Below are 72,089 nucleotides of genomic sequence, written 5' to 3'. Positions count from 1 at the left end.
TCGACAGCTGCCCAAAGGTATGCAAGAAGAAATCTATGGGTCCACTTACATCTTGGATGCAATCTATGCCCGTTAGGAGTTCCCAGGCTTGAAATGGGCATGGACATCGGTGGATACCTCTTTGAACACTTATTGTAAGATGTTGTCTGAATGCAGCTTTAGAGGAGTTATCACATATTTGTTCGATCATTTTTTCGCCCTGGTGTACAAGATGATATTCGAACAATATCCACCCTGCATGTTGAAGGCAATAATGGAGGCACTATTTCACATAGCTGATTGGTATGCCTCACCATTTGACACCTTCATATGAATGTACAGCACGGAGAAGCCTCTACATGTTCTACCAAAGTTTTCCTTGGAAAAACTCATCATGCAGGAAGTATCATATCACATCTCAGTAGGATTTTCAGCTAGGATGCACTAGAAGTAGAAGGCACCTTAGCCTACTCTTCCAATGCACATCGGGTTATACGAGATACAATGCTTCAAGAATTTGGATGTCGAAGCAGAGGAGATGAAGAAATATCCATTCGACACCCGAAGTTACAATCCATATGACCCGCATTGTCTTGTGAAAGACCATTGCACGAGAGTATAGTTTAACTGGATCCATGAGGCATGCCATTGGGTGGAGGAAGACCCATGGAGATATTGTTACAATTTCTCCAAACCCAATGAACCAGTTGGCCTTGCTGTGGAATGGGTAGCAAAGAAGCATGAAGCAGCATCTCGAAGAGCACCAAAAGAAACAGTAGCAGAGGTAAACATACCAATGCACAAAAAGGGAAAGAGGAAGATTGTCGACAACATGGAGGAAGAGAAAAGTTGCAAGTTCTGAGTAGACCCACTTGTGCAGAAAGAAGCTTTAGAAATAGAGACGAAGAGGCAACAACATGACAAGGGAAGCATGTAGAGGCAAAGAGAGAAATGGAGAATGGAGGAAATAGAGAAGGAGGTGCATTAGTTGAAGGAGCAACTCGGAAGGAACATGAGCTGCATAGACAAGAGAAGGAAGTGCACCAGGAATAGGTACAGTAGGGGGCAACTTGTACAGATAGATGAAACTGCACCCGTATAGGTAGTAGACTCATCAGAACAACTGGCATTAGGAAAACAGGGTGAACCATCGCAGGAGTAGGACTTCACTCAGGAGATAGATCAAGCACTTGAATAGATGGATACAGATATGGAGAAACAAGAGTCAGAGCAAGACATTGACCTCATGCCTCACCACCAAGAGGTCGACCCACTAGCTTCACAGCATCTAGAAGAGGAGCAAGTCCCAAGTGACCAAGGAGACACTGAGATCCTTGGAGATCAGCTGGAAGAATAGATGCACAACATCTCATTCGACGAGTCTCAACATAGAGTTGTGCAATCTCACAGAGTGTTGACTTTGGAACGATCTACATCTCTTGCGCATTTTGAGGAATAAGTGATCATGTCTAACGTGTGCAAACATCCAGCAGAATTGGCTGATGCTACAAGAGAATATGCCGAAGCCACTAACTCGAGTGTTCGCTTCCTGATAGCTGAGAATAGGTGAATGGGTAAGGAGCTACAGGTGGCCAAGCAGGGAGGAGAATTGGTTACAGCATCTGCCCGAGAAGAATTCAAGAAGGAAATATTGGATGAAGTATTGTCCCTTGACACAGTCATCTGGGCATTGTATTCCAAGTTTGGTACCATGTGCAAGGCAGTTGTCCATCTCAGAAATTGGCAGCAACGATGTGCTAGGAGGGCACGTATCTTGTCAAACGTGCATGTTGGTGTTGATTACATGCAAACATGTACAATGAGATACAAGGGAGCCCCTCTACACTTTCCTAAGATGAAGAAGCCCAAAGTAGTCAAGCTGAAGGCACGCATCCAGTGTCAGATCCAGAACTATGATGATCTTTTGCAACTCATCACTAGTCTACAAGGTTCCCATGCACAGGTATTCAAGAGTATGGATTTTGTTGTACGGGCACATGTGATTCCATCTATTGGGACACTCACCTATGCAAAGACAAAGGCACAGGTCCGACTGGACCTTGACTCGTACTTTGATGAGTTGATGCACATAGCCACCAGCCCAGACTTGTTGATCAGTGCATACACCATGCACAAGTATGTTTCTTGTCTAGCCGCACTCAAGACAATGATGTAGATGCTATCAGACGAGTTGGATAGAGGAGCCCGAGTAGTGTACCTGAATGCTATGGAGGTAAGTGTTCGTTTCCAGAAAGATGTCACCTTACAGTACATGGACACCATTGCAAACTACCAAGCTTGGCATCAATTTGCTATTGTCAACCACCTTTAAGATTTCAAAGAGCTAGTCTTCCAACAGTTGTCCAAGTCATAGTGATGTCTTGCCTGGCTTGCTCAAGCCTATTTTGTCTCACATGGGTACATGTGCAGATTGTATGTAATGTCTTGTCAAGTGCAAGTTCAAGTGTTGATAGTTGGATGTAACAGTCATAGAGTAGATGAAGAGTCATGAGGGTAGTTGAACTATCACAAAGAGGAATGTCAAGGGCCACCCCATCCTTTGCTATATATAGTCCCTCATAACTCATTTTATGGGCTTTTGGTCAACCAAACTTCCGATTGGACTATCTTAGAGAGAGATTGGACAGTATTATAACAAGCCTTGGCTTCTCCACTGCGCAAAGCTAGTATATCTCTTTGGAGGAGCAGGCAACAATGACTATAACGATCTGTTATCAGAACCAGTGGTTGGACATGGATGTATTGTATGACTGGAACTTACACTTCTTAATATAACAGAGCCAACATGTTTCATGCATATGTTGTATTGTATTTCATCTATCTTGTTTACTCTAAATGATATATGTCAATGTTTTCTTACGCATGCATGTGTAGCTATTTTTTGTATATGTATATATGAATCTTTCTGAAATGTGTTGTTTTTTTAACCATCACTTTGGATTGCTATCTTACTTGCCTTCCATGTTGTGATGCATCTTTGCTCGTGTGTTCCCTTCTTAACTACGTGCTTTGATAGGCTTCCAAGGGGCGCACTCACCTCACCCTCCATGTGTTAGAACTACTCATGCACCTTCCTTGACTTACTGCATATGCCACACCCTTGCTACCGATGGGGACATCTTACTTGCCTCTGTATGAAACCGTGGTCAAGGCAATACCTTACGACCCACTGCTGGGAATCCTACACCAAACAGTGTGAGGTCTAATTGAGATTTCTTACCGGGGAGATCCCCTGACATGTTCGCGGGTCCAGCACCGTCAACATTTCTGGCGCTAGAAGGAGGGCCATATGACAAGCTGTGTCCTCTCATCCTATTTTGAACCTTTCCACATCTATCATGGAGTCTTTCACACTCAACCCTCCATGATTTTTTTTGCATGCCAAACCTGTCAACATCATGAGGGAGTTTTCTTATCTCTTGTCTAAATACACGTATGATGGTGAAGGTGAAGTGGCCTGGCCTGCGTTCTTACATGACTTCCTTGCCATGCTTGATGAGGAAGATGGATTTCCTAACGTGTTAGGTTCCTATACCAATAGGAGTCATAATTTTGAATGACTAAGGTTAAGCCTTGTAATATTGTACATACCTTTGCTTTCTGCAAATGTTTTCGATATTAAAAAAATAAAAAATGTAAAGAGGGTATGTCCTAAAAGAAATATCAAAGGACAAAAATAATAAAATAAGGTCAAAAAAATGAAAATATATGAACCCCAAAAACAAAAAGAAACCATGAAAGTGTGCAAGTCTAAATGCCACTACTATTTACTTTTATGCATAATAATGATCGTGTGTAGCTTGTTACTCATGCCACAATCCATGGTAATCAAACTATTTAATCTTGATTATATCATGCTTTGAATTTTATGTTTATAGTTAGAGAATAGAATTTGAACAAACAGTTTAATCTTGGCAGATCATTAGATAGGTAGAGAAAATAAAAGGATCTCATCAGTTTAATTTGGGCCCTTGGATGATATAAGGTTAGAAGTAGATAGTTTGTTTTATAAAAGAAAGGGTAGGATAAGGGTTTTCTAGCCTAAATGCACCCAAATAAATGAAGAAAAAATGTTAGGGTAAGTAAATGGGTAAGTCGAAAAAAGGTTGCTGAAGTATAAAGTTGATTGGATCAAAACACATGCACCATGCTTAGACACATATTTCAGTATGTATGATCAATTATGAAAGCAAAAAAAAGGGTTTCAAGTTAATGTGATTAACTCCCCCTCATTCATTCTTCCCCTTACGTACTAATTTCCCCATCCTTAAGTATTTTCTAGTACTTTAAATCCTTCAAGTCAAAGAGGCTCAGAGCATTTCTCTGACTTTTGGTGGGACCGGACCCTTGGCTTAATGACTTATGGACATCAAGTGTTAGAATTTCCTTCATAAGATTCATTTTCCCTTCATTACCCTAATAAAACCCCTTTTCCTAAGGTTAAACTTTATTTGCCTAGGAAAAGTGAAAACCCCCGTGTAAATTCTATTTCACTCAAAAACCCATAAAAGTGTTTTATCCTAAGTATGAAATATATGTGAATAAAATGCACAAATTTGACATTTATGCTAAGAGTATGCTCACTTCGCTCATTTCATATTAATTTTTAACTTTATTATATAAATCCCCATATACCTTTTCCCATATATTAATTAAATCCCCTATATAAATATCCCAACCCTTAGTTTAATTATAAACTATAGTTGATCCCCTACTTCATACCCCTAACAAAATTTGCTTAAACTTACCAGTTTTTGGTAATGTTGGGTTAATCCCATCATTAAACCCCACCCGACCAAATAATCCCCTCATTAACCTTGAATAAATCCCAAACCATCGAGGATTAAAACCCTGCCCCCCCCGAAACCCATTTTGTTATCACCCACGCACCTTCTTCACCCGACTACCATCCGATCATCATCACCCACATCCAATGGTCCACAGCCATATTGGCCGCACCCGACGGCTGAACTTTTACCCACCCGATAAGGTGGTTTTCCCCGACCCCCCAAATGCTACATGTCAATTGAGGAGGTAGATCGGGTGACCCCTCCAAAATACCACTTCCATCATAAAAGCTGTGCAATGACCAAGGAAACTACCTCCCCACTCAACCCAATAAACCACCTACTATTCATTCATAAAATTTCCTGCCAAAAAGTGACCATTGCTTAATAAAAAGGGCGAGAAGCCCTTTTTTGTCTTTTTTTTTCTCTAGCTCTTTGAAAACCTTTGGAAACCAGAGTGACACCTGCAAACTTGAAAACTACCAATTAAACCCATTTCAATCCTCGAAGAACCTGCGGAGACCACCGTCAAAGCTCTCAGAGCACTTTCAACCTTTTGTCGTTGTCCAGAACACCAATTTGAAGTCAATTCACCTAAACTCTAGGTATTTGTTAACTAATTACTAGTCACCCCTTCAAAATTTGAAAACGTTCACTCTTAAAGTGCTTTAATTAAGTAAAATAAATTGAAAAATACTTTCAAGTTAACACCACATACCCAAGCCCTTCTCAAATTTTCTAAATTACCTTCAAACCCTCCGATACAACCCTACCCTTCCAAATTCAAATCCACAAGAACTAAATTATGGCTGCCACTTTCACCATGGATGTTAGACCTATCACAAATCCCTATTTGGACCTAGACCACCTCCCACTGGAAGACTGAGATTTTCAAATCAAAGACACAAGTGCATATGAGATCCTACTCAAACTTCATTGTTTGTGTAGGGATAGATATCTGAACCATTCTGATGACATTGGTCTTTGGGAATCAAATTTGCCCAAATACAATTTCCCCAAGTACATGTTTTTCCTGAAATTGTCCATATGTGCCATGCCTGTTACATTCCCAGCCAAAGAGCTATAATGTCCCCTGATTAGAAAGTCCTGTTTACCATCACAACTGAATCAATCAATGAGATTTTACAAATCCAACCAGGTCCAAACCTAACCCCACTCTTAATTGGAGATTTGTTAGACCAGTACACCAAGTTGAGTCCATCAAAACTAGCCCAGTTGTTTCAAAGTTTCATTGTAGAAGAGCAACACATTCCCAAAGATGCCCCTCCATATGTTTCTACCATTTTCTCTAAAAGAGGCAAGCATATTGTCACTGTGATATCATGTATTTTTGGCTGCACCACTGATGAATTTGTTGATGAGCTTATCCTGGCCTTCATGTCCATTTTCACCCCAGGAAAGCCTCCTACTACTATATACAATTATGCCCAGTTCATAGCTGAGAGGATGCATGAACAATTTACCAGAATGCAAAATGAGAGAGTATTCAAGTACTCATATGTACTTTACCATATGTTTTTGTATTATCAATCAAACAGATTCCCTTTCACCCTCCAGAAGCTTGATACTAGAGGCTAACCCAGGTTTGTCATATTTTGGACTCCATTATTCCACAAATATTCATCACCATACACTTATACATACTTCATTGATTCATTTGTCCATCCAATCATGACCATGCTGACAGGAAGTCCTCCACCCAGAATAAGCCAAGATATCAAAAGGGTCCTCCAGTTGTCCAAGAAAAGTAAAGTGGGAGATTGGTACCTTTACCAAAACCACACAGAAATAAGAATTTATGGGTGCCAACTTGCCCCATACAAACTCCCCAAATACCTCCCTGTGAGGTTATTTGATCTAGAATATTATAGGCAGATAATGAAATTTGATGAAGTCAATTTTGTCTCAGCCAAGAAAAGAACATAGTTCAGAGTCAAAAACCAGTTAGGCCCTTTCATTTGCAATTCTAGAGAAGTAGGGTAGGAGGTAGATCTAATTCTGCAACAGATGAAGTTCCAAAATAGTTTTATGTGGAGATATGACCCTCAAGGGTTTATGACCAGACTTAGACAAAAGGTCAAATTGTGGCCTTACATTCATCACCCAATACCATAGATAGAAAGATAAGAAAATCAATCTGAGTGGTTGGAAAACACTCTTGTAGACAGGGATAGTACAAAGGTATATGTTGAAAATACCTTGATTGATCTAGAGAGACAGCTTGATGAAAACTCATTCCTACAGGTACCACAACAAGAAGCAACCATGAGTACCCCTATAGTTTTGCAGACTCCTCAAAATGAGGAAAGGAATCCCAAGAGGAATAGGGAGGCAGCCTCCATTTCAGGCATGGAAACATCCAATGTGCAGTATGAAGGCAGCCAAAGCAAAAGGCCAAGGCTCAATCCTGTTTCAGAACAAGAAGACACAGAAGGCTCAGTAAAGGTAACTAATACTGAGTTTGACATGAGCAAGTGCATAGCTCCATCTGGAGAAACTCAAGAGCCATCCACATCACAGACTCAAATGTTCGAAAGGCAACTCAGTGTAGAAGTCTCCTCATTCAATAGGCCTGTTGATAAACACAAAGATATTAAAGATAGGTATAAAGAAATCAAAATGAGAAATGAGAAACTGAAGGCACAGCCTTATGCACAGTATTTAAAGCTCACACCTACAAATCAAAACAGGTTGATGTCAGCTTTTGACATAAAGGAGGGAAAGATGCAAATTTCCTTTGTAAAACCAACTATACAATAGCCAAGGACATCATCAAATTATAAAAAGATTGATTTTGAGGTATTGGCAATGGATATTCATACCATCGACCAAATTGAATTCCATAAACAGGCTGGAGAAATGATTTACTCCACCCTAACTAGAAAAGCCATAACAGCCCATCAATTGCAAAACTCCACCCTAACTGGAAAAGCCATAGCTTCCCATCAATTGCAAAATTCATTGACCAATATCTCAGCTCAGTTCAGTTGGAGAAGGCCTCCTCACAGGCCAAGGATACCAAAATCAAGTCTTTGGAAGACTTAGTGATTGAATTGGGACAAGATCCCAAAGACATCAAAGCCACTGAACAACTGATCAAAAAGAAGAATGATGACATTGCAGCACTTAAAAAGCAATTGAAGATACCTCAGTTGTAGCATCCCCAAACACAGGAAGTCTTGGAAAACCAAACCAAACATGAAGAATTAATGGACTTAGTCCTAAAATTAAATGATCAGTTAAGGGAAACAGAGAAGGAATTGGAAACTTTAATTCAATTGAAGCAAAGTGATATTGCCACTACATCTGTAAATGTCATCCCAACAGTATCAACAGTTGTTCCTTCTACATTGGCAGCCTCATTGGTTCCCACAGCTCCTATGGCCACAACAGAACAGGTTTCAACATAGTCTACATCAGCAGTAGGTACATCAGATGAAGCAGCAAAATTGGTTAGAGCTATGGAGGAAATGTCCATACAGGCTATAGAAATGAATAAGCTGAAAGAAAAGGTGACAAGCTTGGAAACTAATTGCAAGCTTTCCAAAATCATGCACAAAGAAGAAGTGCAGAAAGCTGCCAAAATGAGTGAGAGATGAAAGGCCATGGAGAAGGACCTAACACTAAAAGAACCTCTTGGGCAAGCTAAGGAACTGCTATGGGCCAATATCATTGACTCTGCCAATGATATTTGGCCATCTATTCAAGTAATTTTTTAGCAGATAGATTTAATAAGTATGGCTACAGAAGCCATCGAAAAGGTAAAAGAAGAATTAGGAGAGATGCCCGAAGATGCCACCAGAATCATCCATTTCCTTAATAGTAAAAACAAGTATGAGCTTTAGGAATTAGAAATTGAGGACAAAACTTAAACAATTTTGGAGGTAAGAAAGGTCCTCTCCAAGAGAAACTTAATGCTAAACTTGGAGGACAAGTGCCAGAACATGCAGGTAGTTGTTGATAGATTTAGGGCTAAGTTTCAAATTTTGAGAGAGAAAGGGTTACCCAGTCCCTTAGTAATAAATCATAAGCTCATGACACAACAGGATTACAACAGCAGACTCAGAGAGCTAGCAAAAGACCAAGTGAACACATCTTCAATGAAGGCATTGCCAATAGGAAAAGTACTTTATCAGACATTTGAAAACTTGTTTTACCTCCAGCATGAGGTAAAACACTTGTATGCAAATAAGCCTACTTTTTCCAAGCACACTGAGGCAGATGAAATATATAGAAGGATGTTAAAAATCCAATTACCTGATGCTGAAATGTGGGAAAAATTGACTGATTTATTGTAAGAAAAATGCAGTAAAAATGTAGAAGTAAAACAACCAGGTCAAAAGATGAAGACATATTAGCAGAGTCAAAGAGTATCAGTGCCAAGCTGTATCAGATGAAAGGAAAAAGTAAATGAAGCTTCTATCGTGAAAGATCAAACAATAAAGCAACATAAAGGGCTAAAATCAAATCATAAAGGCCAACAATACCAAAATAAAAGAGACATCATGAAAGTAGTTCAATAGTTGTCTCTATCTTCTTGCAAGAAGATATTTTTATTTCCTAGATTAAATCTCAAGTTAGTTTGAGATATTTTGTAATAATTTTTGTATAAATGCTTCACAATTCAAAGTATGTATTGTGGATTCTTAGACATTTTTATAGAATTTTGATCAAAAATACTGTAAAGCTATTGTATCATTGACTGGGCTAGCAAGATGGATTGATGAATAAAGACAAGATATTTCACAGGATTTATGTGTTGAGCGAAGTGAAAACAAGTATTTTCTTATGTTATCATTATTTTCTTAAAGTTTTTCCACAATCTTTAATGTATTTCTGAATTTGAATGCTATAATTGGAACAATATCTCAGAATTTGTTTAATTACACTCTCTTTTAACAGTTATGCATATAAATGTTTTCTATTGATATCTAAGTTAAGGAATTCTTAATTGCTCCTTAGTTTAGGTTGTTTCTTGCTAATCCAGATCAAAGGATTCTTAATTGCCCTTTGCTTTCGATTACCCTCTATTCCTCGTTTATATCTCGGTTTGAGAACCCTTAATTGCTCTCTCACCCTGATTAAAACCATTTCACCCCCTGTTCCAAAGACCTGCACTTTACTCTGCTAGCTTTCCCTTTGAACATTCCCTTTAGTGATTTGATCCAGTTCTGTTGCCCTTCTGTTGAATCCATAGCCCAATGTTCTAAAGACATCATTCTATCCATCTGTTTCAAGGATCCCACCATCCAATCTTGAATACAAATCAAAAACCTCCAGAACATCCATAACTAGCCTGAAATCCCAACAAAAAAAGCTAAAACATATAGAGAGAACCCTCTTTGAGACTAGGTTGACTAGAGCCTATGCTCCAAAGTTGATTTGTGGTTACCTCGGTCATTTTCTTTCTTCTAATAACTTCTAGAGAAATTTCTGAGTGATAACATAGTGGCAACCATACTAGGGACCAACAAATCTTCAGTCCTAATAAAGCTTTAAGAAAATTCTAAATCTACATTCTAAGCCTCTTAAAGTCATTTGTTAGAAGTTATTTAAAAAAAAAAACTCACAAAACAATTAAAATTTTTGAAATTATGGCTTCTAGGAAGACTGATTTTACTAGGGCTAATCCAGATCCAAACCCTGCCCAGTAGTTGATAATCCCAACTGAATTTCAAGAAAATATAAAAAGAAGAAAGTTCAGTTTGCCAATTACCATTAATTAAAGCTAATTCATGTCCTAATGAGTGGTTATTTTTAGAAGAACTTCCCTTTGATGTGCCATTTGATCTTTCATTATTTAGAACAAAATCTGAAAATACAATCGATGAAACAGTTCTAGATCCTGATTTTATTGCAGACCTTGAAATTCAACAGGCCAACAAATCAATTGATGAATACATTCTGAAATGTCCACAATCATCCATTAATACTGCCATGAACCCTAAGCTTTCTGAACAATTGTCCATTACTTTGAGTTCACCGTTATTCCATTCAACTTCAACAATAATACCTTTTGAAGTCCATTCTTCACCACCATTTATACCTACACTCCCTCACCAACCTATCGTTACTCATTCATCATCTACTAGTCCTGGTTCTTCATCCACTGTTGCATCATCTCCAAGTACCTCAACCCCACATCTCAGCCTCTCCCAACTTACAACAATGGCAAACATATATCCTCCTCTTGTTTTACATGCCCAACTTCATGCTATGCCTGTAGATTATCAGAGTAAGATTTTCCTGTTTGATGCTAGTAGTCATTACACTGCCCAGAAGCATGTAAACAAGATGTCTAACTTTTTTTAATTGCATAAAATAGATGAGGCAGATGTCCAAATGAGACTCTTTGCCCAAACTTTAACTGGTGATGTCAAGAAGTGGTTTAAAGCCTTTCCTGCCAACCACATTGCAGACCTAGAAAATTTTCAAAGATTATTTATTGATAGGTAGGAAAAGAAAAAGAATCCCCTACAAATCCTTTCAAAATATGAGAATATTAGAAGGGAGCCTAATGAAACTGTTCAAGGTTACTACACTAGATTCAATAATATATATAATGCAATCCCAGTTAACCTTAGAATCCCACTTGAATTAGCATTAATAAAGTTCCCTAATGGTTTTGACACAGATATGGCATACCAACATAGGGAAAGAAACATCCCAACATTAGAAGAAATGAAAAGTGTAGCAGTTAGTGTAGAAGCTAATTTGTTAGCTAAAAGGGCTAAAGTTAGAAATGAAAGGAGAGGAACTGCTAAGGATGAAACTTCACCATCTGACAATAAAATAGATAGTTTAGCCAAAAGTATGGAAATACTAATGGATAGAATAGAGGACATAGAAAGGAAACCCCAATGGGATAACCAACAAGCACCTCTAGTTAGAAACCTAAATTTTAGAAAAAACCAAAACATTGGGAAAAATGGACTGGATCAGAACATTAGGCCTCCTTTTCAATACAATTATGTAGAGACATCCCATCTAGAAGATCCAGAACAAGATACACAAATTAACCTAATGGGAATAAATGATGAGGACACTGTTTTTCTAACCCAAGATGAGCAGGAACTGTATATGCTGCAGCAATTACAATTACAGTCTGGGGAATCATTTGATTATAAACAGGGATATGATTCTGCCATCTTTGAAGTTCATAAATAGTATAACCTAAGAAGAAAAAAGAATGTTGATGTCCCTAACCAAACTAAGAAAACAGTACAAAATCAACCCAAGAAAATAAAAGAAGCCCCTGTTTCAAAAATCCTCCAAATTCTCCCTAGGGAAAACCAAAAACCTTCTAGCCCCACAATTGTAGACATAACCTCTGATCAACCTTCTGTTGATCAACCATCCACTTTAATTCCACCTAAGGAACCAGTGGACAAAGCTCAAAACATCAAATTTGAAAATCCACATAAGGAGGTCCCCAATAAAGGAAAAGAAGACAAGCCTACTCAAATCCCTGCTGCAAAAATTCAAAACCTTCAAACAGAAAAAGTCTCTTTGCCATTCAATTTGGGAGCAGAGATAGCAAAGCTAAAGATTTCAATTCCTTTAACAGAACTAATCAAGAATGAAACTTATAAACCACAGATAACCCAAACCTTAAACATTGTTGAAAATTAGGATTTGGTCAACTTATTTGATGACCAACCAGAACTCATATTTGGTCCAGATGTTAATGGCAAACCATTAGAAGGAGGAGTTCCACCTTTTTACATTAGCCTTAGTATCCATGACAAAATTCTACACAATGCAATGTTGGATTCTGGGGCCTCTCACAACTTAATGCCCAAATCATTGATGGAGAAATTAAACCTAGACATTACAAGGCCTTATAAAGACTTATTCTCTTTTGACTCCAGTCAAGTGTCTAGGATTGATTAAAAACCTGTGTGTCACTTTAGTCCAATATCCTGCCAAAAGCATCCTTATGGATATTGTAGTTGCTGACATCCCACCAAAGTATGGCATGCTGTTATCCAGATCATGGGAAGCCAAACTTCAAGGATCCTTACAACTAGATATGTCATATGCAAAAATCTCTGTTTTTGGACAACCTAAGAAACTATACCAAGAAACCTTAATGAAATATATGGTAAGTAGCTAGGATCAGCCTTAAAAATTTCCCATCTACTCCATACACCCAGATATCGATTCTTTTATCCTGTATAATGTTGATCAAGCACAAGACAAAATTTCAGACAGTACTAATACAGAACCAAAAGAAATTGTATTTTCTACACAAAATGAAACTAACTAGACTACAGAACTGTTCAATGAAAAAGACGGTAAAATTGCTACAAATGATGAAAAGTTTGTTGCACTAGATAGTGTAAATATAGGTCATGAGATGTTGTGGCATTTAAAATTTGATGGATCAGTCAATAGGTTAGGAGAAAAAGTAGGAGTGTGGATATATAATTTGGAAAATGATTACTCAGAAGGCCATGCATATAGATTGAATTTTAAATGTACCAATAATATGGCCGAGTATGAAGCATTAATTTTAGGTCTTATGTTAGTTAGGAATATAGGAGCTAAAAGAGTTTATGTCATGGGAGACTCTAAACTAATTGTAAAACAGACTGATGTTGTATATATGACAAAAGACCCTAGATTAAGTTGTTATAGGGGAACTACCTAGAAATACTTAACACTTCCCAGAATCAAGGCTTGCAGTAATTCCTAGAAAACATAACATGCAAGCCCACAGTCTAGCAATGTTTACCAGTACCTGCAAATTACCCTTCCAACCCAACCATCAGTAAACTGCTGAAGTTAGCCATAGACCTGTAATTCTAGACAATTTGAAGAATTGGCAAATATTTTCTGATGATAAACAAATAAATAACATTTTAATTTCAAAAGACGAGTTTACCAATAACAATATAGATACCGATATATCAATATATCCTGACACTAAGGATGAGATAGAAGGTGATGAAATAGATAGACTCAACCCAACTAAATTTACCAAATTAGATGTAGATAGCTTAGAGCAAATTGAGATTGATGAAATAATCAGTGAAGAAACCAAAGTAATTAATCTCAAGGATAACTTCCTACCAAAGGGATTAACCCCTCTGGAAGATTTATTTGATTCAAATGATGTTCCTAGGAAGCCTAAAATGGAACCTTCAAGGTATAATATAGAGGAATGTAATATAGGCACCAATGAAAATCTTGAACTGATCAAACTTTCAAAATTATTACCCCTAACTAAAAAAGTAAAATACATTGAGTTGTTGAAATAATTTCAGGAAGTCTTTGCTTGGAGTTATGAGGACCTCAAATCCTATGACACCAACATCATCCAACACACAATTCTTATTAAATAAAATCAAAATCCTTTCAAACAAAAACTTAGAAGGATTAATCATGTCTTATTACCTGCAATTGAAAAGGAAATTCAGAGGATGTATGATGCCAAAATAATTGCACCGATCAGATTTTTTGATTGGGTCTCAAACTTGGTGCCAACTAGAAAGAAAACTGGCGAGATTAGACTCTATGTGGATCTCAGAAACCTCAATAAAGTGTCACTAAAAGACAATTACCCTCTCCCCAAAATGGACCCCATTTTACAGAGAGCAGTTGGATCAACCAGAATCTCATTGTTGGATGGGCTTTCTGGTTATAATCAAATCTTGGTTCATCCAGATGACCAACCCAAAACTTCCCTTACTACTCCTTGGGGCACATTTATGTATATGAAAATGCCTTTTGGGCTAATGAATGCAGAAGCCACTTTCCAGAGGGCTATGGATATAGCCTTTGCAAAAGAAATTCACTGTATTTTCAAAATCTAACAGTCAACATCTGGATCATCTAAGGCAAGTTTTTATTAAATGCAGGAAATTTGCAATCTCCTTAAACCCCAAAAAGTCCTTTTTGGGTTAGAAGAAGGAAATATGTTAGGCCACATAATTTCAAAAGATGGTATAAGAATAGACCCTGCAAGAATAGAAGCCATCCTGCAAATAAAACGCCATAGGAACATTAAAGAGTTACAAGCTTTCTTAGGAAAAATTAATTTTCTTAGAAGATTTATATCTAATATGGTAGAGTTAATTAGATCACTAAACAACATGCTGAAAAAGGATTCCCCCATAAAATGGATTGTTTAGGCTAAAAAAATGTTTTGAAGACATTAAACTAGCCTTGACTAAAACACTTGTGTTAATCAGTCCTAAATTCGACAGAGATTTCATCTTGTTTTCCTTTGCTTCTGAGCACACAGTTGTTGCAGTTCTATTGCAGAAAAATGACTAGGGCTATGAACAACCCATTGCTTTCTTCAACAAAGCCCTGAGAGATGCCACCTTGAAATATAATATGATGGAAAAACAAGCCCTGGCTTTAGTCAAAGCTATTAATTTCTTTAGGGTATACATCTTATATTCTCATATAGTAGCTTACATTCCTAATTCAGTAGTTAAAGACATCCTAACTCAGGATGGTCCTGATGGAAAGAGGGGAAAGTGGATTGCTACTATTTTAGAGTATGATATAGAAATCAAACCTACTAAGTTAATCAAGGGCCAAGGTTTAGCCAAACTCATGGCTGAATCAAACTATCAGGCCTTGGATATAAACTTTATTGCAACAATAGATAATGAAGAGGAGATGGTGACTCCACTAATCAACCAAGCCTTTATTGAATCACCTTGGTATGCTGATATTATTTATGTTTTACTGAATTTACAAGCTCCTCCTGAATTATCTAGGACTAAAAGCAGGTTTTTGAAGATGAAATCCTTGAAATTTTGTATATTAGACAATGCTCTGTTTTGGAGAGATCATGAAGGTATTCTTCTCAATTGCTTATTAAAAGAAGAATCTGACAAAGTTTCAGAGTAATTTCATGTAGGTGACTATGGAGGGCACCTTTACTTGAAGACCACTGCAGATAAATCCTTAGAGCTAGTTTCTACTGGCCTACCTTGTTTGCTGATGTCAAAAAATATGTGACCTCCTGTCACAAATGCCAAATTTTTGAGGGGAAGAAAAAGCTCTTACCTTTACCCCTCAAGCCAATCTCTACAAAAATACCTTTTCAACAATGGGGTTTAGACTTCATTGGTGAAATTCACCCACCCTGTTATAGACATTTTTGGGCCCTACAACCCCAAGCATGAAATGTCCATAAACCAAGGGCTCCTAAGTCCCTAAAAGTGTTTTTCTAAACCCTAAAGGAACAAGGTCAACAGATTACAGCTTCTCCCAGAAGTTCTCCATGAGAAACTGCTCAGAATTGGTCAAAACAGGATCATTGCAGCTGCTCCACTGGCTAGGTGCGTTGCATCTCACCCAAATACACTGTGAGGGTGCGTTGCATTTCAAAAGTCCCTTCTATGGGGTGCGATGGGCGAGAAATGAAAAATGGCAGTGTCATTCCGCGAGGTGGAGAGGCAATGGAAGCTTCCAGAATCTTCTCCTGTGACACTTGCCTCACTGAATTCGACCAAGGATGAGTAAGAGGCCCTCAGTCTCCAAGTGGAAGTAAGAAATATCAGAGAGAAGACACTAATCAAATCACAAAACAATGTAAACTTTGAAACGGGAACTATAAACTCAAAACGGGAACTCTGGCCAAAAAACCCCAAGAAAACATCAAAAACAGTGCTAAAAACGAAAAGTGTTGATGCTGGAATAACACCTTTTTTTTTCTTGGGTAAATTTTCAACATGTTTTAAAAATGGCGGTGAAAACCAATTTTTTGCAGAAAAATTATCCAAAAAACACCCTCAAAACGAATAGTGTTGATTCTCGAAGAACACTTTTTTTTTTCGAACGTAAAATTTCAACATTTCGAAATAATAGCGTAAAATATTTTATCATGACCCTGAAAAACATTAAATTTTAAAAAAATAATGAAAACATAAAATTAAAAATATATATATATATATATATATATATATATATATATATATATATATATATATATAGATATATATATATTAAAACAATGAAAAACACAAAACAAAAAAAAGTTTAAAAAATTAAAAAAACATAAATTAAGATATATACTAAAAACAAAACACAAAATAAAAATATAAACTTAAAAAAAAATCAATTATAAAAAAAATATATATCAATCATAAAAATGTAAAAAAAAAGAAAAGTTAATGGTAAAAATTAAAAAACTAAAAAAAATAATAAATTATAAACAAATAAATAGTGAAAATAAAAAATAAAAAATATCTTGTAAACCATCAAAAAATTGGCAAAAAAAAAAAACATTTAAAAAAAACTAAAAATTAAGTAGGTAAAAATAGAAAAATAAAAAAAAATTAAGAAAAACAAAAAAACAATTAAAAACAAACTAGATTTTAAAAAATAGAAAAATAAAAAAATAAAAAATAAAAAAAGTTAAAAAAAAATTATCTCACATATCAAAAAAGAATTTGGAAAAAAAATAAATTTATATATATATATATATATATATATATATATATATATATATATAAGACAAAAATAAAAAATAAAAAATGTTAAAATTTTTTTATCTCATAAACCCTAAAAGAATTTGGAAAAAAAAAAAAAAATTATATACATACATATATATATATATATATATATATATATATATATATATATATATATATATATATAAGTCAGTAAAAATAGAGAAATTAAGAAAAAACATTAGCAAAAACTAGGAAAAAAAATAAAACTCGCCTTTTATTCTGCTTTCATGAGAATAACTAAGCTAAAACTCAATCCAAAAGGGTTTAAAGGCTGGCCAATTATACTTACCTGCCCATCAGGAGAAATTGCAAGATAAAGCACTCTGAGGGTGTGGCCTGTTAGAGTCGCAAGCTGTCAAAATAAAGTATATGAGGAATTTTAGGAAGTGATAAATACTCCAGGAAAGCTTCAAAAGATTAAGTAATGTGCACAAATTACAAAGATGCGCATGTCAATTGGAATGGATAGGACAAGGCTCGTATAAAAGGCAAAGAAAGGAACATAACAATCATATTATAAAAAGTACAAGCTTGCTTACTTTCGACATAGTTGGGTATCGCCACACAATAATTTGGTTCTGAGAATAACCATGGGTGCTCACAAGCTCATTGACATTCTTAGACCATACAAGGTTACAAACCTGCAAATTGAAACATTTTATAGGATAAAGAACTAGAGAACAAACAACCATGTAGGAGTATCCTCTTAATCAAAACCTCAGAAAGACATACCTGACTACCAGTATCCACACAATTTAAGGAAGTATTGGTTGCTGTGTTCCAGAAACGAATGCAGCGATCTGCTGTTCCACCTCCAGAAGCAAGAAGACCATGCTGATGGGGAGACCAGGCAATGGCCTTTACAGCAGCTGTGTGCTCATTATATTTCAGCACTGGTTGTTGAGATTGTTGGTTCCATACAAAAAGCTAGACAACACATGCTTCGGCTTAGAATTCATCCTTATGTATAGGTGAACGCATAAACTGTGGATCTTGATTAAAGAAGGGTCTGAAGCTTGTTTTACCTGGTTATCATTTCCACCCGATGCAAGTTCCCGGTTGTCATAGGACCACTTCAGCCCACAAACCTGAACCCACAGATGCAAAATTGTTAAACATTAAACAATAAAACTCCTATTAAAAATCAAGACCATATTTTATCAATGCAACAAAAACATGATGCTGATCAAAGGAGAAGAAGACAGATTTATTCGGATGGAATCACACATTAATCAACATAAAATAAGCAAGAGAAAGCCGAAGAGGTTTACCTCTGACTTGTGGCCAGAAAATTTACTGACAAAGTCATCTTGAGCTCGAATGTCACGCTGAAGAATGTTTCTATCTCTACTACCAGATGACAATATGTGAGAATTCCAAGCTAAAGTCCCTACTCTGGTACAATGACCTTCCATGGTCCGAACCTGCTTACAATGAGCCGCATCCCAAATCTGCACCCAAGGTATGGTTAGATATTGTAGATACAACAATGGCTCCTGTAATGTTGTAGTTACCAGAAGTTTCAGTAAATTCCAATGCACAACAAAGTAAAAGAAATTCATGACAGGGTGATGAACCTGCCACCAAAACAAAACAGTGTTGCAAAGAAAAATTACCTGAACACCACCATTGTTTGTTCCAACAGCAAGATATGTCCCCCGTTGAGTCCATGCAACAGAACAGACATTGTCGTCCAAACCTAAATCGCATAGTTTTGTCACCTATGAAATTTCACAGGATGTGGAAGGTGAGGCCCATGTCAATGTGAATCTAATCATGGTTAGGAACAAAACAATAACCAACACAATATAAAGTAAGTCGAGAATTTCAGCTTGAAATATACCACTCTTGAATCACAGTCTTTGCTACAAAACAAAAAAGAAAGTTGGGATATTCTAGAGTTAGTATAAGCTATACAACCTTACTACTACTAGCACTCCACAGGTAAACACATGCACTTAACCCCACTGCAAGTATGTTATGAGATGACCAATCCACAAGATTTAGATAAAAATCATCTTGAAGAGCAGGAGCATCCAAGACCTGCATAAAACAAAAGGCAACAACTCTTAAGTCCCTAATAGTTTTTAACTTGAAGAAAAATAAGAAAACTAAATAAGACCGATTATTTTACAATTGCAATAATTGTCTAGCTCGCTTATAACTTAAGACAAGTAAATCATCTAGAATTGCAAATAAACATAAATGTTCTCTGGAGAGTGGCCCAAACTAAGAGGAGCAGGCAGGGCTCGTAGAGGCAGCCAACACCTCTGCATAGAAGCTTTCCTAACATCGAAGATCGACAAACTACTAAAAGACCAGAAATATCTAGTATAGCACTCCTGTCCACAAGGATTATGTTGGGCATGGGAAGAAGCAAAAGCCCTCTACACCAACTACTAGAGCTACAGCAGTTAAGTGAGAGGACTGCCTGAGAGAGTCATATTACGTAGAGTTGTCTAATGTTTCATTATAAATTGGTTCGAGTTGCACTGTTCATATACAACCTCTAATCTGTGAGACTGTGCCTATGTGGATGTAGACGATTCAAAGTCATCCAAAACAACACAATGTATCCACTGCCTAGCCATTGGCAGAAGGAGAATAATTGCAAAATGCCAAGAATTTCAAGTATCTATTAGCTGTGCACACATCACCTATTAAATCTCTAACACTATACACTGAACATCCATAGAAATTAAATTTGGGCATCATCTGTTGACGACAATAATGGAAAATTTTTCTTTGAAGGAGATATAGTTATAGAGATGAGCAACCATGCAACAAACCCTCTACACCAAGTACTGAAATTAATATGATGAACCAGCCATGGGGCAGCTTAAGTATTAGAGCATTGTCTGGGATTTAGAGGCATGTTATGTACAGTTGTCTAATATTTCCAGAATAACTTGGTTCAAGTTGAACTGTGCATGTATTGCCTCTAATCTGTTAGACTGTGCCTATGTGGCTGTGTCTATATCCACGGTCATCAAAAGAACCTCTCGTCCCAAGAGTGTATCTATTGCCCATCCATTGGCAGCAAGTGAACAATTCCCCAAATGCCAAGGATCTCTACTATCGGTTAGCTGTGCCAGTGCCACCTATAACTAGACACTGAGCATCCATTGAATTGCAATTTGATCATCGTCTATTGAGAAAAGTAATGGAAATTTTTTTCATACATTGTATTGCAATTTAAGCATCACCTATCGAGGACAACAATGGCAAATTTTGCATTTAAAGGAGATGAAAGTTATAAAGATGAGTAACCATGCGGCAGAAGCAATGATGGGCAATGCCCATATCTGTCCAAGAGCTATTTTAGATGTTGGGTGTGTGCTCTTTTCTCTTGGAAAAATTTTGGACTGAACAATGGAACTACTAACGCGCAGCCCCTCCGCCCACGGCCGCGCCACCACGGGTGGCTGAGGGGCGGGGGCCCAAAACGAATTTTTTTTTTTAATAAAATACCAACCAAAAAATAATGCGTTAATTTTTTTCTTTTTAATTTAATTTTTTTTTTAATAAATTTTTAAATTTGATATTTCAAAAATGGGTTAACTTTTTTTTTAATTTTTAATTTTTATTTTTTAATAAATTTTTAAATTTGAAATTAAAATTTTAAATTTTTTTGAAAAAAAATTATTATTTTTTTAATTATTTGTATTTATAAATTAAAAAAAAAAAGTGTTAAAAAAAAATTTATAATTCTTTTAAATAAAAAAAAAAAGGTTTATTTAAAAAAAAAAAAAAAAAATTACTTTTAATTTATTTTAAATAAAAATTTTAGGTTCAATAAAAATAATTATTATTAACTTTAAAAAAAATAAAAATAAAAAATATGCATTTTTGGGGTTTTTTTTCATATAATTTTAATTTGTTTTATGTTTTTTTTTTTTTTTTTAATTTGAATTAAAAAAAAAATCAAAAATAGGTATTTTTTTTATAAATTGTAAATGTTTTTTATTTATTTATTTTCTCATTTGAAAAGACATATATTTTCCGCCATATTCATATTGTTTTGGCTTTTTTTTTTTTATAATTTGATTTTATTTTTGATTTTTTTAATATCAATTTTACTACTTTTTTAATTTTTTTCGTTAATTTTCTATTTATTTTTTTAAACTAGTTTGTTTTTAATTTCTTTTATTTTTTTCCTAGTTTTTGCTAATGTTTTTTCTTAATTTCTCTATCTTTACTTATATATATATATATATATATATATATATTAATTTTTGTTTTTTTCCAAATTCTTTTAGGGTTTTTGAGATAATTTTTTTTTAACATTTTTTTTTTTTTTATTTTTGTCTTTTTATATATTTTTTTATATTTGTTTTTTAAAGACAATTATTTCATGTGGATTGAAAAATTAATTAAGGATGTATAAATATGTAGATTATCTAAAATTCAAACTATCGACTTTCTAATTTAAAAACGCAAAACAATAAAAACCCCACTCAAAAAAAAAATTAGGATAGAGAACAAGAAAATATGAATAAAATGACCACTTCAAAAACTATCAAATTTAGAAAATAATTTTTTACATTTCACACACTAGAAAATTAAAAGTCAAAAAATAGGTCTTTTAAAAATAAGGTGTGATGCAGAATACTCACTTTTTAAAATCAGCATGAAAATCACTACCATTCTAAAACTTGATTTCATCCTTGAACATGAAAAAAAATTAAAGTTCCAAAAACAATGTTCTAAAAAAAACATGTGTATTCTGCATCACCACTTTTGAAAATCGGGTCATTTTTTTGCTATCTCTATGAAACAGGTAACAGTATCAGTTCCCGTTTCAAAGTTTACATTGTTACAAGCTGACTCATCCCCCTTACAGATATCTATATATGGATCCCTCATCCCAGAGATCCAGAGGCTGGAATTTTGCATATTTTAAGGAATTGTTGTTGGTTTTCTGAGACAAACATCAGATTGTTGGGTGATCTAAGCTTTGTTTGAGGTGAAGAGGGGCTTCTTTGCTAGGAGGTTGATGCTGGGTCGGAACAACTAGTTGTAACTCCTCCTGGCTCTTTTCTTGTTTATCAATAAAAACTATTTGAGTTTTCCTCCATGCTTTTGTATCATTGATGCTTGTTACATTTGTATGGTCAATTTACATCTGATCCTAGATTGTTTATGATTATAGATCCATGTCTTTGTATAGTTCTATGCTTCTGTGATCTTACAGGTATTTTGTGAAGCTAGGCGTGCAAAGGAGCAGGTAGCTGAGGACTATTAAAGAAGAGAGGGATCGAATTGAAGGATTAGCGCAAGACAGAGGTTGGTCTTTCTGTTCCTCTCTATCTATAATTCATAAAGGAAAAACAAAAGTAGTTTTTCTCTGTTTGTTTCTAAGGCAGCTGTCACACCTTAGTGGGATAGAGCAGTTCTAAATAGACACTTTTCCCTGTAACAAAATAGCGACTCCGCTGGGGACCTAATTAGTTTGTTTGTTTATCATTCTTTATTGTTTGTTTCATAAACTTACAAGTAGCATTCGAACTACATTTGCCATAACAAATGCAAAGTAGACAACTCCTACTTCAATCCATCTACTGGATCTGTTTATGATTTAAACAACTGATTCAAAAACTATCTGATTGCCCTTGCGATAGCTCTTAGATCCTCGTTAGATCTACCCCTGATTGTTGCATTACTGATTGCTTTTTACTCGGCCAAAACCCAAGAACTGAATTGCAAACTATGACCCGGAACCCGAAAAGAGTCTCGTTTCTGGCCCAGCACAGGTACTGTTCAGAGGTTCTAAATTTCATTGCACTTCCCGAGTGGATAACCTGTGCTGCAGTTCAGATTCTCTGTGTTACAGGTGCGTTGATCAAACTAGCTCTGTGCAGTTGTGGCCTCTGTGATTCATTCTTTCCAGTTCTATTCCTGAATGTTGCTGCCTGTGATCAATATATGTCTGTTTGAAACCCCTTTTCCTTACTGTTATTCTGCCTCCTTTGTACAAAAGAACTGTAGATGTTTTTGTGTGTTTGTTGAGTCGTTTACAGTTCTCCTTTGCAAAAGTAGCATAATCGTACTATCGCCCTTTGATTTGAAACTGTCGCAAGTGTCGATTTCAGTCCTAGGAAAGAGTTTGATTTCTATTGATGGTCAATTATCCTGTTACTATTGCTTTTGGTCTGAATTTGTAATTTTCTAGTTTCAAAAACAAGTATCCATTTCAAAATCGTAAGGTGTCGTAATCTTCTCCATTTTTTTATTTCGAAAAGAATCTTGTTTATATTTGTCGCTTGAAAAGAAATTTAGATTTGTGCATCAACTTTCTTTTTAGCATTCATAAACTAAGAAAGTCGAAAAATAAATACATGCATGTGCATTTGCATATAGACAGTCTGATTGGCTTGATTTAGGAAAGTGCATTTAGAGTGTGCTCTTTGCTCTTTGTGAAAAGATTCTGTCTTTCTTTTCCCTAGTAGCTAGGATTTTCATTGCATAAAGGAGATAAAAAGTTTGTTTATCATCTTAGATTGCATTTTAGGAATTACATCTACATCTCGTGGTGAACCCAAAAGGCAAACTTCATAAACAAGATCAACTTAAAATAAATTCAATGAATCTAACAACACTTTGGAACTTAACGCACAACATTTAGAAGTCTAGGCTAGAGACATATTCCGGCGTTGTAAAGCCTGGTAACTATTGTTCTCACTGATAGTTGGGTGATTCCTCCACTTTGAGATGATAAGTGCCAGTACGTACTTGTGCTCCCATGTACCGTCGAGTATATTTTGGGAGACCCCAATAGGCTTAATCCTTTATCCATAGGAAGCCGTGTCTGCCGCCCTATCGATCGCAATGCACTGAACACAGCATTCGGGAAGATTGACTGTTGTACCGTAAAAAGTATTCTGCAGTTTTGCGATTGGTTTGGTACTCCCTCTACCTAGATTTCCAGAGCAGTCCCTTTCGTTCCTTTTCAGACTCCTTAACGGAAAAGGTCCATCTGAGCACTTGTCACTTCAGGCTCATTAAAAATCGAAGGAGACTAGAGTCATCTTTTGTTTTTTCTCGACTCTTAAAAACTGAAAAAACAAGTTGTGTCAAAGCGTCTAAAATTTATTTTAAACGGAATATTCATTACCCCTTTCCTACGTTGATCTTGGGTTGAGAAAATGGAATCCACCAACCAAGGGATTCCCCTTGGAGGAAATCCTAGTCCCTTCTCCTCTTGGGGAGATGTTGGTGCACCCCATATGGCCACATTGTCGCTTCCAGGACTGACAATTGGTTTGCCTGTATGGCTCTTCTCAACCTCCGTCGTTCAGAACACCACAATTCCTGAACAATTGAATCAGCAATTAGACGAGTCCAGAGTTACCCACCAACCTTCTACTTCCTCTAATTCTTCCTCTCCTCCTTCCTCTTTGATTGATGGGGCTGGTAAAGTCAAAAATCAAGTACCTAAGGAGAAGAAGGAAAAGAAGAAGAAAGAGAAGAAGAAGAAGGAGCCAAAGGAGAATGGGGGCAAACGAGTGTCGTCTAGCGAAAATCCACACACTGCACTGACCAGGCCTAAATCGCCATGTGTCATTTGCAAGGGATACCATTATCACAGAGATTGTCCTTGTATCCTTCGGATTTTAAGGGACTAGTCTCCTCGTTTGCACAACCCGGTGTCGTCAACCTCTGATGATCATGTTGAAAACACACCGTCAACTAGTGAAAGTGAAGCCCCAGGGCAAAAAGGAAAGTATAAATTTCCTTGTAAACTGTGCGAAGGCGATCATGCTGTCCACCGTTGTCCCTTCTTAGACGAAGTTAAAAGAGTTTTGGACGATCGTCCGTTTCACCGTTACGACTTCCTCCTGGATATAAAAAACTCTTGCCGAGTCCGTCACTAGTTGAAAATCCGGCTGGCCCGCTCAGGTGGTCATCCGAAGCATCTATAATTGAAGATAAAACATCTGAACCCATACCAGACGAAAGTCAAAAGGTCGAGGCGGTAGTTGACCCGGTCTTGCCTTCAGAGGTTCCATCTTCAGATGATATAGTCACTGAAGAGAACAAGGATGACACCGTCCAAATTCTTTTCATAAACACAGATTCCAACGAACATGGGGTCAATTTACCCGTTCCTTTACCGCAGGAAGGAAGTTCGTCAGAGTCGTACCCGACCATCTATTCGGTCCCACCTCCAAGCAACCTAGTTGTCTCCTTCGATTGGAATCAACTAGGCAAACCCCGTTTACCAGCTAGTATACCATTCAGAATTATTGTTCAAATATATAGAATGGTTATGGCTGGTACCATCATAGATGAAGGGGCTTCTGTGAGTATCCTTTCCTCAACTGCTTGGAAAGCGCTTGGTTCGCCATCACTTTTGCCTGAGATGAGAAATCTAACAGGCTTTGATAAAAGAACCAGTTGACCGTTAGGGATCCTTCCCAATGTGCCCATAACATTGAGATGGAAAACCGTTCACATGAACGTGATGGTAGTTCAAGGACCCCTGGATTACAATCTACTCCTTGGATGAGACTATATTTATTGCATGAGAGCCATTGTCTCATCACTCTTTAGAGTGATGTGTTTTCCAAACGAAGGAAGAATGGTCAAGCTCGTAGACCAGCTTTCATTTCCCGGATCACGCATAGCAAATAGTCATATACCATCCCTAAATGGTCTTTTCACACAAGAAATGTCTCAATCTCCAGTCCGTCCACCCGATGAGCGTGAGTGATTCGAGGGGACATGTCTGAAACCCAGGGGGCATGCACCCTGGTCTGCTTCGGCAGGAAAGCTTTGGGTATAGGGTAGGTTTCCGCGAGAGAATATGACCTCCGTACTCCCATCCGTGATTGGAAGAGGGAGTTGGACTGGAACAAGATCCTCTTGTCAAAGTTATGTGGGTTGGCGGGCATCGCTGCTCACCTTTGTTTATTTCGGTAGACATCGCCGGAGAAGTGTTTTGTTTATGCGCTAAATAGAACAATCTTTGGGTAGCCTGAAAGAGGTTTACCTTTCCTGATAAAACAAATGTTTTGTCAGCTCGAATAGAAGGTGACCTTGAAACTTTGTTTTATACTTGGGGGCATGCAAGCCTTTTGGCGTGCAAGCAAAGAGCGACTATTTATTTTTTAAATTTGTAGGACCTCAAACCCTCTAAACTCGTAGGATTAGTCGTTTCCTAACTTGCATAAAGAAAGGATGTGGGGCAAAACTCTAAAAGTTGCCGTTTTATATGAGACATTCTTATCACACGACTGGATTAATCGAGCAATTTTAGCACATAGGTCAAGATCGTTAAAAAATAAACATAAGACATGAGCAAATGTTTCCACCCGCGTTTAAGCTCGTTAAAAAATGAACTATTCCCCGGTAAATAACCATCGTGAATGTAGTACTTCAACCGTTAAAGCCTTGGTCGTGTTTTCACCGTCACCTCCACTTTTTCATTGGTCGATCATTCACCTCCATTTGATTGTTTACCCATTTTGAGGAACAGCTGCGAAGAGTGATTTCACTAGCCATCCTTGTGACATTGCCATGATTGGAAAATTCCAAACCTTACCTGGAATTAGCTGCTACCCGTTTTATCACTCGTTCCTCAAAAGACGAGTCTCCTTTAAGCTCTTTTCAACTGACTCGTAAAAAATGAAAAGATTTTCGAGCCATTGGCCTCTCCAGCTCGTTAAAGGGACAGGAAGTGCTATCCCTCCTCTAGATTTTAATCTTTTTGGACTTGAGGGATTATTACACATAAAGATCGAGCGCTTGTTTTGTTCGGCTCGTTAAAAGTATCGAAAATCCATCCCTTCTGTATTGTTTTATACTTTTTCAGACTTAAGGGATTAGATGACGAAAAAGGAATTTTGGAGTTACCTTTACGTTCCTTTTCAGACTCTCTAAAATTGAAAAGGACCGAGTTATCTTTGTCGTTAAACTCGTTAAAAAGATTAATAGCGACAAACTTGTCTATAGATGAGAACGAGTTTCACTATCGCTAGGCTCGTTAAAACATAGCGATGGGTTTGCCCGAAGGGAAAATTATAGAACAAGCATATGTTATCCTCCTCAAGCTTGACAAAAATAAAGAGGTACTGGTCAGCAATGACTGGGGAAAATTGGGAAGAAAAATCAAAGAAACTTTGTTGGTAGCAAGTCGCTCTTGAACATGACACTTTCGCTCCGTGTCCAAGTCGGGTTGGGTTGTTTCATTCACCGGTCACATCACCATGGTCATGCCATACCATCCACATTTGGGGTTAATGCTACCAATCCATCACATCAGTGTCGCCGATATGTTCAAGAGAATTCATTCAGAGAATTCACCTGTCTCTCACCCACTACCATACATTATACTCCATTCTTTCATGATCGCCACCCTGAACCTTATATCACCAGATCGTTTTCACCTCCATTAAAATCATTTGCTCCATTCTGTGTCATTGATGTGGGATTCATTAAGGCCTTCCTGTGATGAATCTCTTCTTGTCGACATCAGCTCATTATCCAAGAAGTTGATCTAGGAACACCCCATTTAGTACTTTGAAGCTTGCATGCCTCAATGGCAAGTTTCTCACTTCTGGCAATGGGTTTACATCAATGGCCTTCAACCGAAAGATTTTGCGTGGTGTTCGACGCCAAGTCCTTTATTCACACCACGTGAATTGTACTGCAGTACCTTGAGGGTCATTATCATTATCGGTGATTCCTCTCGCGCTTGTTAACAATTTACATCATTGACTGGTAATCAAGCAATGTCTTTCCATGTTCGACTTCAGAACATTTCTCACATGGATCGACTTGTACTTTGAGTGAAGATCAGATGAGATTGAAGACCCCGGATCTAGTTTCATCCATCCGGGCTATGATATATATATTCAGGGAAATAAAGACATTAAATGTACATCATTGTAGCAGAGATAATCATCCTATCAAAAGGATGATGGCTCTACCAGAATCATCAGTCTACACTTAGACGATTGTCTATCCTATGTACGTGAAAATGAATTTATAAATCTGAGCATGGGAATGCCCGCCTCAGCTAGATCATGAAAACAGTATGAAGATAATGTATTGTATTGTATCTTATTACAGGTCTCCTCCCAGCATTGAAAGAACTTCGGATCCTCATAATAAATCATTTCACCCGACACCAAAAGATTAACAGCCTCATACTTTAGGGGGCAACTGTTATAGACATTTTTGGGCCCTACAACCCCAAGCATGAAATTTCCATAAACCAAGGGCTCCTAAGTCCCTAAAAGTGTTGTTCTAACCCCTAAAGTAATAAGGTCAACAGATTATAGCTTCTCCCAGAAGTTGTCCATGAGAAACTGCTCAGAATTGGTCAAAATAGGATCACTGCAGCTACTCCACTGGCTAGGTGCATTGCATCTCACCCAAATACACTGTGAGGGTGCGTTGCATTTCAAAAGTCCCTTCTGTGGGGTGCGATGGGTGAGAAATGACAAATGGCAGTGTCATTCCGCGAGGTGGAGAGGCAATGGAAGCTTCCAGAATCTTCTCCTGTGACACTTGCCTCACTGAATTCGACCAAGGATGAGTAAGAGGCCCTCAGTCTCCAAGTGGAAGTAAGAACTATCAAAGAGAAGACACTAATCAAATCACAAGCTGACTCATCCCCCGTACAGATATCTATATATGGATCCCTCATCCCAGAGATCCAGAGGATGGAATTTTGCATATTGTAAGGAATTGTTGTTGGTTTTCTAACAAACATCAAATTGTTGGGTGATCTAAGCTTTGTTTGAGGTGAAGAGGGGCTTCTTTGTTGGGAGGTTGATGCTGGGTCGGAACAACTAGTTGTAACTCCTCCTGGCTCTTTTCTTGTTTATCAATAAAAACTATTTGAGTTTTCCTCCATGCTTTTGTATCATTGATGCTTGTTACATTTGTATGGTCAATTTACATCTGATCCTAGATTGTTTATGATTATAGATCCATGTCTTTGTATAGTGGTATGCTTCTGTGGTCTTACAGGTATTTTGTGAAGCTAGGCATGCAAGGGAGCAGGTAGTTGAGGACTATCAAAGAAGAGAGGGATCGAATTGAAGGATTAGCGCAAGACAGAAGTTGGTCTTTCTGTTCCTCTCTATCTATAATTCATAAATGAAAAACAAAAGTAGTTTTTCTCTGTTTGTTTCTAAGGCAGCTATCACACCTTAGTGGATAGAGCAGTTCTAAATAGACACTTTTCCCTGTAACACACCCTCCTCTGCTCAGTGCAAATAGATCCTCATAGCCACAGACTACTTCACAAAATGGATAGAGGTCATACCTTCAAGGCAAGCCACAGATACTATTATCATAACCTTCCTTGAAACCAATATTCTATCAAGATTTGGATGTCCAACTAAGCTCATTACTGATAATGCAACAGCCTTTAAATCCAAAAGAATGATAGATTTCTACAAAAAATACCATATCACCCTTGGCCATTCCATAGCCTATTACCCTCATGGTGATGGACTGGCAGAATCCTCAAACAAAATCTTAGTAAACATCATCAAGAAGTTACTAGAGGACAATAAGAAAACTTAGAATAAAAAGCTAGTCAATGCCTTATGGGCAGACATATTGATTACTAAGAAATCAATTGGTACTTCTCCCTATCAACTAGTTTATGGGATGGAAGCTGTCTTTCCATCCTCTTTGGGAGTACTAGTAATGAAGATACTTCAAGAATTGCAGGTTGAACCAAACAATATCCAAAGAAGAATCAACCAAACTATTCACCTACAACAAACCAGAGAAGAGTTCTATGTCAAGTCTCAAGTTGTGCAGGAAAAGATTAAAAAGATTTTTGATAAGAGAACCAAGGTTGAAGATTTCTACATTGGTGACAAAGTGCTCAAGTGGGATTCAAGGAAGGAAGACAAAGGAAAACATGGGAAATTTGATTTCCTTTGGAAAGGTCCCTATGTCATTTATGCTCATAAAGGAAATAATGCTTTCTTCTTGAGAGAAATTAATGGCACAGATGCAGAAGGTGGGCCAGTGAATGGTCAAATGCTAAAACAATACTTTTAACCAAGTTACTAATTTTCATTTCCCATTTGTACATACCTTATTTGCAAAGTCTAGTTTGGATTGGAAGGTGATCTTTGAAGTTGAAGCCTGAAGAGAAGGCCCTGAGCTTTGGAGATATAACTATCATAGTCATTAAAAAGGCAAAAATTACATAAGCATAGTTACAAGGTAACCACTGTCTTAAGTCAAAGGCCACTGATCTTCATTAGCTCTTGACATCTTTTCAGAAGATGCCATCCCCAAGTGGAGCCACTGTTAGGTTCCTATACCAATAGGAGTCATAATTTTGAATGACTAAGGTTAAGCCTTGTAATATTGTACATACCTTTGCTTTCTGTAAATGTTTTCCATATTAAAAAATTAAAAAATATAAAGAGGGTATGTCCTAAAAGAAATATCAAAGGACAAAAATAATAAGAGAAGGTCAAAAAAATGAAAATATATGAACCCCAAAAACAAAAAGAGACCATGAAAGTGTGCAAGTATAAATGCCACTACTATTTACTTTTATGCAAAAAATTATTGTGTTCAACTTGTTATTCATGCCACAATCCATGGTAATCAAACTGTTTAATCTTGATTATATCATGCTTTGAATTTTATGTTTATAGTTAGAGAATAAAATCTGACCAAACAGTTTAATCTTGGCAGATCATTAGATAGGTAGAGAAAATAAAAGGAACTCATCAGTTTAATCTGAGCCCTTGGATGATATAAGGTTAGAAGTAGATAGCTTGTTTTATAAAAGAAAAGGTAGGATAAGGGTTTGCTAGCCTAAATGCACCCAAATAAATGAAGAAAAAATGTTAGGGTAAGTAAATGGGTAAGTAGAAGAAAGGTTGTTGAAGTATAAAGTTGATTGGATCAAAACACATGCATCATGCTTAGACACATATTTCAGTATGTATGATCAATTATAGAAGCAAAAACAAAGGGTTGCAAGTTAATGTGATTAACTCCCCCTCATCCAATTTCCCCTTACTTACTAATTTCCCCATCCTTAAGTATGTTCTAGTACTTTAAATCCTTCAAGTCAAAGAGGCTCAGAGCATTTCTTTGACTTTTGGTGGGATTGGACCCTCGGCTTAATGACTTATGGACATAAAGTGTTAGAATTCCCTTCATAAGATTCATGTTCCCTTCATTACCCTAATAAAACCCCTTTTCCTAAGGTTAAACTTCATTTGCCTAGGAAAAGTGAAAAACACCATGTAAATTCTATTTCACTCAAAAAACCCATAAAAGTGTTTTATCCTACGTATGAAATATATGTGAATAAAATGTGCAAATTTTACATTTATGCTAAGGGTATGCTCACTCAGCTCATTTCATATTAATTTTTAACTTTATTATATAAATCCACATATACCTTTTCTCGTATATTAATTAAATCCCCTATATAAATATCCCAACCCTTAGTTTAATTATAAACTATAGTTGACCCCCTACTTCATACCCTTGACAAAATTTGCTTAAACTTAACAGTTTTCGGTAATGTTGGGTTAATCCCATCATTAAACCCCACTCAATCAATTAATCCCCTGATTAACCTTGAATAAATCCCAAATCGTCTAGGATTAAAACCCTGCCCCCCCCCCAAAACCCATGCTGTTATCACTCGCGCACCTTCTTCACTCGACTACCGTCTGATCATCATCGCCTGCATCCAACTTTCCACAGCCATATTGGTCGCATTGGATGGCCAACCTTTACTCACCCGATAAGGTGGTTTTCCCTATCCCCCCAAATGCTATGTGTCAAGCACAGAGGTAGATCGGGTGACCCCTCTGAAATACCACTTCCTCCATAAAAGAGGTACAATGGCCAGGGAAACCGCCTTCCCACTCAACCCAATAAACCACCTACTAGTCATTCATAAAATTTCCCACAAAAAAGTGACCATTGCTTAATAAAAGGCCGAGAAGCCCTTTTCTGTCTTTTTTCTCTCAAGCTCTTTGAAAACCTCTACAAACCAGTGCGACACCTGCAAACATGAAAACTACTAATTAACCCCATTTCAGTCCTCGAAGAAGCTATGGAAATGATCTGAATTTAAACAGGAACACAAAAAATTACAAAGATAACCAGAAACACAGAGATTCTGTGGAAATAATACTTCATTTCATTAATGTAAACTACTGAAATATGCTTACAAACAGAAATGGAAATACACCAGCTAGGGCGATGGTAGCTTATCTATGAGAAGAGGTGTGGCAGCTACATGCCTCTGAAATGAACTACAATGAGGCACAAGGGCCTTTTTATTATTGAACAATAAGTGCAAACCCTAAACAACCAAAACCCTAACCCGAGGAGATGTAACACCAAGAGTTTTTGGACCCTATTGGGGGATTTGGACAGCCAACTTCCCGGGGTCGTGACTTGGTCATATTATCTCCATTTGATGTGCATGATAGCCCATTGGAAAGATATCTCCGAGGACTACAATCGAAAAGACAATTTTAGAAAGAAAATTGTTGGTGGTAGATTTCATAAAAAACATCATTTAGGGCATCAAAATGGCTCTGAAAGCTTAGGACCTGAAAACTGCGAAAAATAGTAAACTGTGCTATACCTAAGGAAACTGAAAAACTGAAAGAAGCAATGGTGGGTGTCCAAGTGGAATTGGTGGGTGGAAACCAATATCCACCTGGATCAGGAGACCACCTTCAAAGCTCTCAGAACCCTTTCAACCTTCCCCCGTCATCCAGAACACCAGTTTGAAGTCAATTCACCTAAACTCTAGGTATTTGTGAATGAATTACCAGTCACCCATTCAAAATTTGAAAATGTTACTCTTAAATTGCTTTAATTAAGTAAAATTAATTGAAAAATATTTTCAAGTTAACACCACATACCCAATCCCTTCTCAAAATTTCTAAATTGCCTTCCAAACCTCTGATACAACCCTACCCTGCCAAACTCAAATCCACAAGAACTGAATTATGGTTGCCCTTGTCTTCATGGATGTTAGACCTATCACAACTCCCCATTTTGACCTAGACCACCTCCCCTTGGCGGACTAGTATTTTCAATTCAGAGACACAAGTGCATATGAGGTCTAGCTCAAACTTCATTATTTGAGTAGGGACAAATATCTAAACCATTCTAATGACATTAGTCTTTGGGAATCCAATTTTCCCAAATACCAATTTCCCCAAGTACATGCTTTTCCTGAAATTTTCCATATGTGCCATGCCTGTTACATTCCCAGCCAGAGAGCTATAATGTCCCCTGACCAGAAAGTCCTGTTTACCATCACAGTTGAATCAATCAATGAGATGTTACAAGTCCAACCAGGTCCAAACCTAACCGCACTCTTAATTGGAGATTTGTTAGACCAGTACACCAAGTTGAGTCCATCAAAACTGGCCCAATTGTTTCAAACTTTCATTGTAGAAGAGAAACACATTCCCAAAGATGCCCCTCCATATGTTTCTGCCATTTTCTCTGAAAGAGGCAAGAATATTGTCACTATGATATCATGTATTTTTGGCTGCACCACTGATGAATTTGCTGATGAACTTATCCTGGCCTTCATGTCCATTTTCACCCCAAGAAAGCCTCCTGCTACTATATACAATTATGCCCAGTTCATAGCTGAGAGGATGCATCAATAGTTTACCAGAATGCACAATGAGAGAGTATTCAAGTACTCATTTGTACTTTACCATATGTTTTTGTATTATCAATCAGACAAATTCCATTTCACCCTCTAGAAGCTTGATACTAGAGGCCAACCCAGGTATGTCATATTTTGGACTCCATTATTACACAAGTATTCATCACCATACCCTTATACAGATTTCATTGATTCATTGGTCCATCCAATCATGACCATGTTGACAGGAATTCCTTCACCCAGAATAAGCCAAGATATCAAAAGGGTCCTCTAGTTGTCCAAGAAAAGTAAAGTGGGAGATTGGTACCTTTACAAAAACCATACAGAAATAAGAATCTATGGGTGCCAACTTGCCCCATACAAACTCCCCAAATACCTCCCCATGAGGTTATTTTCTCTACAATATTATAGGGAGATAATGAATTCTGATGAAGTCAATTTTGTCTCAGCCAAGAAAAGAACACACTTCAGAGTCAAAAACTAGTTAGGCCCTTTCATTTGCAATTCTAGAGAAGTAGGGTAGGAGGTAGATCTGATTCTGCAACAGATGAAGTTCCAAAATAGCTTTATGTGGAGATATGACCCTCAAGGGTTTATGACCGGACTTAGACAAAAGGTCAAACTAGGGCCTTACATTCATCACCCAATACCAGAGATAGATAGATATGCAAATCAATATGAGTGGTTGGAAAACACTGTTGTAGATAAGGATAATATAAAGGTAGATGTTGAAAATACCTTGATTGATCTAGAGAGACAGCTTGATGAAAAATCATTCCTGCAGGTACCACAATAAGAAGCAACCATGAGTACCTACATTTTTGCAGACTCCTCAGAATGAGGAAAGGAATCCCAAGAGGAACAGGGAGGTATCGTCCACTTCTAGCATGGACACATCCAATGTGCAGTATGAAGGCAGCCAAAGCAAAAGGCCAAGGCTCAATCCTGTTTCAGAACAGGAAGACACAGAAGGATCAATAGAGGTAACTAATATTGAGTTTGACATGAGAAGGCACATAGCTCCATCTAGAGAAACTCAAGAGCCATCCACAATATAGACTCAAATGTTGGAAAGGCAGCTCAGTGTAGAAGTCCCTTCATTCGGTAGGCCTGTTGATAAAGGAAAAGATATTAAAGACGAGTATAAAGAAATCAAAATGAGAAACGATAAACTGAAGGCATAGTCTTATGCACAGTATTTAAAGCTCACACCTACAAATCAAACCAAGTTGATGTCAACTTTTGACATCAAGGAGGGAAAGATGCAAATGTCCATTGTAAAACCAACTGTACAATAGCTAAGGACATCAGCAGATTATAAAAAGATTGATTTTGAGGTATTGGCAAGGGATATTCATCCCATCGACCAAATTTAATTCCATGAACAGGCTGGAGAAATGATTTACTCCACCCTGACTAGAAAAGCCATAGTTGCCCATCAATTTTAGAATTCATTGACCAATATCTTAGCTCAATATCAGTTGGAGAAGGGCTCCTCACAGGCCAAGGATAATAGAATCAAATCTTTTAAGACTTAGTGATTGAATTGGGGCATGATCCCAAAGACATCAAAGCCAATGAACAACTGATAAGAAAGAAGAATGATGACATTGTAGCACTTAAAAAGCAATTGAATATACCTCAGCTACAACATCCCTAGACATAGGAAGTCTTGGAAAACCAAACCAGACATGAAGAATTGATGGACTTATTCCTAAAATTAAATGATCATTTAAGGGAAACAGAGAAGGAATTGGACACTTTAATTCAATTGAAGCAAAGCGATATTTCCACTACATCTGTAAATGTCATCCAAGCAGTCTCAACAATTTTTCCTTCTACATTGGCAGCCTCATTGGCTCCCACAGCTCCTATGGCCATAGCAAAACAGGTTTCAACACAGTCTACATCAGCAGCAGGTACATCAAATGAAGCAGAAAAATTGGTTAGAGCTATGGAGGAAATGTCCATACAAGCTACAGAAATGAATAAGCTGAAAGAAGAGGTGAAAATCTTGGAAACTGATTGCAACCTTGCCAAAATCATGCACAAAGAAGAAGTGCAGAAAGCTACCAGAATGAGTGAGAGATTAAAGGCCATGGAGAAGGACCTAACACTAAAAGAACCTCTTGGGCAAGCTAAGGAACTACTATGGGCCAATATCATTGACTCTGTCAATGATATTTGGCCATATATTCAAGTAATTTTTGAGCAGATAGATTTAATAAAGATGGCTACATAATCCATCCAAAAGGTAAAAGAAGAATTAGGAGAGATTCCCAAAGATGCCACCAGAATCATCCAATTCCTTAACAGTAAAAACAAGTATGAGCTTCAGGAATTGGAAATTGAGGACAAAACTGATAATTTTGAAGGTAAGATAGGTCCTCTCCAAGAGAAACTTAATGCTAAACTTGGAGGACAAGTGCCAGAACATGCAGGTAGCCGTTGATAGATTTATGGCTAAGTTTAAAATTTTGAGAGAGAAAGCGTTACCTAGTCCCTTAGTAATAAATGACAAGCTCATGACACAACAAGATTACAACAGTAGACTCATAGAGATAGCAAAAGACCAAGTGAACACATCTTCAATGAAGGCATTGCCAACAAGAAAAGTACTTTATCAAACATTTGAAAACTTGTTTTACCTCAAGCATGAGGTAAAACACTTGTTTGTCAATAAGCCTACTTTTTCCAAGTACACTAAGGCAGATGAAATATATAGAAGGATGTTAAAAATCCAATTACCTGATGCTGAAATGTGGAAAAATTTGGTTGATTTACTGTAAGAAAAATGCAGTAGAAAGGTAAAAGTAAAACAACCAGGTGAAAAGATGAAGACAGATCAGTAGAGTCAAAGAGTATTAGTGTCAAAGTGTATCAGATGAAAGCCACAAGTAAATGAAGCTTCTAGTGTGAAAGATCAAATAGCAAAGCAGCATAAAGGGCTAAAATCAAACCATAAAGGCCAACGGTACCAAAATAAAAAAGACAGCATGAAAGCAGTTCAATAGTTGTCTCTATCTTCTTGCAAGAAGATATTTTTATTTCCTAGATTAAATCTCAAGTTAGTTTGAGATATTTTGTAATAATTTTTGTGTAAATGCTTCACAATTCGAAGTTAGTTTGAGATATTTTGTAATAATTTTTGTGTAAATTCTCCACAATATTTAATGTATTTCTCAATCTGAATGCTATAATTGGAACAATATCTCAAGATTTGTTTAATTACACTCGGTTTTAATAGTTATGCATATAAATGTTTTCTACTAATATCTAAGTAAAGGAATTCTTAATTGCTCCTAAGTTTAGTTTGTTTCGTGCTAATCCAGATCAAAGGATTCTTAATTTCCCTTTGCTTTTGATGACCCTCTATTCCTCATTTATATCTCGGTCTGAGAACACTTAATTGCTCTCTCACCTTGATTAAAACCATTTCACCCTCCTATTCCAAAGACCTACACTTTACTCTGCTAGCTTTCCCTTTGAACATTCCCTTTAGTGAGTTGATCCAATTTTGTTGCCCTTATGTTGACTCCATAACCCAATGATCTAAAGACATCATTCTATCCATTTGTTTCAAGGATCTCACCATCCATTCTTGAATACAAATCAAAAACCCCTAGAACATTCATAACTAGCTTGAAATCCCAGCAAACAAAGCTAAAACATATAGAGAGAGCCCTCTCTGAGCCTAGGTTGGCTAGAGCCTACGCTCCAAAGTTGGTTTGTGGTTACCTGGGTCATTTTCTTTCTTCTAATAACTTCTAGAGAAATTTTTGGGTGATAACACAACGAACAGGCTAGTCTGTTGCTTGCATACACACTTCACAAATTGCCACTATGATGGTTGTGCAGCGTACCGGTTAACAGCGTGCAATCACTTGAGCACTTTTGCGATCTCATTGAAGGTACTTACCATCATTTTGATCTAGAACATCTTGACCAAAAATTGCTACAACAATGGAAGGCTCCGAATGAATCACCTGGTGATATTTGGAAGTGCTTTCGTGTTTTGCAATTTCAAGCTCTGGAAAGCTAGATGAAGTTCAATATCTCATTGACAGATTCGAGTATTTCCTTATCAAAAATTTCAATCCCAAGAAGAAATATGAGCCTGTACTTCAATGATGGAGATGTGCAATCAGAGATGGATACGATCACTGTCACATGTGACTATCCATCATCCCCTCATCAAACAACTCCACCACTATAGAGTGATGTGGGAGATCAGACACACACATTTATTTAGCTGTCACATCCTCCCAACATCACTTCACTTAATTTTCACACAGATTTGGTTGTGAGTCCATCGAGTTTTCAGATGCATTCTATACCAAAACCTCTGTCTTCATACTCACATGATCCTCCGGATGATACTATCTTGTGTTCTTCCATCCTAGACTCTACACTTGTTGTGAATGAGGATCAAGACATCAGTGGAGTTGGTGTTGCACAACCAACATGCGTTGTCATTCATGAAGAGTATGACTGGGAGCTTGAGCATAAACACTCAGCAAAGGATGACTCCCTTCTATCCAAGCCTCTTCCGTTCTTTCCTGACATCTTTGGTGAACCTGTCGTCCATGATTTCGTATGTGTATCTTCATCTACGGATGCACCCACTATTGATCACTCGCAGGACACACCGATGCCAATCCATCATCCAATAGTGGAGAGGACAAATTATCCATTGAATAGCCACTTGACCTTTCATCTGCGTTTTCCAGAAACACAGAGGATGAATTTGTCCGCTTCTCATCTACCCCTCTGTTTGATTTATCAAATCATGAGGATGTTGATGAAATCATTTATTTTTCTAATTGTAGTTGTTGTGATCTATTTAATCCCATGTTCGATCACGATCATGATTCTATCGCAGTTGATTTTTTTAAGCCACCTATTTATGATGATATATCTGACGACAAAATCGAAACACCCCAGACTGTCGAGGCACTTCAACCCGAGCTGATGGTTATGTCAAGCCCTCGCTATCCTAAGGTTGGTTTCACTTCCGATCAGGAAATTGTTCAATCACTCGAGGCTCCTCATCACTCACCTGTATGCATTGAAGATCAATCTCACACCCAAATCATACTTCCTCCACTCGAGCTACACGATCCCATTACTTATGCATTGGAGGAATCTTACATTGCAAGCACATGTGCACAATGCAAGTTTTATTTGTTTCTTTCATTTGCTTGCATGTCATAGTCAAGAGTATGTGTATGCTTCATAGCTACACACAGTGTCACATAGCATCGTGATAGGTCCACAGACTACATGTCATGTACTTGACTCACGTATGTCCTATGGAAACTTTTAAACATGAAGTGTGTTTGTCTTCATTCTTGTATCTTTCTTGTTTGCTGGTTTTCACAACCGGGTTGCTTGTGGACCAAGCCTTCATCAACATGGGTCAACTAATGTGTCGGTGGTTGCATTGGAAATATCACTACACGTGATCAGGCCCATGCACAGTTAGCTTAGGAGTAGGAGTAGTGTTTGCTTTTAGTTTGCTTGCTTGCATGTATGTTTTCTTTATTTCTTTGCATCTTTGTTTGTCTACTTGTTTGTTTTCTCACTCACTTTGCTTTCGCATTTACTTCTGCTTCTACTTTTCTTTGTTGTTTGTTTGCTTGTTTTTGTTCGTAGGTTAGTTTCACATGAAACCGTGCGTGACTCTTGAAACAAGATGGGTAAAGTACAAGAGGCCTTGTGCAGCTATCACTACTTGGTTATCTGTCATCCTGCCTCTATGTGAAGAACTTGTTACTTTTGGTCCATGATACGTCGATGGAAAATACGTATTGTTCAAAGTGAACCTTGGTGAAAACACAATGCTTGCGCGCTAACTAGTGTCACCTACTCTAGTCAGTTGTTTTTTAGTTAACCCTTGGCATCTCAGTCAAGTAGAGTAAGGTGAGGGGGAAAACCTTAACAGGCACGTGAAGGGTATATAATAAACTACTTATCTGAAGGAACAACCTCTTCTGCTCTCAATAAGTGGGGATCCCTCTTCCGCCTCTAAAATGAATAAGTGTTATGCACAATTATGAAAATGAAAAAGTGAAAAATTTCAAAAAAATGAAAAGTGGATAAGGTGAAAGAAGAGAAAGGCTTCCTATGCATATAGGTGGTGCAAGTAACTCCACTGGGGTACTGACGAGGCTCGTTGGCAGTGGAGCAATGCTTGTGTTCCTACGTGACTTTGTTGGGGTATTGTCCATGCATGCTGGCAGCGGAGCAACACCAGAGATGAAACTAAAACTCTGACTACTATATTACTTGTGCACCAATATACCCCTCAACCCCCATCGAAACAACTGTTGAATTGGCTTGGAATGTGTGTCGATCGACCAAGAGCTTGGCAGATGCTACATCTTACAATCAAGCAAGTGTGGAAACCAAGATGAACTGAGAACTGAACAATACTTCTGGAGGTGTTAGACTTGCTTTTCACGAAGAAGGTCCATTCAAAGAGTTGGAGTTCTACCAATGTGTCACCAAGTGTTGTAACGGCTACAACGACCCTCCCAAATTTTGCCTTAGATTCGTTTTGGAGCCTCCCTACCAACCTTCCTCAGCAACATGTCTTGCCTTGTCAAGTACACAAGCTTCAATGATTTTCTAGCAGACTTCTAGCCTATGCATGATAGCTTGTTGCATCCCCCTCACCAGTTGTTTCTCTAGACTTGGTCCAGCTGTAGGTTGAGCATCTCCCCTAAGAAATTCACAATTCTAGAGGGGAACTAGCCTTCCCTCCAGAAATTGCGCAATCCTATCTGGCAGCCTGTTGGGCTCCAGAATTGCGAAAATATTCCTATCTCCCTTCACTAAAAAAATTACGCAATCTCTCCCAGAAGGACTGCTCAGCCCAAAAATTGCACAGTTTTGGGTAGCAGTCAGGTGGTCAGCAAATAAATTACACAATCCTTCTAAGCAACCAGCCTAGCTCCCTCCCAGAAATGCGCAAATTTTCCCCTCAGCTGAGCAGGTTGTTACATGTGCCATTAAGTTCACTGGTTCCACCCGGGATCGAGAAAACTTGACTTGCATGCATGGGATGCCTTTCCCCGCAATAGAAAATTAAATATGCAAAAAGAATCCCTAGATTTTAGGGAGATATTTTTAGCAACTGGAGGTTACATGCAAAGATCTTTTTAGAATATTCCCTCCAAGTGTCGCTTTTTCCTAGATTTGTGGCATGCGTTTCATGAGCCTCACATTTATTTATTTGACGCTTCATAGCTCATTTATTCACATCGATCTTGGATCTCTGACATCCCACAGCACATCCAGGAGTCTTCAACACATCCATCTTAGTTATTTCTAGGTAAGTCGGCTTAACTTTTCTTTTGCAGCATTTTTGTCGCTTTTTGTGTTTTGTCTTGTGTGAGTGTTGTTTTCTTGATTTATATGAACACTTGTTGTCATTTACATGCATACTATCTTGTACTACCACCATTTCAATTTTCATTAGCATCTCACTACCATCGCATGCATGAAACTATTTTACACGAATGGTCGTCGATTCGACGACTTACTTCACCCACATGCATGTTGTTACATTTTCTAGATATTTCATTCATTGTTTGCATGCATGATCATTCACTCCTGCTTACACTAAGTATTTCCATGCATTCACATTCACATTTGCTTTCAGTTTCCTGTCAGCGGGTCTTAGCAACCTTGGCCTAGACTTTGCCTCACCAAGATAGCATTATGCAATCCTGAGAGGGAAGGCTTTGCCTTCCTCTCAGAGAATGTGCATTTTTCCCAGTGACAGTCCTCCAGTCTTTCATTGCGCAATTCTGAGGGACAGTGACTACTGGCCCATAAAATTTCACAATGCAATCACTAGGCCTGCAAACAATTCCAACTAAAATTGTGCATTGCACAATTCGAACAGCCAGTAGGCCAGCCTAGATTGTGCATTGCGCCATTCCAGCAACCATCTAGCCTCCTAGATAGCTCATACTTCCTTTTGCACAGTTCTGGTAGCCAGTCTCCTAGACTCCCAAGAAAAATTACGCAATCCTTTCCAATCAATCCCTAAGTACGTTGCATGTCGTTCCTCAAGTTTTCTTTGGTTTAGCTAACAGATTTCTTGCCATGCATGTTGTTATGTCTCCAGATCTAGCAGGTGTTTTTCCACCTCTTAGCAGTTCAGGATCAATGGCCTTCAAGAGAGCAGGATCAAAGGACACTGACAGGAGTGCAATTGGAGCAGCAGTTAAGTGAATGTCTATGAGTTTTCCGATCTATGAAGATACCAAGTTGATTGTAGACAAGGACATCAAGAAAAAATGGTAAGAGGTCAATGATTCATTTGCAGACACATTTGGGGAATACCTCAAAGACTGCCAAGTCTATGTGAACATCCACAAGTCCGTTCTGTATTGGATTGCATGCAGGTATCCCATGCTCCCACACGAGGACATGATACAATGGATCATCTTGCACGCTGATCCGAAGACGATGACATTGAGTAGTGTCAGCGGGACGGAGATTGCTACCTTCAAGGCACATGATTATGAATAGATGTATCATATGTCGAAGCCTGTGATCACCATGGAGACTCCCTTCAACATACCCATCAGCAATGCCAACTCCAAATATATATTGAAGAACTGGGTAAAGGAGCTGACTAAATTCAGGATGATACCCAACTAGATCTACAGGATGAGGATACTGCGAAAGGTGTATCAATAATTGGTCATCTTTGAATGTCATCTGTATGGCCAAGATAGCACAGAAACCTTCCAAGAATGTTGGGTGATCGCGTTGGACCAACTAGCCAAAGAAGGCAAAGCATGCAACTGATCTGACATGTTGTCTCACTAGCTAAAGGAACAGGTAACAAGAGCTCGACAACCACCCAAAGGTATGCAAGCAGAAATCTACATGCCTTCTTACATCTTGGATGCAATTTATGCCTGTCAAGAGTTCTCGGGCTTGAAGTGCGCATGGACATCGGTGGAGACCTCTGTGAAAACTTATTGTAAGATGTTTTCTGAATGTAGCTTCAGAGGAGTTATCACACAGTTGTTCGATCATTTTTTCACCCCAGTGTACAAGATGATATTCAAACAGGATCCACCCTGCATGTCGAAGGCAGAAATGGAGGCACTAATCAACATAGCTGATTGGTATGCCTCACCGTCCAACGCCTTCATATGGATGTACAGTTTAGAGAAGCCTCTACATGTTCTACCAAAGTTTTCCTTGGACAAACTCATCATGAGGGAAGTATCATATCACATCTCGGTAGGATTATCAGCTAGGCTGCACCAGAAGAAGAAGGCACCTTGGCCCGTTTTTCTGTTGCACATTGAGTTATAAGAGATACAGATTTTCAAGCATGTGGATGTCAAAGAAGACGAGATGAAGACATATCCATTCGACACCCAAAGCTACAATCTGTATGAACCGCATTGTATCATGAAAGACCACTGCACAAGAGTATAGTTTAACTAGATCCATAGGGCATGTCATTGGGCATATGAAGACCCATGGAGATATTGTTACAGTTTCTCGAGACCCAATGAACCGATCAACCTCGTTATATAATGGGTAGTGAAGCAACGTGAAGTAGCATCCTGGAGAGCACCAGAAGCAGAAGCAGCAAAGGTAAACATACCAGTGTGCGACAAGGGAAAGAGGAAGATTGTCGACAACATGGAGGAAGAGAAAATTTGTAAGTTTCGAGAAGACCCACTTGTGTAGAAAGAAGCTTTGGTGATAGAGGGGAAGAGGCAAGAGCACAACAAGAGAAACGCGCAGAGGCAGAGAGAGAAATGGAGAATGGAGGAAATAGAGAAGGAGTTACATGAGTTGAAGGAGCAACTCTGGAAGGAACAAGAGCTACACAAACAGGAGAAGGAAGCACAACAAGAACAAGTACAGTAGGGGGCACAACTTGTACAGACAGATGAAACTGCGCTCGTATAGGTAGTAGACTCATCAGAACAACTAACTTCAGGTAGACAAGGTGAACCATCACAGGAGCAGGACTTCACTCAAGAGATAGAGCAAGCACTTGAACATATGGATATAGATATAGAACAACAAGAGTCAAAGCAAGACATCGACCTCATGCCTCACCACCAAGAGGTTGACCCACCAGCTTCACTGCATCCAAAAGAGGAGCAAATCCCAAGTGACCAAGGGGACACTAAGATCTTTGGAGATTAGTTGGAAGGAGATATGCCCAACATCTCATTCGACGAGTCTCAACATAGAGTTGTGCAATCTCGTAGAGTGTCGACTCTGGAATGATCATACATCTCCTGCGCATTTTGAGGAATGAGTGAACATGTCTGATGTGCGCAAACATCTAGCAACATTGGTCGATGCTACAAGAGCATATACTGAGGCCACTAGATCAATATTTTGCTCCTTGAGAGCTGAGAATGAGTGAATGGCCAAGGAGCTATAGACGGCCAAGCGGGGAGGAGAATTGGTTACAACAACCGCCCCATCAGAATTGAAGAAGGAAATACTAGATGAAGTATTGTCCCTTGACACAGTCATTCGAGCATTATATTCCAAGTTTGGTACTGTGCATAAGGTAGTTATCCATCTCAATGGTTGGTAGCAGCGATGTGCTAGCAGGGCACATATCTTGTCGAACGTGCATGTTGTTGTTAATTACATGAAAATATGGACAATAAGATAGAAGGGAGTCCTGCTACACTTGCCTAACAGGATGAAGCCCAGAGCAATCAAGCTGAAGGTACGCATCCAGAGTCAGATCTAGAACTATGAAGATCTCTCACAGCTCATCACTAGTCTACAGGCTTCCCATGCACGGGTATTCAAGAGTATGGATGTTGTTGTGCATGCACATGTGATCCCATCTATTGGGACACTCACCCAGGTGAAGACAAAGGCACAGGTCTGACTGGAGCTTGACTCGTACTTTGACGAGTTGATGCACATAGCCACCAGCCCAGACTTATTGATCAGTGCATACACCATGCACAAGTATGTTGCTGGTCCAGCTACATTCATGACAATGATGTGCATGCTATCAAACGAGTTGGACAAAGGAGCTCGAGCATGTACCTGGATGCTATGGAGGCCAAGAGTTCATTTCGAGAAAGATGTCACCTTAGAGTACACGAACACCATCATGAACTACCAAGCTTGAAATTAGTTCGCTACTGTCAACCACCATGAGGATTTCGAAGAGCTGGTCTTCCAACAGTTGTCCAAGTCATAGTGATGTCTTTCCTAGCTTTCTCAAGCCTATTTTGTTTCACATGGGTACATGTGCAGGTTGTATGTAATGTCTTGTCAAGTGTAAGTTCATGTGTCGATAGTTGGATTTAATAGTCATAGAGTAGATGAAGAGTCATGAGGGTACTTAAACTATCACAAAGGGGAATTTCAAGGGCCAACCCACCCTTTGTTATATATATTCCCTCATAACTCATTGTATGGGCTTTTGGTGAGACAAGCTTCTGATAGGACTATATTAGAGAGAGCTTGGATAGTATTGTAATGAGCCTTGGCTTCTCCACTGCGCAGAGATAATATATCTCTTTGGAGGAGCAGGCGGTAGTGACTGTAACATTCCGCTATCAGAACCAATGGTTGGACATGGATGTATTGTATGACTGGAACTTACACTTATTAATATAACAGAGCCAACACATTTCATGCATATGTCATATTGTATTTCAACTATCTTATTTACTCTAAATGATATATGTATCTGGTTGCTTACGCATGCATGTGTAGCTATTTTTTGTATATGTATATATGAATCTTTCTTATTTGTCTTGTTGGTTTAACCATCACTTTGGATTTCTAGCTTACTTTCCTTCCATGTTGTGATGCATCTTTGCTCATGTGTTCCCTCCTTAACTACGTGCTTTCACTGGTTTCCAAGGGGCACACTCACCTCACCCTCCATGTGTTATAACTACTCACGCACCTTCCTTGACTTACTGCATATGTCACACCCTTGCTACCAACAAGGACATCTTACTTTCCTTTGTGCGAAACGCGGTCAAGGCAATACCATACAACCCACTGCTGAGACTCCTACACCAAACAGTCTGAGGTCTAATTGGGACTTCTTACTGGGGAGATCCCATGACATGTTGGCAAGTCCAACACCGTCAACAAAATCATTCTGATATTGATTATCCCATAAAATAAGCATCTTTAGTAAGACATTTAAACATAGGTGTTGCAATTTTGGTAAAATTTTCAATAAATCTCCTATAGTCAACACAAATTCGCCATTTCCCATTTTTATTGGGAACTACGACCGAGGGAGATATCCATTTAATGTCAAAGATAGGATATATAAAATTCACACTTAACAGTTTTTGCAATTCATCTTTAACAATTTCTTTTAGAGATGGATTCATTCATCTTTTTGGCTTCCTAACTTCATCATTCGTGTAAATGTGATGTGTACAAGTATCATGATGAATACCTTTCATGTCTAAATAATCCCAAGAAAATGCTCTGGATTATTTTTGAAGCGTATTTATTACCTTTTGTTTTTGTTTTGTACTTAATTATGTACCAATGTACAACATTTTTCAAACGTTGATTTCAATAGATTGAGCATTTGCTTCATTGTTTTCTTCCAAGGCTGCCATAGAAAATGATGCAAACATAGCAGGGTGACAAGATTCCTGAAATTAATTTTTGAAAACATAATGATAGCCATTAAAAGAAATAGGATAATTAATGCAATTAATATCATACAAGAATTTCTACAAAATGTGTTCTTCATATTGTTCTTGAAGTCCTCTTGATTGTTCTAGAGTTAATAAAGGGAGCGTACAATCTTCTTCCCCATAGGGATTCTCTAGCCAAAGAGGTACTTATCTCCCTAAGGTTTTACTCAAATTTCGAGCGGGAGTACTCGTTGGATGCTAAATTTAATTCCTCATCCAAGGAGTGTCCATGTTGCGTACTTTCGATGGACCCTACTACACGAAAAATGAGAAATACATGAAAAAAGGTGATTTCAATCATGTTTTCCATGTATTTCTCATTTTTTTGTCTAGCAGGGTCCATCAAAAGTATGCAACATGGGTACTCCTTGGATGAAGAATCAAATGTTTCATCCAACGAGTGTTTTCGCTCAAAATTTGAGTAAACCCATAGGGAGATAAGTTGAAAATACGAGTTGAAAAAATAGTATTTTATTTTTTCCCTCTAAAATTTGATGATGTAATCTAATATTATTTTATTATTTTCACTATTATTTTATAATTTCCTTAGGAGGTCCATTTTAGACCTCAAAATTCCCCTAATGTTTGTATTTTCGTATGCTTTAACCCTTATAAAGTACTTCATATCCATGAACTAATTCACACTTATATATTACTTCACAGAATTACATTCATCACTTAATCATATCATACACAACCATAAACTTCATAGTACTGAAATAATGTGCAGATAATAAGAAAATCTACACATGAAGACACAAATTTTATTATGGTTCATCCCAATGTGGGAGTACACCCACAAGAACTGTTGCTTATAATAGAGAATTTGGTACAACAAACAATTCTTCACCTATGCACACAACTGCAAGTTGTTTGCGTACTAAGATGTATTCAGTCTGTGCACTAAATTGTAAACCTAGGCCTCCACTCACTTAGTTGTGTAGCCTTGACCCTTTCTCTGAAGTACAAATCACAAAAATACAACCATAAACATAAATTTGGATCTAGGTCATACCTTCTTTATTATTCATCCCTATATATACTATTACATTGAGGGATTACATCGCTACATTACCATGGACCCAATACCATGGTTTCCAAAATACGAGGGACTCTGGTCCAAAACCATTCGACTTTTACCATATTATATGATTTTATAAAAAGGGAGGGGCTTCGCCGCGAAGCCCCTATACTACGCGGTGAGTTTTTTGTGTGTCCCTCATTCTGCTTCGTTGTTCTGCTGTGTGGTCCACTTCACACTCCATGACATCCTTTCTACTATGCTCTCTACCCACAAAATTCAGATTCCTTGCTCATAATCTAGCCAAGTTAGGTTGTGCCCAACAAGCCCTCAACACTCACATGTGACTTGTCCCGAGTCACTCAGCTACCTTGCCTTTGATCTTGTCTACAATGTTGTTGTATGTATTATTGAATTGTTGCAACATCTCTATCTGCTAATTTTCCTCGCTGTGCACTTCTTCTAATAATGCTTCTGTGACATGTTATACAACCTTCTTTGCCAAATTTGTCTCCCTTTGTCGAAGCTTCTCATCCACTTCATGGGATAGTTGGAGGTCCTCATCCTGCCAAGGCTGAGTCATTTCTATCAAACTTTGTTCCTCCTTCTTCAACTCTTTAATTTTCTTTTGTAGCTCCTTTGACTCATTAATTTTTTCGAGCCTCTATGAGATTGGAAAATTCTTCACAGTTTCCTGACTCTCCTCCAATTGATGCTTCTTTTGCTACACTCCTCCTATAGTTTCTGAACATTTGGATCTTCCTACAGTGAAGTCCAAATTTGCATGCTCTCATCCAGAAATTTTCCACAATCTGCCAATGCTATGGAGATGTTGGCCATCCCTGTCTTTAAGTCAATCTCCCTCTGGTGTTTTACCTCCTGCGTTGTATTTGGCTACCACTTCATTTATAGCTCACTGATCTACATCTCATACTTGAATTACACTATGGCAATTTTATCCTTCTCCTCTTTGACTGCAAGGCCAAGCTTTTTGGCTCTTCTTCATGGACATCAAGGTCTAGAATTCCCTTACATGTTATTTCCACTGTGTCCTTGAGCTTCTTATACTCCTTTTCTATCTTCTCTTTTTCTTGTATTGTCTACTCAAGCTTCCGCCACAGCGCAACCCGCTCCTTTTCCACCTGTATATTCAACTGCGACATCTGTTGTTGCCTTATCTTTAGTTATTCTATAATCTCCTCATGCAACTTGTGTAGTCTTAGCAATGACACTACCGCGATCTTCATTTTGATATGCATCCACTCCTTGGCCTGCTGCTAGATTCCCATTGATTCAAATTGTAGAGCCCTTGTAGGTATTTGTGTCAGCCTCACTTGAAGGGTAGGCTATATCAACCTTCCTTCTATAACCCTTTCCTCTATTTGTGTAGGTTTTCTAACTAATAATGCCAAAATATTTAACTCCACAATCCTCTCCTGCACACCTGTGATAAGCTCACCATAGTGATATTCCACCCTATTCCAGGATTCCATTGTTATCTCCTGAACCTTGTCTCTGATTTGATCCAGGTCACCCTCAGTGATAACCATTGGCATGATTTCTTTTATTTTATCCACCTTAGGCTTCTTTCTGATCTTAATGGTAGCTTCGCCTTGGCTATTTCTCTTCTTCATGGCAATTGCATATGTTTCTTCCTTTTCTGTCTCCTTAGTCGTATCCTTGCCTCCTTGAGGGTCCTCCTCATGGTGTTCTTCATCATGGTGTTCCTCTTCGTGGTGTCCTTATTCCTCTTCCTCTTGCTTTGATTCCTGCTCCTTATCTTTTCCACTGGCTTTGCCATGCTGCGAAGTTTCCAACTCTTGTTCTTCTGTTGCATTGTCTTTTGCTTCCTCCAGTGGATTCATCCATTCAGTGGGCCATGTCTATACTAATTCTACAAGATAATCTTCTGTGACCATATATGGAAATGCATGCCATTTATTCTTCATGTCTCTCCATGCTTGTATGTACATTTTATGAAAATCTACCTTGAACCTTGCCATAAGGTTGTATTGTTTGTGCAAACTTGGGGAAAGGCGTGGGTGCTGATTTACTAACATGTGTAGATCCATTTGATATAATATGAAAATTATTATATGCTCATGCACTCGCGATGCTTGAGTGGTATTCCACAGCGAAGCATACCTCGTGGCCTCGCATACATTTGAAGGCACTGAAGGGAATTGTGTGTCCTTTGAATCTTTCCACGCTAACATAGAAATGATTAAGATTAATCAGGCATAGTGGAAATGTGTACCTTTCTCCTAGACCTTGTGATAGTCGTCTAGGAATTCCTTCCATAAGTATCCAACCTAGTTTTATTGGACTCCATTTGTGCACTGCATGGCTAAATACACCACTGACATAGGAACTTCATTTGTGTGGCACTTCCTCATAATAATTCGTACCAAAAGGTGTGTTGTGAAGTGGACTGCTTGGTCACTGATCAATTTTATGTCATAGCCCATTTTGCCTTTGATCAAACCATACTTCTTCTTCCTATTGTCTGCCAAAGTGCGATCCTAATCCTTTCCCATGAACTCCTCTACGGGATTCTTCCCTTGGTATTGTAATATTGTGATCCTCCATATCAACATTTGGTCTATGCGGATCTTATTCCCCATCCACATGTATCCATCATGTATTAATACCAACAATTATCGCACACATGTTGTGTTTGTTGAACTTCTGCCGAAGTGCGACACATTCAACATATTGATCAATCCTGACTGCACCAACCCATTTAGCCACCTTTGTGGTTTTAATCTAGTCACTTCAGTCTCTAGGTAGTGAACTTGCTTCAAGTACGAGTCTGGAGTGAACTGAGGGTACTTCTTCTGATCATTAAAATCATAATCTGTAAATTTGAGTTGCAGAATTTTCCCTAAAATCACTCCTAAAAACTACACAACTTCTGACAATAATGGTGTAAATGTCCCATACTTCGCATCTTTGGAATCCTTTACTAGTTTGGAACTTGGATTCCTCCCCAAGATGTATGAGGGTAGAGGTGAGATGAACATTGCACCAATTTCCTCTGGCTGTATTTCCTCCACTTCTTCTTCACCAATATTGACCTACTCGAGTTGCTTTTGAGGTTTCACAGGTTTGGCAGGCTTCTTGTCTTGCTTTTTCTTGGTTCTTTCTTCCTTGGTGATTTCTATTGTTTCTGTAGCGACGGTGCTCCTACTATGGGTGATGCTAATGTGGGTGTTTGAACTACTGTTGTGGACATATCAATGGTTTCCATGACTCCAAATAATCCCTTCTTACAAAAATTCCACGCAATCGCCTCCCAATGTCACTCAAACGACATACACAACAAAGTCTCAAATGTGCATCTCCTTACAGTTTATGATTGCGCACACTTGTTATGAATGTTGAATGATTGATAAGAATATTGGGCCCACAAAGTCAAGTTAAGATCTATAATAATAATGCAATAAGGATAAGGGATCTAGACCATGCCTCTTCCCACTCCTTACGCCAAGGTTAGACAACTGCATAGTGCGAGCGCGCAGGATCTACTTGTGACCTTCCTAGACTTCATCCAGACATCCCTAGGGTGCGGAAACCTGGTTCCAGCACCCTCCCATACTAACTCGAGTGAGACCTCAGTCCGTTCACTACGGACTGTTGCCGAAATGGCCGGTAGTTTCAGGATTTGTTTGGCTAAATCACTTCTGAACCTGGGTCAGGCCCCAACAAGCCAACAAATGGTTCTGTTGCCAAGATTGGAATCTGCCTAAGGGATGTCTGATGTCGAAACACTGGAATCCTATGAAGAAGGAAATTGAATATTGGTTCGATCAGAAGCTTCATGAGTTCATGACACAAGAAAATAGGACTCCGCAAATATCCGAGAAGAGGTGGCTGGATCGATACATATATACGGAAATCCATGAGATCTTCTTCGCATCCTTCTCTTCAGAGCTGTATGATTGGATCACAAGGTTAGCTGATAGCCAGGGAAGGTATAAGCTCAATCAACTGATAGTGTGGACTCCATAGTTAGTGCACAGACTAGAGGCATCGGAAGATAAGATCACGTGGGCCATGGACAATTGGCTCGACCAGATAATAGGGGGGTTTATCACTGGGTTAGCGATAGACTTAACCGTGAGCTATAGCAAAGCAGAACGACATTTTCTCAAGGGGTCGCGAGGTAGGTACATCAAATCCCTGAATACCTGGATTAAGATGTTGTTATGTGAAAAGCAGGTTATGCAAATACATTAATGCTTGGAACGACGCAGAGTGGAAGGATTTACAAAGGGATCGAAATATTAGGGAACAATCCATTAATTTCACCTTCGCAAGAGAGCAAGGAAGAGCACGCTTGGGTTTCTCTGAGAAGTTCGGTTAGTTTGATAAGGCAGTGCATTCTGCAGCTATCACCTCTACTTATGCCATCACCTACTTCACCTACTTCACCTCCATCTTCACCCACCCCACCTCCACCACCCCCATGGTTCAGCATGGCAAGTGCAATCAAGCTACCCATATTCAAAGGAGCAGGGAATGAGGATCCAGACCAATTATGGTTCATGGTAAAGGCAATGTGGGAAGCACAAAGGGTCACGGATGACAACATTAAGAAGGCCACATTGGTGAGCGCACTACAGGATCACGCACTGACATGGTATATCAACCACTCGAATGGTCACCCAAATGCAGGAATAGTAGAGATCAGGATGCATTGAACAAAGAATTTAGCTAGCCGAAATCAAAGAAACATTCAATCATTAGATTTAAAGAGATCGCGATGCTTCCAGGCGAGGCCCCCTGGGATCTAGATGAGAGACTGAAGACTATGATCCGTGAGGCTAATATGACACTAAAGGATGCACAACACCGCACGCGGTTTATGGCATCTTTGACACCACACCTAAGGACGATGTTGTCACAACAGAAGCTTTCAACCCAGGCCGAAGCATTGGAAATGGCGATGAGGTTGCATGAAACACCGATATAGGATCCAGGGTTGGGAGTTCAATAGATCCACTTGTAGCTTCAGACTATCTTCGTAGAAATGCAGAGCTTGAAGCAGGATAGGGCACCTTGGCCAGAGGCGCACGAAGAAGTGTGGGGCATAAAATGTAAAGGCTAGGGCCATGACAAAGACCACTGTCCCGTATTCATGAACTACTTGACAGGAGGGGGACCAATGCCGTTGAGACTAGAGGCACAGGCAGGGCCAAGTATGGCACCCATGCTCTGGTGCGCGATCTGTCATATGGGAGGAAAGCACACGACAGACAACTGTCATTTGTTGCAGAAGTACACGTAGACTCCCCAGCAGCTGTTTTGCAATTTTTGTAGATTGGTGGGCCACGACGAGCATACTTGTCGCAGCTAAGAGTTAATGATGGAGCGGACCCCAACATATAGAATGCAAATGGAAATGTGAGGTCTTGACCCAACCACATGGATGGCACCCACTGGATTTCAAGCGCAAGGTCGAGGACGAGGAGGAATGGTGTCAGGAAGGGTCTGCGGACAATTAATCGGTTACAATTGCAGAGGACCAAGGCACTATGCTCATGATTGTACCAACCCAATGGGACTATCTTGTTCCTACAGTGCTCAATTCGATCATGAAGTAGTATATTGTCCTACATTGATTGCGCAGATTCAAGAGAAAGGGGTCCTTCAGCCTACTCTGATGTAGAATATTCAAATGATGAGGTCTGAACTATGCGAAGAAGACCCAAATGCGAATATGGTGCTCAGAAGTGGTGCGACCACAGGGGAAGATAAGGGGAAGTAGCCCGAGGAAGATAAATGGGTTCACAAGGCTCCTACAAAGGAACGTGAGTTTGACTTGGAACACGAAAAGGAGATGTTTATGGAAGCTAAGAAGAGCTTCGAGGAGGCCTATACTTCAAGTAGTAAGGATCAACCAGAGCTAGGAATGGATCCTTCTATGCTTACTACCTTTTTAGAGACATGCATGAAACTATTGCACGATAATAAGGTGGTTAAAGGACTATAGGAGTTGATAAATAGGTGCGCAGGGTCAAGGGGACCGCACGTGGTCAAGAAACTAGGAAAGCATACATTGCACACCAGGAGGGAGATGAGATTAACAACACATATTGGTGAATATGAAATGGATCAGGTTATTCTAGACCTGGGTTCGAATGCGAATGTGTTACTAAAGCAGACATGGGAACGCATTGGTAGGCCCGCATTGCAGTGGTCCCCTATTCAATTATGGATGGTGAACCAACAAAAGATCTTGCCCATGGGGAGGTTGCAAGGGGTGATAGTGGATATGATCGAAGGCACAAGCACACAGATGGACTTTGAAATGATAGAGATTGTCAATGACATCAAACCTTATCCCGCATTGCTAGGAATAGACTGGGCCACTGATATGAATGGAGTCGTCAACCTGAAGAAGAGGAAGATGATATTCGAGAAAAAGTCCCTTCATGTAATCATTCCGCTAGATCCAGCCGAAGGTGCATGCTACACCAAACTTGTGCGCGACGAGGATAGAAACGATGAGCTGGATTGCATTTACCAGGTAATGGCACAAGACCAAGATCAGGTAAACCCGACTGTGGATGGGAGAATCTCATGGGAATGTGACAGTTCCTGTACTTCGGATTCAGATGAAGAAATAGAACGCTAGAAGAACCTGTTGCACGAAGTAACAACGTTGAATTGCAACATGATGATTATATCACTGCGGTGCATGACAACCGAAGCAAGGGAACTGCCAACATATGATAGGGTAACTGGAGTGGATGAATTCTTAGTCAAATTTGAAAAAGCATTACTGGAACAGCAGCGGTACAATGCGCTGGAATGGGCATTGCGCACGACACCCGCACGATGGTGGAGTACACATCAGAAGACTATGGGGAATTGGCATGACTGTAGAAGACGGATGCGCTTACAATTTGGAAGTCCCCAACATCGAATGTGAGATGGGCAGCCAGGACAAAGCAGTTTTCATGCCCACCTGTGTCGATGGGTATAGACGTGTGCTATGAAAACACCTCCCAGACTAAGGATCGAAAATCAGAACTCGGCGCGGAAGCAGGGAAGGTGACGCACTCCACAAACAGTCCGCGATGGAGCAGTCAAAAAGCTATGCGGAGTCATGAACAGAGTTCACTAGGTGAGCCAAACTAACTGGGACCTGCGCGTACTAGTGGTTTGATGGGCCTATAGGACCATAAGTGAAAATCGGAGCACGGAAATGACCCCAACATTGACAAGATGAGATGAAACCAGGAGGGCAGAGAAGAATCCCTAGACCATAGCTCCCACAGTTGCAATGGGGCGCGAGGACCTAGGTAAAGGAATTAGGTAGTTACAGGAAGCCCTTCGACAAGGGAGCTTGAAACTTCGTGAACTCGATGAAGAGTGAGCATGGCTGAGGAAGAAAAGCGTGACATTGGACGAAGAAATTAGCGAACTGGAAACAGAAGTCGCGCAAGTGGGCCGTGAGAAACTAAGCATGATGGGACCAAGTCTAACCGGCCCTACTAATGCATTAGAAAGAGTTGCGACTCTGTTATCATCGTTGCGACCGCACCTTACTAAACAGGGGAATGTACCATATAAAGAAGAACGCAGCACACTACCGGACACAAGGGTATTTGAAGGGTGCCTGTAGCCTGGGCTAGCAGAAAAATTGAATCCTCGCACCAGGGGTGAGACCACCTGAATATCTATAGGAAGCACAGTCTCAATGCTCCAAGCAATTGAAAGAAGGCGCAGGACTATAAACAAGTCTACAGGAGAGCTGCGTAGAAAGGAGGTTCCGCACAGGGCCAGTAGGTCACAGGGGTCGCGGTCACGTGCAAGGGGCTGTGTTGCTATGCAGGTAAGTTGGGAGGTTACCATTGATGTCACTATTCATGATAAGAGGTATAATTTAAGGAAAAAACGAGTAGGCGGCGGGCCATTAAGACAGGAATTAAGAGCTAGATTCGGGATGATCTGCTGCCAAGAAGGTATTAATGACTCATGAGTGGAGGGAATGGGCAAATTCAAATTCAAACATTACTATAAAATCCCTTGGGGTAGCCTTGAGGCAACACTTGGTTGTTTGATATTTGAGCCAGTACCGAGCATTGAGCACCAAGCTACCTTGCCACCCGTGAGTACGCGACTAAATGAATCCAGTGTAGAAACAATGACGGTTGCAAGGACCAGAGTGCGATTCACGGAAGTAACCCCAGAACCCCGTGTGACCCAAGAGGAGCCTGGAGAGGCAGCAGTTGCACCAGAGGTTCCCAAGTCCCCACGCACACCGCGACCATAGAAAAACAAGCAGCCCATGGGGCCAGTCCGGGTGTCACCACGGAACCCATGATTTAGTCAATTGTCAATGACAGAGAAGGGCAAAGTTGTTGCCATTGAAACAGAGGAGGAGGAGGAAGATTTGCAAGCCCTGATCGCCCAAATTGAAGCATAGGATGATGAGGCAGAGAATGTTTCCCACATACCTTCGCGATAAAGTTACCCCCCTACATCCCCCCATGGAAAGGGACAACCAAGATACCAAAGGACTGGGAGGCGGAGCAATTATTGCAACATCAATGGTTACGCGATGTGGAGAAGGTTGGGTTACTACATCTGCGGTGGACACCCCACTACCACCGCGCGCCCATCATTATTTTTGTCATCCGGTAGCTACTATGTCTAGTACATGATGGGTATCTCTAGCTGGAGGAGCCGATTCCCATCACGATCGATTTAATTCACTGGATTTTTCACCTGCCCATCAAGGGAAACAATCCCACAGCCATAGCAAGAAAGAGCAATGACTTGTCCCTCGCAGAAGCTATGAAAGCCAAATGTAAGCTGGAGAAGAGGAAGCGAGGGTATGTAATAGAAAGCATCAGGGAAAAAGGGGTGTACATTTCCACCCAGCTGCTGGTTGGCAGGCTCATGAGAAAATGTCGCGCAGATGAGGTGCCAGCATCTGTAATTGCATTGGCGGAGCAGTGTGCAGAGGGGGTCCAATTCAACTCGGCAAAGTTTCTCTGCGATGAATTTTTGACAAATTGTAGGGAGGCCAAGGAGCAGGGTAAGACCTTCCACTACGCATGGTTGCTCATATCTATCCTATTGGTTTCAGGGGAGCTATCAAGGGACATCAAGTTTCCCACCATTGAGAAGAACCTACTTGAAGCCGCGAGGTACACCTCGCTCTAGGTGACGAAAGATGCAACGAGGGTTCACGAGATTAAGGTGTTTTGGGTGTTCATGGAGGTGAGCATCCGAACATGGATCAACCATAGGTCGCGATTATCCCCAACACTATACAACAGTTTGCAAAGTGCAGCCAAATTCAAGGTGGATAAGCATAACCTGTATATCTGAGCGCATAAGGATCCAGCCCAAGAATAGGTAAAGTTTCCATTTATTGCAACAGATGATGCAATATTTGATGTAACGGTATCATGGTCTCCAGAGTGCTGCATCTCAACAGTAGAAGAGGGAGACCAAGCTACGCATCGCGAAGCTGGCGAAGAGAAAATGCCAGGAACATGAAGCGGTCATGCAGCAAAAGGCGGCTGAGGTAACAGCGACAGTGTAGATGGCAGAAACCACAACCACACCTACCGAAGAGACCGAGGAAGGTCAGGAAATGTCCATGGAGCATGACATATAGGGGGAGGTGGAGACACAGGAACACACAGACCTTACAACAAAATCAACCCACCTCAAGAGGCCGTGCGTTCTGGAACTGCCAATCGCACGCAAAAAGACAAAGACAACGGAGACTGTTGAGCCTCACACCTGCACCTTCCTATACACCCTCTCAGCCTTATTTTTCCACTTACTTCATCCACCAAGCTGTTAAATCATTGCATTATAGTCTAAAAAGAGCTTTTTACATGGTTTTCTGACTATGCTTATGACTGTTGTTTGGTTTAGATTTTTGTTCAGGAAACTGCGGAAACTTGTCAGTTTCCGCAGCCAGCACAGGTTTCCGCAGCCAGCACAGGATTCCGCAGCTATTTTTTTAAAAGCTACGCTACAGGTGTCCTATGAAGAAATGAGCCACATGGGCAAGCTACAGGTGACGGGTACATGGAACGTGTCCCTTCAAATCAGCCAAATCATCCATAGAAGGTCACGGTCCAAAGGTCAAAGGCAAAGCCAACCAAGGAATTTAGCGGTGGCATGTCTCTGTTTTGAGCACGTGAACGTTTACGTGGCACAATACTCCACCCACAAAGACATCGGCACACCTGGAGATCATCCCCGTAACCTGAATCCAAAAGCTACCACTCCGAAGATTTAATAGACATGATGACAGTTACGCTAGATCTCGGCTGAGGAGATCTACGTGTCCTTGGCAACACAGTTAATAGCATAGGATTCAGTTAGTTAGTTTCAGTACTTTTTCATTATAAATAACGCGTTGATGAATGCCGTGTAGAAGCTTTTGCGATGTAATTTTTGGAACTGTTTCTATTAGCACCCCACTATACTTTGTTTTATATATGTTGCTGTTGCTTTAATACATGAGAAGACTACTTTGTTGAGCTCATTCTTGTGACTGTTCGTTGACTAGCTGAGGTGGCAGAGGGCCCCTGCGCACTAAAGCCATATATAGTTGTCATTTGATTTCATTATGTTTTTGTCTTCATAATAATTAGCTTGTATATAACATGCTATTTAGATGTTTTTAAATTCACTACTGTTTACATGCTCACTTCCATTTTTTATAGCTGTCAGCTGATCAATGCTTTTCTGCAGGTTTTCTTAGGCAGCCCGGGCAAATTTTCATCTTTTTGATAACTATTAACATATGAGATCATCTTGTCCTTCCTGCTAACTTTCATTTTTTGAAGTTTAATTCCAGCAATGTTCTTTTTCAAGTTGTGATTTGCTTATTTATTTTTATGTTACTTGGACATCATACTACTCATCAGTTTATGGTTTCTTTCTATAGTCAAGTGACTCTATTAGTAAGACATCAGAATATTACTTACTGTAGTGTGATTTAGTTATCATATTGCTTAAACTCATTCATGATTGCTTCCCACAAGGTAGATTGAGCTGAAGGGTAAAGGATCAGAAGAGTTGAAGTAGTGTGATTAGTTTCCTTTCTGCAATTTAATTTCTTGCAATTTAGTTATCATATTGCTTAAACTTATTCATGATTGCTTCCCACAAGGTAGATTGAGCTGAAGGGTAAAGGATCTGAAGAGTTGAAGTAGTGTGAATTAATTGCTTTGCTTTTAGTTTGAGTTGCTTTAAGTTCAGTTTTTACTTTCTTTTTCATTCAGCAGCAAGGATACTAAGCCATTGTCATTAGTTCACTGTTTAATACATTTACTTCCTCTTAAGAATTGATTTCATTACAGTTGTTTTAAAGCTTTCTTTTTGAGCACTTTTAAGTTTTGGGAAATCATTGTAGAAATCACCATCACCATCCATACTTAGCTTTCATTTTCACCATCACACATTAGGGAAAGATAAATCCAAAAACAAACTAAAAAACTCAAAAACGACAAAAGACTAAAGAAATGGTTTTCTAGTACATATAGTACACTTCACTTGGTCAGTTTACGAACCCCGGATTGACATTTTAATAGCAATTTAGAACACACTAAATTGACCAAACATTTTGGCGCCGTTGCCGAGGAAGTGAAATTAGGTAGCCAATTTCTTAAAAAAAAAACACAAGAAAATTTCAAGGAAGGAAAATTGATAACCTCCCAAAATATGCTCTCCTCTTGCACTTAGTGTGATCTGGAGGATCAGAAAAGAGAAAGTTATTGGTTTAATTGTTTCTTGAGTATGCTTTCTTCTTGCACCTAGAGTGACCTGGAAGATCAGAAAGAGAATTATTAGCCCGACTTGAAGAAAAATAAAAAAATAAAAATGACATGCATAGAGCAAGAGACTCTAGGGGAAGGTTTTTAGCTAGAGCCAAGAGATCGATTTTTACAACTCCTTCTACTTCAAGGAATAGACAAGGGACACCTCCATCATCTCCAACCTACACTCCTAGCCCTAGGATTCCTGGAATTCAAGAGGCAATAGTTGACTCTCCCACGCCATCCATCGAATCTGAATTAGGAATAGATCCTTTCTTTTCTTCTACAAGGAGACACATTGTAATTGAAGAAGTAGAATCACCTGAGGAATAAGAGGGAGAAATTCCTCCTCGTTCGCCATTAGTAGAAGAACCAGATGACTCTGAAATCTCTGAGAAAACTACCATGACAGAAGAGGGAGTAAACGGATTTGGTAGAGGTAGAGGTAGAGGAGGAGGAGGAGGAAATAATGGAGGAGGTAGAGGTAACAATGGGGGAAATAGGGATGGAGATAACTCATTCGGATTTCCTATAGTCGATGAGGATTCTCGAGCAACAATGAAAAATATTTCACCATCTGTCCTCCCAAACTTTCATGGGTTAAGAAATGAAGATCCTGAAACATTTCTATTTGAGTTTGAGGTCATGTGTCGAACCTATGATTATCTGGAAGACTCTCAAAAACTCAAACTGTTTCCTTCAACATTGAAAGGAGCAGCTTTGAAATGGTTCATGGGATTACTGACTCAATCCATTAGGACTTGGAATGATATGAAACAAACATTTTTGGATAGATACTTGGACTATTGTATGCCCACCAATCACAAGGATGAGGTATTCAAAATGGTACAAAAAGAAGATGAAAACTTGGAGGATTTACTTGAAAGATTTCAATACAACCTGAAAAGAGCAAAAATGAGTAACTTAGATGAGGAGACCTTGAAAGCCCTTCTATTAAAAGCCATTAGAGATGAATGGATAGATATTTTGAACATGATGGGAAAAGGAGACATATCTCAACTTCCACCTCATGATATAGCAAAACTGTGTGTCCATCTCTCAAGAGGAAAATCTAAAACTGGAAAAGGGCCTAGAGATCCTTCTCTCATCAGAGTAAACAAATCTGCAACTAGATTAGTAAGTAGGGCTTAGATTGGCAACATGCTTGATGAATTCAAAACTGATATCTTAGGGAGTCTTAGTGAGCAACTAGACACTCTTAAGTTCCACAATAAGCAGAAAGCAGAAGCTGAAGCTTTAGCCATCTTTTGCCCAAAATGTAGAAAAAAACATGCTCTTAGGGAATGTTCCTTGGATGCAAAATTTGTAGAAACATGTGTGATTTGTTCAGAGAATCATGAGACCAAGGATTGTCCTTCAATTCCTGGGCTCAAAGCTGTCTTTCAAGAAGATCCAAATACAATTGAGTCTCTCTGTTTTGTTGCAAGGAGACCTTGGCAGGGGCAACAAAATCAAGGGTTTAACAACTCTATGAACTTTCAACCCCCACCAAATTGGAATCCTTGGCAACAACCTTGGTCCCAACCTCAGAATCCTTTTCAATCACAGGTACAAGATATGCAAAATCCTTATGGGAGATTTGCTCAATTTTATCAATATCTTCCATCTTTTCAAAACCAACAAGCTCCACAACTTCCAAATCAAAACCCACAACTATCATTGCCATTTCAACAACAACAACCTTCTCAACAAAACCCAAATTCTCAACTCTTGCTTCCGTTCCAACAGAAGTCAAACCAACTTCCTTCTCAGCCATTGCCAAACCCCAATAATAAAAACCCTCAAAATGCTTACATGATAGAAGGTCAACAATTTCCTGCCTATATGATTGTTCTTCTCAATGATGTACAACTCAGATCTGGTAGAGTTCTAGATAAACCTTCTATAGATGCCCAAAATCAAAGCATTTCTGAGGAAGAGTCTCTTGAAGCCAATAAGGGTTCTGAAGCATCTCTTCAAAACCCAAACACTCAGAAAGAAAAAGAAAAAGAGCTAACCCCCACAACTCCTATAGTTGAGCAACCTGCATCTTCATCCACACCTCCTTTTCCTGAAAGATTACAAATTGACAAAGGGGTGAAAAAACAAATCTTGTTGCCTGACTATGATTTTCTAGATGAATTGAAGAATGTCTGTATCAAGATTCCCTTGTTACAAGCCATTAAAGACATTCCTATTCTAGCAAAAACAATAAAGGAGTTGAGTCTTAAAAGACCAGGAAGGAAACCTAGAGACACAAGAAGAATCCACCTAGTAGGGAAAATTGCAGACATCATGATGGGAAAATTTACTATGCAGAAGTATGTAGATCCCGGTAGTCCAATTGTAAAAACACATATCAATGGGGTTGAAATTCCAAATACTTTGATTGATTTAGGGGCTGCTATCAACATTATGAGTAGACAGACTATGGAACAGATGAAACTTCCTAATCTTCTCTTTACACCTACTTTACTGCAACTTGCAGATCGATCAATTATTAAACCAAATGGTGTATTAGAAGACATTTCGGTCTCCTTAGAATCTTGGGAATATCCAGTGGATTTCATGCTTTTAACTGCCAAGAGTAATTTAGGAGGACATCCTCTCATCTTAGGAAGACCTTGGCTAGCCACAGTCGATGCTTTCATCAGTTGTAGGTCTGGGGATATGTATATTTCTGATGGTAATTCGACAAAGAAATTCAATCTGTATCCTCCAACAAAATCAATTACAGAAATAGGAGATAATGAGTGGGTTGATGATGAAGATACTATACAACCTGTCTTTACCATTTCTGAAGTTAGTGAAGACAGTCAAATTCTGAACACATTAGAAAATTTTGAAACATCTTCAGAATATGACCACACACAATTTCCGTTAGATTCCGACATTGAGTATCTATCATCTAGACAAATGTCTCTTTTCTCTATGGAAGAATTTGGTAGTTCCACCATTGAGATCTTTCAAGGAAAAACATTGAATATCAACAAAAATTTGGAAAGATCACAACACGAAGAACTAACCAAAATCTTGCAAAAACATTCTACTGCATTTGCATGGGAATATACCGATATGAAAGGTATTGACCCTAAGACTTGCATTCACCACATCTACATTGAGGAAACCAGTAGACCAATCAGACAACCTCAGAGAAGGATGAATCCAAACCTTAGGGAGATAGTGAAAGAAGAGCTCCAAAAGTTACTTAATGTGAACTTCATTTATCCAATTTCAGATAGCCGATGGGTTTCTCCTTTGGTTATAGTACCTAAAAAGAATGGTAAATGGAGAGTATGCATTGATTACAGGGAATTGAACAAAGCAACTTTGAAGGATCACTTTCCTTTACCCTTTATCGATTAGGTATTAGATACTTTAGTAGGCAAAAAGTATTTTTCATTTTTGGATGGTTTTAGTGGTTACAATCAGATTCAGGTAGCACCTGAAGATCAGGACAAGACCACATTTACCTATCCATGGGGAACTTTTTCTTACCGAGTACCTCCTTTTGGATTATGTAATGCACCCGCAACATTTCAAAGGGTAGTACTAGGAATCTTTTCCGTTCTAATCCATGATTGTGTAGAGGTTTATATGGATGATTTTACAGTTTATGGTAATTCATTTGAAGAGGCATTAGAGAATTTGGAAAAATTCCTTATAAGATGTAAAGAAACAAACCTATCATTAAGTCATGAAAAATGCTTTATGATGTTTACTGAAGGGATTGTTTTGGGACATCATATTTCAAGAGATGGGATTAAAGTTGATAGATCAAAAGTTGAGGTCATCTCCAACTTGCCTATTCCAAATTGTCAAAAAGATGTTAGAAGTTTTCTTGGATTTACTGGATACTATAGAAGATTTATTGAAAACTTCATCAAAATAGCATCTCCACTCTTCAAATTACTTACAAAAGACTGTGAATTCAAATGGGATCCTAATTGTCAATCTACATTTGAAACTTTGAAAACAAGAATATCTGAAGCACCCATTTTGAGAGGTCCAAATTGGAAACTTCCTTTCCATATTTCTACAGATGCTTCAAATACAGTTCTAGGAGCTGTGTTGGGACAAAAGGATTTAGTTCCCTATGCCATTTACTACACCAGTAAAAATTTGACTCCCACTAAGTTAAACTATACTGTGACTGAGAAAGAGTTCTTAGTCGTTGTTCATGCAATCAACAAGTTTAGACATTATATAACAGGCTATGAAACTTTTGTCCATACTGATCATTCTGCAATTGGATATCTCATGAACAAACCTGTTACTAATGGCAGAGTTACAAGATAGCTTTTACTTTTACAAGAATTCAATATTACTGTGTTGGATAGGCCAGGGAAACAAAATACAGTAGCTGATTTCTTGTCTAGAATCCAAAATACTAACGAAGATTCTCCTATAAAGGATAAGCTTCTAGATGAATATTTGTTTGCAGTAACTACTAAGACTCCTTGGTATGCAGATATTGCTAACTACTTGGTTACAGGGAAGCTACCTCCACATCTATTTCCTGGTAAAAAAAGAAAAATTATTCAGGAGAGCTCAAGTTATTCATGGATTTCTAATGAATTGTTTAAAACAGGGCTAGATTGTGTGATCAGAAGATGTGTTCGGGAAGATGAAATGCCTGACATCCTCAAGGCATTTCATGATGAACCATGCGGTGGACACTTTGCTGACAAAAGGACGGCCTATAAAATACTTTCTTTAGGATATTATTGGCCTTCCCTTTTCAAAGATGCAAAACAATATGTCAGAAGGTGTGACAGCTGCCAAAGAGTTGGGAGACCGACTCTTCGAATGAAATGCCATTACAACCACAAGTACTCATCGAACCCTTTGAAAAATGGGCTTTAGATTTCATTGGACCCATTAATCCACCATCTAAACAAAAGAAGTATATATTGGTATGCACTGATTATGTCACTAAATGGGTAGAAGCTAAAGCATTGCCTTCTGCCACTGAAAATTCAGTTGTTCAATTTCTTTTTGAGGATATTTTTACTCGTTTTAGTGTCCCAAGAGAAATTGTGACAGTTCAGGGAAGTCAATTTACATCTAACTTGATGGAGAAGCTGATGGAAGAATACAAAATCAAGCACAGAAAATCTACTCCTTACCATCCGCAAGCAAATGGCCAAGTGGAATCTTCAAACAAAGTTCTTGAGAATATCATCACCAAAACTGTTCACCTACACAGAAGAGATTGGGCAGAAAGGCTCCCTGAAGCCTTATGGGCTTATAGAACTACATGGAGGAACACAACAGGACATTCTCCCTATGAACTTGTTTATGGGAAAAAAGTCCTACTCCCCATTGAGTTTCAAGTCAAGACTTTCAAGATGGCAGTTCAGTTGGGGATGAATCTATCAGAAGCCCAAAAGCACAGAATGGAGGAGCTGAATGAGCTAGATGAGATCAGACAAGATGCAATTTTAAGGACTGATCTAGTTCAACATCAAAGAGCTAAGTGGCATGACAGATATATCAAAGAAAGAAAGTTTCAAGAGGGAGATTGGGCGTTATTGTTTGATTCCAAGTTTAAAGAATTCAAAGGAAAATTTCAGACTCATTGGCTTGGGCCATATGAGATTGACAAAGTCTTTAACAATGGAGCAGTAAGAATCAAGACCATTGATGAGTTTCAAACTCCTCTCATTGTGAATGGCCACCGATTGAAAATTTATCATAAGCCACTCTCAAAAGAGGAATTTGTCAAAATGTTCCAAGAGAATTCTACAATAAGGCTGGTGGAGAAGAATCCTTCTTCCCCATCAGCCTAGCCTTTGTTTCTTTCAGCTAAAAAAAAAAAAAAACGTATAAGCCTGAAAACCAATCATAGATTGGCAGTCTTATACAGAAAATATAGAGTGAAAATCAGGGACACCTGACACTCTATATTTTCCAAAAAAAAAAATCTCCTCTCCTTCTCTTGCCATCTTCACTCCATCTCATTTGCCATTTCACTTCACCTCCATCTCATTCCCATTTCCATTTCACTTCATTTTCATTTCATTCCACTCATTCCATTTCACTCCATCAATAAAATTCCCTTCCAGGACTATTTTCATTTAGTTAGTTCTTCTCTAACTATCTTTGTGCAGTTAAGGGGGTGCTGTCTCAGTTTCTGCAGCTGGAAACCATTTCCGCAGCCAGAAGCAGTTTCCGCAGCCAGAAACAATTTCCGCAGCCATCATCACTCTGTTTTCAAAATTCACAGTCAACTGTTAGTGCCATAATCATGAAATGTAGGTGTAATTGAGCTAAAGACATGGGGCATCTCCAAGACATCAAAGAAGAGCAATTGGTTAGAAGCCTTGAGCTAGAAATGACAAAGTTTCCAAAGGTATGATAAAAAATATTTATCAAATAACAATACAAGTCGTAATTATGCATAGTTATTAAACCATAACAAGTTCTACTATGTGCAATGATTTGATACGATAGCTCCACTACCACTCCTATTCCACGATATCACTCCACACACCTTGCATCCATTTCTCCAATGGTCTCATGATTATTCCGAGTTTAAACTCAAGACTGACTGCACTTCTATTTATTACCCGTACTTTTGAGACGTGACCTATTGTGTTATAGCTCTTCTTAGCTGTAATTTCCACAGCCATCTATTGAGACGTGTAAAAATTTCATACACAGTCACCCGATTCGAAAGAATTCTGTCATTATTCCACTCATTTACCACTCTACTAATACCATACTCCTCGCATGCATCCACATTTTAAACTTGTTCACTGTTGCTCACCCTCTGTTCCTCCAGTAATTTGAGTACTTCCATTCCCTGTTATCCATTTCCGACTGCAGTCACTACAGTCATCCTAAAACCCTGACTGTAGTCACTACAGTCTATCCTAAACCCTGTAACAGAGTCGTTTTTTTCTGAACCCTCACACGCAGAAGAACTCTCAGTTGGAATTTAAAACAGCAGATGGGAATATTACTGAGAGCCGAGCCAGAAGGATCGAAATACTTGGAGGGTTATCCTCAAACTAAGGAATTGCTGAAGAAAGCCAGATGGCTACGATTTATCCAAAAATTTAAAGGGAATAACAAGGAGGTGACCAAAGCTTTTGTGCGGTCTTTTGATGGAAAAACAGTGGAGATTGGAGACTTAAAGTTTACAGTGACTGAGGCCAGAGTAGCAGCTGCCACAGGCCTACCTCAAGAAGGTGAAAGGTGGTTTAAAAATAGAAGTGTGGACGATCAAATATGGAGAATCATGCTACAAAACCAAGGTATGGATACCACCGTATTTACAAGAGGCATCCCTGTTCATGCACTAAAAGAGGAATGGTCTAGTCTACTGTTAGTCATCCAGAAATTTATCACGTGTGAAGGTCGTTTTGGTTCTATGTATATGTATCATGCCAGACTGATGATGAATTTCATAGAGGGTCACACTCTTAATTTGCCTCATTTTCTACTATTAAGTTTGAAAAAGATGAGTTTTATAGTTCAAAAACACGTAGGCAACATTGAACCTCATCTTTACCATCATGGATTCATAAAAATTCTTATTGAGGACCAGTTAAAGAAAACTAAGGATACTTGGGAGCAATTCTTGACAAGGAACTACTTCCAAGAGCCGTCTGAGGCCTCTGGAAGCAGTCCACCAAAGATTCCAAGGAAAAGTAGGAGGAAAGAAAAGAACATTACAGTCCAAGACTCCCCTACAATAGAAATTCAAGAAACTGTCCAAAAAGAAGAAGAAGATAGAGCTAAAAATAAGAAACAGAAGAAAGAGAAAGGCAAAAGAACCATTCAAGAAGTCTATCCATCCCCTGAGCAATCCATAGAAGAGGATTATCAACCTCTGTCAGAAATATTAGTACACCTTTAGGCTGTTGCTATAGCCAAGAAAAAGCAGAAAGGAAAACAGAGTGCACAAGAGAAGAGTATTAGTCCATACTTAAGGAGGAGCACTAGGCTAAAAGGGAGAGGGAATAAAACCCAAGAAAAACAGTCTCACTTTATTGATTTAGGTGAAGAGACACTTGAGAAATCTCCAGCTCAGCCAAGCATTGAATCAAGTCCTCCATGTGAGGAAAGCCCTTTTCGGCCAGCAAGAGAGAGCAGTCTTCCTCCTCCACCAGATTTTGAGCCTAGTCCGAGAAAGACACCTGAGGTAGATCCTAATCAGCAAGAGGTATATAACTACCTGGAATCCTTAGAACAATCAACTGCAGGACTGAGTACCACTTTGCCACTTGATGCACAAGTTCAGTCTTTGAAATAGGAAGTATTTGAATTAGAAGTCCTAAATAGGCATATCAAACAGGAAAATGAAGCACTAAAAGAGAAGAGTAAGGTAGACAAGATTGTCCATGATAACACTATGCTCCATTTAGGACTGTGGCAAAAGAAAAACAAGAGGCTGAAGAAAAAGTGCAAAACGTTAAGCAGAGCATTAATTAGTCTCAAGTTCAAATGTCTAGTCAGGAAACCAAGGATGATGTTAGCATCAAAGAAGAAGAAAAGAGGGCTAGATGTCCTTGCAGAAGCCTCAGAACATATGAATTAGAGGGAAATAACTAAATTTTGGTTGCATGAGGACATGCAACACCTTCACAGTGGGGGTATGTTGAGCCTCAAACCTGCACCTTCCTATACACCCTCTCAGCCTTCTTTTTCCACTTAATTCATCCACCAAGCTATTAAATCATTGCATTATAGTCTAAAAAGAGATTTTTACATGGTTTTCTGACTATGCTTATGACTGTTGTTTGGTTTAGATTTTTGTTCAAGCAACTGCGGAAACTTGTCAGTTTCCGCAGCCAGCACAGGTTTCCGCAACTAGCACAGGATTCCGCAGCTATTTTTTTAAAAGCTATGCTACAGGTGTCCTATGAAGAAATGAGCCACATGGGAAAGCTACAGGTGACGGGTACATGGAATGTGTCCCTTCAAATCAGCCAAATCATCCATAGAAGGTCACGGTCAACAAGGGTCAAAGGCAAAGCCAACCAAGCAATTTAGCGGTGGCACGTCTCTGTTTTGAGCACGTGAACGTTTACGTGGCACAGTCCTCCACCCACGAAGACACCGACACACCTGGAGATCATCCCTGTAACCTGAATCCAACAGCTACCACTCCGAAGATTTAATAGACATGATGAAAGTTATGCTAGATCTCGGCTGAGGAGATCTACGTGTCCTTGGCAACACAGTTAATAGCATAGGATTCAGTTAGTTAGTTTCAGTACTTTTTCATTATAAATAACACGTTGATGAACGCTGTGTAGAAGCTTTTGCGATGTAATTTTTGGAACTGTTTCTATTAGCACCCCACTATACTTTGTTTTATATATGTTTCTGCTGCTTTAATACATGAGAAGACTACTTTGTTGAGCTCGTTCTTGTGATTGTTCGTTGACTGGCTGAGGTGGCAGAGGGCCCCTGCGCACTAAAGCCCTGTATAGTTGTCATTTGATTTCATTATGTTTCTATCTTCATAATCATTAGCTTGTATATAACATGCTGTTTAGATGTTTTTAAATTCACTACTGTTTACATGCTCACTTCCTTTTTTTATAGATGTCAGCTGATCAATGCTTTTCTGCAGGTTTTCTTAGGCAGCCCGGGTAAATTTTCATCTTTTTGATAACTATTGACATATGAGATCATCTTGTCCTTCCTGCTAACTTTCATTTTCTGAAGTTTAATTCCAACAATGTTCTTTTTCAAGTTGTGATTTGCTTATTTATTTTTATGTTACTTGGACATCATACTACTCATCAGTTTATGGTTTATTTCTATAGTCAAGTGACTCTATTAGTAAGACATCAGAATATTACTTATTGTAGTGTGATTTAGTTATCATATTGCTTAAACTCATTCATGATTGCTTCCCTCAAGGTAGATTGAGCTGAAGGGTAAAGGATCAGAAGAGTTGAAGTAGTGTGATTAGTTTCCTTTCTGCAATTTAATTTCTTGCAATTTAGTTATCATATTTCTTAAACTTATTCATGATTGCTTCCCACAAGGTAGATTGAGCTGAAGGGTAAAGGATCTGAAAAGTTGAAGTAGTGTGAATTAGTTGCTTTGCTTTTAGTTTGAGTTGCTTTAAGTTCAGTTTTTACTTTCTTTTTCATTCAGCAGCAAGGATACTGGGCCATTGTCATTAGTTCACTGTTTAATACATTTACTTCCTCTTAAGAATTGATTTCATTACAGTTGTTTTAAAGCTTTCTTTTTGAGCACTTTTAAGTTTTAGGAAATCACTGTAGAAATCACCATCACCATCCATACTTAACTTTCATTTTCACCATCACACATTAGGGAAAGATAAATCCAAAAACAAACTAAAAAACTCAAAAACGACAAAAGACTAAGGAAATGGTTGTCTATTACATATAGTACACTTCACTTCGTAAGTTTACGAACCCCGGATTGACATTTTAATAGCAATTTAGAACACACTAAATTGACCAAACAGAGACCTTGGGGGGAGACCTTCTTGACAGTAGCGCACCAGTTCGTGATGCCACTAAGGATTCTCTGGAGGAGTTAATGATGGAGCAAACAACTATGTTGGGAGCACTCAAAGTGCAGTTACAGGCATTACAAGTGCGACCCCCAGGAGTGATGACACCACACCTTGTGAAAGGTGCATCTGAAGTTGAGCAGACGTTTCGTGGTTGCATAGTGAACACATTGGTGTTACCAGAAGGCATCATCTTAGTAGAAGCTGAAGGTGACATGATGGGCTGGGGGTTGAATTTGTCTACCCTTCCCAGAGAAACCTTATACTGGCTACAGGATGGGGTAAATGCTGAGCTTCACGCCAGGGAGGGCCACGCTCTCCAAGTCTTGAGCGAGCAGAAGGTAAATTTAGAATAGCTCAACCTGCAATGCGACGACCTGGTCGCACAACACTAGGGATTAGAACAGGCAGTGGAGGAGGCCTATAACAGCTTTCCATAGCTGGTTGTGCCGACGACACTCTCCACCATGGAAAAGATTCACCAACTGGCAGCTAGAGCTCACAGGACCCAGGAGGAGGCCGTGAAGGTTCAATTGGAGCTGAACTTACAGATTGCAGAGCTGCGACTGAAGGCGCAACCCTCTACACCCCCGGAAGTCAGAGAGCAGTGCCACCACACCATTCAATCATGGTTGAAAGAGATAGAGCATGTTGTACAAGACTACACAGGATTGTTGGACCAGTCCCTCTTCACACTCACTTCACTGTAGGAGGACCCAATGCTACAACAGTTAGAGACAGAAGCATGGAAATTACAGCAGGCCTATGACAATGTCTAGGGGACCACGCAAACGGTCACCCTTACTCAGCAATTGGCCAACATGATGGAGGCCCAGGCTCTGAAATAATAGGTGGACGCCACCCGCCAGAAAGAAGGAGGGCTTAAAGCACGCATCCAGCCTTGGCTCGAGGAAGCATTCACGGTCACCACCATGATCGAGGGGAATCTAGCCCAGTTGCAGGATACATATGCACAAAGGCAAGAGGATGCCACTAACAATGATGCATCAGAGAGTCGCACACATTTGATACAAAGGACAATGGAGGAATGTGTGGCAGACGTCCACAAAGTAAAGGAGTTGCTAGATGGACTCCGAGAAAATATCACCTCACTAGCCGAGTGACTCGGGATGAGTCACGTTGATTGTGTTGGGGACCTGTTGGTTAGCGGATCCCCCCATAGTGGGTTTTTGGGGCTTGTAGCCCAATTTTGGTCAAATATAATGTAAGACCCCGCAAAATGCGGGCACGGAGTGTGAAATTCTAGGGTTGTCCACCCTAAAGTATTGTAATTTAATATAGAATTTGTCGGCCTACCCATGGTCCGCGAACTATGGGAATGTATAAATAGAGCGAGGCTCTAAGTGTAGAAGGAGGACAGATATGTGATCACAAGTGATAAGGGTTTTTGAATGCGATATTCACTATGAGTCTATAAGTCGAGTCTTGGGTTGTAGGAGTAGGAAGAGGCTCTGCAGCTGTGTGCACAGAGGCCTGGTAGAGTCCGCAGTTGTGTGCACGGACCCTTGCCACTGAGTGCGCAGGGTAGAGTTGGGATTGTAACAGAACAAAAGAGTAATAAAAGCTAAGTTGATTCTAAAATATTATGCATCTGTTCGTAGATCTATATGTTTATGCTTCTGTTATATGTTTATGCATCTCCTTACAGTTTATGATTGTGCGCACTTGTTATGAATGTTGAATGATTGATAAGAATATTGGGCCCACAAAATCAAGTTAAGATCTATAATAATAACGTAGTAAGGATAAGGGATCTAGACCATGCCTCTTCGTGCTCCTTACAGAGCTACGCGAAGGTCAGACAGTTGCACAGTGCGAGCGCACAGGATCTATTCATGACCTTCCCAGACTTCATCCAAACATCCCTAGGGTTTGAAAACCTAGTTCCAACACCCTCCCATACTACCTCAGGTGAGACCTAAATCTGTGCACCGCGAACTATTGCCGAAAGGGCCGATAGTTTCAGGATTTGTTTGACTAAATCACTTCTGAACTTGGGTCAGGCCCCAACAAGCCAACAGAATCCTAATATCCCAGTCATCCCTATTTACATTACATACCTTGGTTAGTGTATTCTCCAAAATTTTATTGAAT

At 39.0% G+C, this 72,089-nt stretch overlaps 1 protein-coding gene across 1 annotated transcript; it reads right to left on the bottom strand.

Moving 5' to 3' along the window:
- Window positions 1-17,501: 17,501 nt before the first annotated feature.
- LOC149143790 (B-type cell cycle switch protein ccs52A-like) lies at window positions 17,502-55,964 on the bottom strand. The gene is made up of 8 exons (XM_089451941.1): window positions 55,773-55,964; window positions 19,208-19,378; window positions 18,904-19,008; window positions 18,559-18,738; window positions 18,313-18,375; window positions 18,020-18,214; window positions 17,827-17,928; window positions 17,502-17,639 (listed from the first exon to the last, which is right to left on the bottom strand). The coding sequence occupies exons 1-8, from the start codon at window positions 55,962-55,964 to the stop codon at window positions 17,502-17,504; spliced, it is 1,146 nt and encodes a 381-aa protein (XP_089308067.1).
- Between the last annotated feature and the right edge of the window lie 16,125 nt (window positions 55,965-72,089).

This window comes from Pinus tabuliformis, chromosome X (assembly GCF_031772625.1).
Source record: "Pinus tabuliformis cultivar Carrire ecotype Pingquan chromosome X, CPIR1, whole genome shotgun sequence".
NCBI lineage: Eukaryota > Viridiplantae > Streptophyta > Pinopsida > Pinales > Pinaceae > Pinus > Pinus tabuliformis.
The sequence above is the reverse complement of the archived record's forward strand: the minus strand, read 5'-3'. Positions and strand labels throughout refer to the sequence as shown.

Coding starts and splice junctions, on each gene's coding strand:
- LOC149143790 (XM_089451941.1), bottom strand. CDS start 55,964: ATGGGCTGCTTGTTTTTCTATGGTCGCGGTGTGCGTGGGGACTTGGGA. Junction 19,009..19,207: donor GGAGTGCTAGTAGTAGTAAG/GTTGTATAGCTT, acceptor GAAATTTCATAG/GTGACAAAACTATGCGATTT. Junction 17,640..17,826: donor GATACCCAACTATGTCGAAA/GTAAGCAAGCTT, acceptor TTATTTTGACAG/CTTGCGACTCTAACAGGCCA.